General features: G+C 38.6%; 4 protein-coding genes, 2 non-coding genes and 1 pseudogene across 6 annotated transcripts; 6 read left to right on the top strand and 1 right to left on the bottom strand.

Moving 5' to 3' along the window:
* The first annotated feature begins 16,814 nt into the window (after positions 1-16,814).
* LOC110629766 (cysteine-rich repeat secretory protein 38) lies at positions 16,815-17,860 on the top strand. Its single transcript, XM_021776874.2, has one exon. The coding sequence runs from the start codon at positions 16,869-16,871 to the stop codon at positions 17,604-17,606; it is 738 nt and encodes a 245-aa protein (XP_021632566.1). The 5' UTR covers positions 16,815-16,868; the 3' UTR covers positions 17,607-17,860.
* Positions 17,861-35,978: 18,118 nt separating this feature from the next.
* On the top strand, positions 35,979-36,093 carry LOC122721656. Its single transcript, XR_006348360.1, has one exon. It is a non-coding gene; the product is annotated as a small nucleolar RNA snoR126 (small nucleolar RNA).
* Positions 36,094-36,159: 66 nt separating this feature from the next.
* On the top strand, positions 36,160-36,253 carry LOC122721654. Its single transcript, XR_006348358.1, has one exon. It is a non-coding gene; the product is annotated as a small nucleolar RNA snoR8a (small nucleolar RNA).
* Positions 36,254-39,327: 3,074 nt separating this feature from the next.
* LOC110629278 (growth-regulating factor 1-like) lies at positions 39,328-40,593 on the bottom strand. The gene is made up of 2 exons (XM_021776188.2): positions 40,221-40,593; positions 39,328-40,103 (listed from the first exon to the last, which is right to left on the bottom strand). The coding sequence occupies exons 1-2, from the start codon at positions 40,591-40,593 to the stop codon at positions 39,328-39,330; spliced, it is 1,149 nt and encodes a 382-aa protein (XP_021631880.1).
* A 5,493-nt stretch (positions 40,594-46,086) lies between these two features.
* Positions 46,087-49,008, top strand: LOC110629070 (thioredoxin-like protein AAED1, chloroplastic). Its single transcript, XM_021775924.2, has 7 exons — positions 46,087-46,480; positions 46,565-46,611; positions 46,767-46,881; positions 47,829-47,873; positions 47,960-48,019; positions 48,136-48,231; positions 48,674-49,008. Exons 1-7 carry the CDS (start codon positions 46,187-46,189, stop codon positions 48,794-48,796), a joined length of 780 nt encoding a protein of 259 aa, XP_021631616.1. The 5' UTR covers positions 46,087-46,186; the 3' UTR covers positions 48,797-49,008.
* Positions 49,009-49,426: 418 nt separating this feature from the next.
* On the top strand, positions 49,427-52,567 carry LOC110630586 (short-chain dehydrogenase PC-15). The gene is made up of 2 exons (XM_021778133.2): positions 49,427-50,562; positions 52,022-52,567. The coding sequence occupies exons 1-2, from the start codon at positions 49,806-49,808 to the stop codon at positions 52,027-52,029; spliced, it is 765 nt and encodes a 254-aa protein (XP_021633825.2). The 5' UTR covers positions 49,427-49,805; the 3' UTR covers positions 52,030-52,567.
* A 3,420-nt stretch (positions 52,568-55,987) lies between these two features.
* Positions 55,988-59,817, top strand: LOC110629601 (annotated as a pseudogene).
* The last annotated feature ends 12,272 nt before the right edge of the window (positions 59,818-72,089 follow it).

Below are 72,089 nucleotides of genomic sequence, written 5' to 3'. Positions count from 1 at the left end.
GGGGTAACTCATCATACATAAACTTGGTGGAAACATAACCTCATATCTCATATCATAAAGACCATGTACATACAAGTGGGATTAACAATCTGCATTGGTCAAGCACAACTCTATCCTCAATATTCAAATTACATAACATAACTTAAAACACTTTTACATTACATCATAATACAATTGTCATGTCCACAATCTAGCTATTACATACTATAACTTCATACTCTGGCTAACCTCCTGGTCTACCCTGTACCTGCACATCTGGGGTTAGGGGAGAGGGGTGAGCTAAAGAGCCCAGTGAGCAGAAAAGAGAAAACATATATTAAAATATTTCATGCTTCCATGAAATGCAACACATCACAAACATATCACATAAGGATGGTATTGTCACCTATAGTCCTCAACATAGTCCAATCGTGCCAGGGGCGTAGAATGGGCCTCACTGGTCTTTCTCTTACATACATAACATAACATAACATTCCAATATGCCAGGGGCGTAGAATGGGCCTCACTGGTCTTTCTCTTAACATAGTCCAGGGGCGTAGAATGGGCCTCACTGGCAATCCATACCGTATCATCATCATATCATACCATAGGAGGACTAGAGGATCATCCAATAGCCAATCCGCATCCACATCATATTATGCAATGCAACATATTCGTGAATACTAATGCCAACAACCTAAAATATTACATGGCATATATGATGCATGAACATGCTCCAAAAAGTTATATTTCATTTATTTAAAAACTTAAGGTTCATTCCACTCACCTCTTAGCTGAAGCTCAACAGACTCTGAAGCAGCTATCTCACTGCTGGGGTCCCTGATTTCTCGGGTCCGAACCTACACAGGTGGACTCAAATGAGGGACCGAACATACATAAACATGACTCTAAAATACTCCCCAAAAACCCCCTAGAACATCATGAAAACACCACATAGAAATATGCATGAAATGGCTGAACAGGGCACTTTCGGCGGCACCTTCGGCGGCCGAAAGTCCTGGACAGATCGGAAAGTCAGGCACTTTCGGCGGCACCTTCGGCGACCGAAAGTCCCAGACAGAGACGAAAGTCTCTTTTCGGGGGCAACTTCAGCAGCCGAATGCTGCCTCCACAAAAGAGGGTTCGGCGGCCGAAAGTCACTTCGGCGGCCGAACCTGAGCTTCTCCCGAAGGGCAGAAACTCAGCTCCTCTATGCACATCTTGCCTCCCAAGCTCACATCATGTAAAAACTAGTTCTAAAACATGCATACCTCACATACATTACACCTAGGGGTCTCAAGCTATCATATACCCCATCTACAACACTTCCAACAACACATAAACAAGCTACATTGTTCATCAAAGCATCAAAACCCATAAACTCAACATATACCCTAACATGCATTTCTACCCATAGATCTTGCATAAAACTTATTTAAAACACATAAGGAGCTTAAGATCGGCTCTTACCTCTTGAAGATCGAGAGGGAGACGACCTAAACTTGGAGATCCACGAAAATGAGCTCCTGAGTTCCCAAAGCTCCAAAACTTGTTGCAAAAGCTTAAATCTTCAAAACCAAGGGAAAACAAGTGAAAATCTTGAAAGATTTAGAGGAAGAACATCAAAAATGGGTGAGGGGCGGCGGAAAGCTCACCTTGGCCGAAAATGGGGAAAAACTCGCCCGTTTTCGGCTAAGGGACCCTTTTATAGTGGCTGGCCAGACCACGTTCGGGGGCCGAATGTGCCTCCGCATGCATGCCATGTTCGGCGGCCGAACATGAGGTTCGGCGGCCGAACCTGGACTTCCCTCACTCATGCTTTCGGGGGCCTAACGTGCCTCCAAAACGCATGCATGTTCGGCGGCCGAACTTGACTTTCGGCGGCCGAACCTGGGTTTTCCTCCTAAGACTTCTCATGCAAAAACTCATTTAAATTTCATACTTAAAACCATTAAAAACATGAAAACATTTCATAACAACATACTTTCACCCTTCTAGAGGTTTCCGACATCCGAGATTCCACCGGACGGTAGGAATTCCGATACCGGAGTCTAGCCGGGTATTACATTCTCCCCCCTTAAGAACATTCGTCCCTGAATGTTCCTCACTAACACACGTATAGAAAAACAACATAACACATATACAAGGCACATAAACACATAGGGATCTAACCTTAAAAGAGGTGGGGATATTGCCGGAGCATAGACTCCCGTGTCTCCCAAGTGCATTCTTCTATGTTGTGGTGGTTCCAAAGGACTTTCACCATTGGGATTTCCTTGTTTCTCAACTTTCTAATCTGGGTGTCTATGATCCGTACTGGCTGTTCAACATAGGTGAGATCCTCTTGGATCTCTACATCAGGCTCACTAAGAACCTTGCTCGGATCTGACACATACTTTCTTAACATGGAAACATGGAAAACCGGATGGATTCTTTCCATAGATGCAGGCAAGTCCAGCTTGTACGATACACTCCCAATCTTTTGCAAGACTTCAAAGGGTCCGATGTACCGTGGAGCTAGCTTATCCTTTTTACCAAACCGAACCACCCCTTTCATTGGAGACACCTTGAGCAATACTAGATCCCCCTCCTGAAACTCTAACTGTCTCCTGCGGACGTCTGCATAACTCTTCTGTCTGCTTGCAGCAGTCTTGATTCTCTCTCTGATGATGGGTACCACCCTGCTGGTGATCTCTACTAACTCAGGCCCTGCCAAGGCCTTTTCTCCTACTTCCTCCCAGCAAACAGGTGACCTGCACTTCCTTCCATATAAAGCTTCATATGGAGCCATCCCGATGCTAGCATGATGACTGTTATTGTAGGCAAACTCCACCAAAGGTAGATGCTGCCTCCAAGAACCGCCAAAGTCCAACACACACATTCTGAGCATATCCTCTATGGTCTGGATGGTCCTCTCTGACTGTCCGTCTATCTGTGGATGGAAGGCAGTGCTAAAATCCAACCTGGTACCCATGGCATCCTGCAGACTCCGCCAAAACCTGGAGGTGAACTGGGGCCCTCTATCTGACACTATAGAAACAGGAACCCCAAGCAGTCTGACAATCTCGTTTACATACACCTGCGCTAACTTGTCCACAGAATAGCCACTCCTGACAGGGATGAAGTGAGCAGATTTGGTGAGTCTGTCCACAATCACCCATATGGAGTCCAATCTGTTGGACGCTGCCGGTAACCCCACTACGAAGTCCATAGCTATATTCTCCCATTTCCACTCTGGAATAGGTAGCGGGTTAAGCATTCCAGCCAGCTTCTGATGTTCCAGCTTCACCCTCTGACATACTTCGCAGGCGGACACAAACTGTGCCACTTCTTTCTTCATCGCTGGCCACCAATAAACCTTCTTTAAATCTTGATACATCTTGGTGGCTCCGGGGTGAACGCTGTATCTTGCATTATGAGCTTCTCTCATAATGTCTCCCTTAAGCCCTACGTCATCTGGTACACATAATCTGCTCCCATAGCGGAGGATCCCCTTACTGTCAAACCTGAACTCACTATCTTTGCCTGACTGAACAGTCCTGGCAATCTTCACTAACTCTGGGTCCTCATGCTGTTTCTGAGCCACCTGCTCCAGAAACACAGGTGTCACTCTCATCTGTGCAATCAAAGCACCTGTACCAGACAACTCTAACTGTAGACCTTCGTTCATGAGCTTGTAAAACTCCTTCACCACCGGTCTCCTCTCCGCCGTGATGTGGGATAAACTGCCAAGTGATTTCCGGCTTAGGGCGTCTGCCACAACATTCGCCTTACCCGAATGGTACTGAATCTTGCAATCATAGTCACTCAGCAGTTCTACCCATCTCCTCTGTCTCAAATTCAAATCTCTCTGACTCAAGATGTGCTGCAGGCTCTTATGATCTGTGAAGATCTCACATTTTACCCCATAGAGGTAATGCCTCCACATCTTGAGTGCAAAGATGACTGCTGCCATCTCAAGATCGTGTGTGGGGTAATTCAACTCATGCCTCTTCAGCTGTCTAGAAGCATAAGCGATCACCTTGTCATTCTGCATCAACACACAACCCAAGCCTATTCTGGATGCATCACAGAACACTGTGAAGTCATCATTACCAGTCGGCAGAGCTAACACTGGTGCTGAAGTTAACCTCTTCTTAAGCTCCTCAAAACTTTCTTCACACTGATCGGTCCATACGAACCTCTGGTTCTTTCTGGTCAATCTGGTTAGAGGAGCTGCAATCTTTGAGAAGTCCTGAACGAACCTCCTGTAATAACCAGCCAAACCCAAGAAACTTCTGATCTCAGTCACTGTGGTGGGTCTAGGCCAGTTAGTCACAGCCTCCACTTTCTTGGGGTCTACCTCTATTCCATTCTCTGACACTACATGCCCCAAGAATGAGATGCTCCTCAACCAAAACTCACACTTGGAGAACTTGGCATACAAGCCATGTTCCCTCAAGGTTTGCAGAACTATCCTCAGATGATGGGCATGCTCCTCTGCATTCCTGGAATACACTAAGATATCATCTATGAAGACAATAACAAAGTGGTCCAGGTACTGTCTAAACACTCTGTTCATGAGGTCCATGAATGCTGCAGGGGCGTTTGTTAACCCGAACGGCATTACAAGGAACTCAAAATGCCCATATCTGGTCCTGAAAGCTGTCTTCGGCACATCTTCATCCCTTATCCTTAGCTGATGGTACCCCGATCTTAGATCTATTTTGGAGAAACAACCCGCTCCGGCTAGCTGGTCGAATAGATCATCGATCCTTGGCAGAGGGTACCTATTCTTGGTAGTGACTTTGTTCAACTGCCTGTAGTCGATACAAAGTCTAAGGGATCCATCCTTCTTTTTCACAAACAGCACTGGAGCACCCCAGGGTGAGGTACTCGGTCGGATGAAGCCCTTATCTACCAGATCTTGCAACTGTTCTTTCAACTCTTTCAACTGTTCTTTCAACTCTTTCAACTCAGCTGGGGCCATCCTGTAGGGAGGGATAGAGATCGGTCTCGTTCCAGGCATTAACTCTACCTCGAACTCTATCTCCCTAGCAGGTGGTAAACCTGGAAGCTCATCTGGGAACACGTCTAAGAACTCTCTGACCACTGGCACTGAGGCGGGCTCTCTAACCTGACTGTCTAGCTCTCTCACGTGAGCTAGAAAACCCTGACAACCCCTCCTGAGCAGCCTACGAGCCTGTAGGGCCGATATCATACCTCTAGGTGTACCCCTTTCGTCTCCTCTGAAGACGACTTCTGACCCATCCTGACATCTGAACTTAACTACCTTGTCCCTGCAGTCCAAGGTAGCACCATGGGTAGATAACCAGTCCATCCCTAGAATGACGTCAAAATCAGTCAACTCTAGAACCACAAGGTCGGCGGACATGCATCTTCCCTCCACAAAAACTGGACTACATTGGCAGACTGACTCTGCCACTGACGGGTCACACTTGGGTCCACTGACCCATAGGGGACACTCTAACTCAGAGACCATCAACCCTAACCTCTGCACGACTCTCGGAGCGATGAAAGAATGAGATGCACCAGGGTCCATCAATGCATACACATCAGAACAACCAATGATGAGATTACCTGCCACCACGGTGTTGGATGTGTTAGCCTCTTGCTGTGTCATTGTGAAGATCCTTGCTGGAGCTGACGGACCTTCACCTCTGAAACCCGCTGAAGAAGAGGCTGCTCCTCTCCCTCTACCTCTGCCACTGGCTTGAGTTGGTGCTGGAGCTACTGGCTGAGCTACACTGCCTGAACCTGTCTGCTGGGACTGTGCCATAACAGCTGCTCTAGGACAATCCCGAGCCATATGTCCCTCTTGCCCACATCTGAAGCAGGCTCTGGACCCATAGAGGCACACTCCCCTGTGTGGCTTACCACACTTCACACATGCTACATTGTCTGCACCTGAGCTCGAGCCACTTCCTAATCCCAGACCTGACTTGATCTTGCTCCAGAACTTGTTCTTCTTCTGCTTCTTGGTGGTACTGCTCCACCTCTTACTACCTGAACTTAAAGAAGAAGGATCCACTTTTCCCCTACCTGGGGTTTTGGAACCGGAAGGCTGTGCTGCTGTCTGTTTGACATTTCCCTCGATGATAGCACTAGCCTCCATTCTCCTAGCCATATCGACTATGGTGTGAAAACTCTCTCTATCTGCTGACTGTACCAAGGAGGAATACCTGGGATGGAGCTTCATGATATACCTCCTCGACTTCTTCTGGTCTGTGCTAAGGTCCTGCCCAGCAAATGGCAGCAACTCCATAAACCTGTCAGTATATTCGTCTACACTCATGTCATCAGTCTGCCTCAACTGCTCGAATTCTATTATCTTCAATTCCCTTGAACTATCAGGGAAAGCCCATCCTGCAAACTCATTTGCGAAATCCTCCCATGGAAGACTGTCCACCCTCGGTTTGATGTAGTTCTTGAACCACTCACGGGCCTTCTTGCATTTTAGGGTGAACCCAGCCATCTGAATGGCTCTACTGTCATCCGCCTCTATCTCGTCTGTTATCATTTTGACCCTTTCCAGATACATAAATGGGTCATCACCACTATCATATTGGGGAGCACCCAGCTTCATGTAGTCGGTCATCTTGACCTTGCTCCCTCTGGATGAGCTAGGGTTAGGAGGTTGAGTAACTGGGGCTGCTGGTTCTGTAGGTGGTGGAGGTGGTGCAACATTTTCTGAGGTAGGGTTTGCTGGATTTGGATAGTAGGGTGGAGGTGGATACATTGGGTACTGAGAGTATGGTGGGTAGTATGGTGGGTATGGCATCTGTGTGGGATAAGGGGTGAAACTAGGGTAATCCGATGTACCTCCCATCGAATACCCGGGATGTTGTGAGAAATGTGGGTAGTGAGGTGGCTGTACAAATCCCGAGGCCTGAGTGCCTCCTTGGGACTCTCCCATACCTTCCTCTGACATATTGACTCCCAAACTGCCATCCCTCCTCTGTTCTACGTCCATATCATCCCCCATATCCTCTGACGCTCCTCCCTGAACTGTCCCTCTGACTGATCTGCTCCTACCCAGATCCAGAGACCTTCTAGGGTCTCTCATTGCTCGGTCCCTGTTGGACCTGCTAGACATTGCCCTAGGCAATGCTGGAGGACGGGCGCTCATGCCCTCATCCTCAGGTGGCACTCCAGTCAATCTTGCAGATCGACGAGTTCCTCTCATCCTGTTTTCTGAAAACAGCACACATAACAAGCAAACATTAGCACCATATGGTTCATGTGGGCACACATGAACCCGCATCACATACATCGCATACATGGCATATCACATCATCATGTAAGACAGGACTCCACATCCTATCCTAGTGGACATGACCTTTCCTATTGTGCTTGACCTTCTAGAACATCTATGAGCCCGACACTCTAGGTCCGATCATATGAACCTAGGGCTCTGATACCACTCTGTAACGCCCCGAAAATCCGGACCGCTACCGGCGCTAGGATCCAGATCGGCGTAAGGCCGCCGGGACCCGTAGCAAGCCTGACATATATCCTGTAAACCTGTAAATCCCATACATGATCAATAAAACTCATAAACCTGTAAACATTCTTATATAACAACCAAGCTCAACCTGTACATAAACATAAATATATCATAAACCTCCACTGGAGCCCTCATCAAATGCTCCAATGGGGTAACTCATCATACATAAGCTTGGTGGAAACATAACCTCATATCTCATATCATAAAGACCATGTACATACAAGTGGGATTAACAATCTGCATTGGTCAAGCACAACTCTATCCTCAATATTCAAATTACATAACATAACTTAAAACACTTTTACATTACATCATAATACAATTGTCATGTCCACAATCTAGCTATTACATACTATAACTTCATACTCTGGCTAACCTCCTGGTCTACCCTGTACCTGCACATCTGGGGTTAGGGGAGAGGGGTGAGCTAAAGAGCCCAGTGAGCAGAAAAGAGAAAACATATATTAAAATATTTCATGCTTCCATGAAATGCAACACATCACAAACATATCACATAAGGATGGTATTGTCACCTATAGTCCTCAACATAGTCCAATCGTGCCAGGGGCGTAGAATGGGCCTCACTGGTCTTTCTCTTACATACATAACATAACATAACATTCCAATATGCCAGGGGCGTAGAATGGGCCTCACTGGCAATCCATACCGTATCATCATCATATCATACCATAGGAGGACTAGAGGATCATCCAATAGCCAATCCGCATCCACATCATATTATGCAATGCAACATATTCGTGAATACTAATGCCAACAACCTAAAATATTACATGGCATATATGATGCATGAACATGCTCCAAAAAGTTATATTTCATTTATTTAAAAACTTAAGGTTCATTCCACTCACCTCTTAGCTGAAGCTCAACAGACTCTGAAGCAGCTATCTCACTGCTGGGGTCCCTGATTTCTCGGGTCCGAACCTACACAGGTGGACTCAAATGAGGGACCGAACATACATAAACATGACTCTAAAAATACTCCCCAAAAACCCCCTAGAACATCATGAAAACACCACATAGAAATATGCATGAAATGGCTGAACAGGGCACTTTCGGCGGCACCTTCGGCGGCCGAAAGTCCTGGACAGATCGGAAAGTCAGGCACTTTCGGCGGCACCTTCGGCGACCGAAAGTCCCAGACAGAGACGAAAGTCTCTTTTCGGGGGCAACTTCAGCAGCCGAATGCTGCCTCCACAAAAGAGGGTTCGGCGGCCGAAAGTCACTTCGGCGGCCGAACCTGAGCTTCTCCCGAAGGGCAGAAACTCAGCTCCTCTATGCACATCTTGCCTCCCAAGCTCACATCATGTAAAAACTAGTTCTAAAACATGCATACCTCACATACATTACACCTAGGGGTCTCAAGCTATCATATACCCCATCTACAACACTTCCAACAACACATAAACAAGCTACATTGTTCATCAAAGCATCAAAACCCATAAACTCAACATATACCCTAACATGCATTTCTACCCATAGATCTTGCATAAAACTTATTTAAAACACATAAGGAGCTTAAGATCGGCTCTTACCTCTTGAAGATCGAGAGGGAGACGACCTAAACTTGGAGATCCACGAAAATGAGCTCCTGAGTTCCCAAAGCTCCAAAACTTGTTGCAAAAGCTTAAATCTTCAAAACCAAGGGAAAACAAGTGAAAATCTTGAAAGATTTAGAGGAAGAACATCAAAAATGGGTGAGGGGCGGCGGAAAGCTCACCTTGGCCGAAAATGGGGAAAAACTCGCCCGTTTTCGGCTAAGGGACCCTTTTATAGTGGCTGGCCAGACCACGTTCGGGGGCCGAATGTGCCTCCGCATGCATGCCATGTTCGGCGGCCGAACATGAGGTTCGGCGGCCGAACCTGGACTTCCCTCACTCATGCTTTCGGGGGCCTAACGTGCCTCCAAAACGCATGCATGTTCGGCGGCCGAACTTGACTTTCGGCGGCCGAACCTGGGTTTTCCTCCTAAGACTTCTCATGCAAAAACTCATTTAAATTTCATACTTAAAACCATTAAAAACATGAAAACATTTCATAACAACATACTTTCACCCTTCTAGAGGTTTCCGACATCCGAGATTCCACCGGACGGTAGGAATTCCGATACCGGAGTCTAGCCGGGTATTACACTCCAAAAGTCTTGAGGTGCTGTATCCTAAAACTACTTACTTGGACCTCTATGGGGATTACTACCTTGGCCCCATACATAAGGGAGAAAGGAATTTTCTCTTTGCCTATTCTTGGGGTTGTTCTGTATACCTAGAGTATGTGGGGGTAATACCTCAGGCCAGTTGCCCTTAGCTTTATCGAGTCTTTTCTTTAACCGTTATAGGATTATCCCATTTTTTACCTTAGTTATTCCATTAGTTTGAGGATGGTATACCAAGTTGAATCTTAAGTCAATCTCCCACTTCCTATAAAAATTTTTAAACTTAAAACTCGTGAATTGAGTTCCATGATCAGTGATTACTACCTTTGAGATTTCAAATTGGGTAAATATGTTCTTACTAACAAATGAGATTGTCTGTTGGGTGGTAATGGATTGAACTACCTCTGCCTCAATCCACTTGCTGAAATGATACATTGCCATGATCACGAAATTTCTTGACCCGATTGCTTTTGGGAAAGGGCTAAGAATGTCTAACCCTTAGTGAAAGAAAGGCTAGGGGCTTCCAATCGCTGCTTGCATCTCACTGAAGGTTCGTGGAAAGCTTGCATGCACCTAACATCGCTGGCACTTTGAGACAAGATCTTTAGCATCTTACATTACTGTTAGCCAGTAATATCCTTGCCTGAATGCCTTCTAGGAGATTGTTCGAGCCCCTTTATAGCTTCCACAGTCTCCTTTATGGATATCTTTGAGGATACACTGACTGTCATCCTCTGTCAGGCACTGTAACCACGTTTGAGTTGATGACCTCCTATACAACTAACCATTAATTAGTGTATATATATAGGACCTTCTTATTATTTATTTGGCTGAAATTTTACCGGTTGCCAATTCGTCTTCACTCATAAATTTATACACTAGCGTCATCCACGTTTCACCTTCCTTGATGGGAAAATACTCCTTTTCATCACTTGTCGGAGTATTAGCTCCTCGAATTGGAATAGCTTAGTCAAATGTTTTTCACCTACCTCATTGTTGCTTCTGGTCACTTGGCGAAGTTCACAGTCTCCTTGCCTATCTTTGATCCTCGCCATTAAGGAGTGGACTTTAAACTGTCCCTAGCATTGATTAACAATTAATTGTGAGTCACTAAAATTAACAGACTTCTGTATACCTATTTCTGCCATAATTTTCAATGCCATAATTATGGCCTCATACTCGGTTGTGCTGTTAGTGGCACTGAAGGTGAGTTTTGCTGCGTAATGGAGCTTTATCCCAGTCTGACTCTATAGGAGGATTCCAATTCTAGAACTCCCGGCTCCACAGGCACTGTCCGCCCAAACCTCCCATTCCTCAACGGGCAATTATGAGGTCTCTAAAGGTGGAGTCATCTTTGCAATGAAATCAACTACTGTCTAGGTTTCCATTACATTTCTCGGGACATACTTGATGTCGTATATTGACAATATTGCCGCCCAGGTGGACAACCTCCCTGACAATTTTGGCCTGTGAAGCACCTTTCACCGGGGATAGTTTGTCCTTACCTCTATGGTATGCGACTTGAAGTAGGGATGCAGTTTTATGGTAGACATTAGGACTGCAAATGCCAACCTCTCTAGAGGTGGATGATTCAATTCCGGCCTTTTCAAGACTTGACTGGCATAATAGACGGGGCTTTTCTCTCCCTTTTCTTCTCGTATGAGCACATAGCTCATTGTTTCCTACGTGACAGAAAGATATAAAAACAATACTTTGCCTTCGACGGATGAGCTTAATAAAGGAGGAGATGATAAAAAAAAAGTTTTCAAGTTTTCAAATGCTTCCATACACTCTTCCCCCCAACACAAATTTATTTTTGTCTTTTAAAGGCTTTAAAAAACTGGAGGCACCTCTTGGCCAAGCATGATATAAATCAGCCAAGAGCTATGACTTGCCCATTTAATTTTTATGTCATTTATGGATCTAGGTGCCTCCCTGTCTTGGATGACTTTTTTTTTTTTTTCGGGTTTACTTCTATGCCTCTTTAGAGATTATATACCCTAGAAACTTCCCAATCCTTACCCCAAAAGTATATTTTTCAGGGTTAAGTTTCATACCTACCTTATCTAGTACGTCAAAAACCATCTAGATACCACCTGGGTGATCCTCTATGGACTGGTTTTTCATTACCATATTGTCCACGTATACTTCAATAGTTAATCCCACCAGGTCATTGAAAATGTATAACACTAGCCTTTGGTAGGTCACCCCTGCATTTTTTAGTCCAATCGGCATCATCTTGTAATAAAAAACTCCTTCATTAGTGATGAAAGTAGTTTTTTATGCATCTTTGGTGTCCATCAAGATCTGGTGGTAATCTAAAATAGCATCAATAAAGGAGACCATCGCGTGTCCCGAAGTAGAGTCTACTAACCTGTCAATTGACATGAGTAGATAGTGATCCTTTGGGCATGCGTTGTTTAAGTCGATGAAGTCACATCCTCCACTTCCTATTTGCCTTCTTAACCAGTACTACATTGGCGGCCATATAAGATACTGGACCTCTTTTATCAACCATATGCTTAAGAGTTTGTTAACCTCCTCTTTAATCACCTACTATCTCTCCGATGTAAACTTTCTTCTCTTTTGTTGTATCGGCTTTATTATTTCATCGATGGGCAACTTATGGGTAACAAGAGACAGGTCAATACCTATTACATCTTCTTTTTATCGGTTTGAAGCTGGACCTCTTCCATCGGGTCTGTTGGCTCTAGTTTCGTGTGGGAGTCTAGTTTTTCCAACATGTTGATGGACATCGTTGTCTTTTTGAGGTCCTTTGTGGAGTGCTTGTGGTATTCCTATGCTGATTTCTGGTTGCCTCAAACAACAACAAATCCTCCTAGAGCTGGTAGCTTTAGACACATAGAACTCATGTTAATAACTATTCCATTACAATTTAAGACTGAGCGACCAAGTATTATATTGTAGGTGAGTGGAATGTCTACCATCGCAAACTCTACATACAACTCCCGCTTGTGCTTCTCATCACCCAGCATCATGGGGAGATTAATAGTGCCTAGAACTGCCACGGTCTTGTCTCCTAATTTCATTAACGGGTAGGAGACCTTAGCAAGATTATTCCTGTCTAATCCTAGCTTGTTAAAAAATCTAAGGTGATGAGATTGACGGGGCTACCTGTGTCAACCAAGACTTGCCTCACATCATGCCTGTGTAAGCAGACACTAATGATTAATAGGTCATTGAGGAAAAACCTCATTGCCTTATCTGCAGATTCGAACTTTATCCCCTGCTTTATCCATAGCTTCTATTCTATAGACAAGACGTCCTCAACAACACGCTTGTTCTTTCCCTTGTCATTGTTAGGGCCTTTTGCAATCACATATATAACCCCCACGGGTTCACTATCAATGGTATTTTCAGGAGTTCTTACCTTAGGCTTGAGTCTCCTTTCCTCTCTGTCTTTTTTGGTGAACTTTCAAAGCATGTCATCCCTTATTAATCTCTTAATTTTGTCTTTTAGTTGTCAGCATTCCTCCATTGTATGCTCGTGATCTTCGAGAAAACGGTAGTACTTGGTGTTGTCTCATCTGCTAGTTTTCTACGGATTGAGCTTGGAGAGTCATCTGACCTCCTTGTCGTTTTTCCTAATCCATATTAGAATATGTGTCCGTGAGCCGTTCAATGGAGTATAACTTTTATATTTACCTCGGTCTTCCCTTCCTCGGGATACTAGATAATTTCTACGGTCTCCTTCATACCCTCGCCTATCCGACTTTTGAGTTTATTTTTGACTTGTTCTCTTACCTTCCTTTAATGCTTGTATTTCGTCATTAAGCCTTATATACTTCTAAGCTTTATCCATTAATTGTTGATGGGTAGTGGCAAGATTTTTTATTTTTTATCAAGGAAACCATAAATTTGATGTTACAAGTTCCCTTTTTAGCACCTCGCATGCTATTTCATGATTGAGCTCTTCCACTTATATATTTTCAGCATTGAAACATGAAATGAAGCTCATTAAAGACTTACCCTCTCCTTGGCAGATATTCTGCAAGTTAAGGGAGAGTTTTTTAGGAGGTACGCAGGTAGATGATAAATCTATATTTAAACATAATAGCAAATTGTATAAAATTTAGAATAGAACCTAGACTCATATGTTGGTACTATTTCTAAGTCAAACCTGTCAACGTGGACAGAAACACTTAGCACAACACAAAATCATTAACATTTCGAAACTGCATTGTTATTCTGAAGATTGCCAAGTGATTCTTGGGGTCTACTGTTCCGTCATATTTATCCAAACTTGGCAGCTGAATTTGGTGGGAAAGGTTTCTGTAAGGATTTTCTTCAATGGGGGCAAGGCATTGTCGAGACCATAGTCCTCCTCCTACTCCTTCTGGTACCTTTATACAGCTTGGACTAATTTTCAATCAAAATCTTTTAGAGGCTCGTCCGATGACGCCTCATCCTCCAACTTGGCCTTCCTTTTGGAATGCATTTGGATTGCTTTCGTCCGAGTTCTTGGGGTCTCAATGGATGCCTTCTCTCTTATTCTGGAAGCCATGAACGATGCCTCCTTTCGAGCCTTATATTGCTCGAGAGTTGCCTGTAGCTTTTTAATATACTGGAGCATTTGCTCGTTATTCATATTGTTGAGGTTTGCCTCATAGACCATAGAAAGTGTGTTTTTTCCACTACCAGAGTTGGAGAAAATGATGGCCCCTTTGTTAGTAGTAGATTAGTAGTAACTCGTGAATTGTCAGTCATTTGAGAAAAAAGAAGGAAAAAGCATCATTTAAGAGAAAGTAAATAGGAAACTAAATTTAATCCAATTGAACATGAAGAATTCAATAGATATTCCCAACAACAGAATCAAATGATGTTGCTGAAAAAAGAACTGAACTGCGATTAGTTAATCTGCAAAAAAGAAAAGATGTGAGGTGGTTGGTACCTATGGACAGCCACTTCAACACTCAAGTCAGTAAACTGATAGAATGGGCGAATGTAACGAATTGCCTTTTGCTTAGAATGAGTATGTAAGAATGCTTATCTTGATCTCTGTGCACATTTGCTTTTATACTGTAAGAAGGTGGAGTTGGTTATCGAATCTCTTGGGACTCCGATTAGTACCAGCTAGTGGATAGGGTATTATACATTTATAGGTGCACTGGGGTCTGCTAGATTATATCTACTAACGGTAACTTTTCATAAACACTCGACCTACTCAGAGGAGAGCAAGTTTTGGAAAAGCACCGAGTTACGGTATCATGACCTTTCTTTCTATGGATGAGACATCTGCGACCGTGTGTCAACTTATTAGACTCTTATCACGTGCCCCTATTTTATAGTGATATCTCATTATTTATATTTGGTGATTATTATATCTCATTATATATTAATATATTTTTATTTAATTTTAAAAAAATATATATTTCTATGTATTGTATATTAAAATTGATTGATTAATTTTTTAAAAATAATTTAATCATATAAATTATTTAAATTTAATAAAGTAATATGAATAAAAAATATAAGAAAATTTATTATTTTGATTATATTCATAGCCGTAAAATTAAAATTAGTGTAAATAGCATTTAATTTTTTTTTTTAAACTTGGTTCAAAATAGTTTATTTAAATTATTTATCCGTTTTGAACAAAGATAGTATGTATTCTTCTTTAATCTATAATTCCACAAAGTGGAATCCTTTCAATATATTATTATTATTATTATTATGCTGTTTTCGTTTCTAAAATCTTATCCTTTCTCAATATCATATAATTTAAAAAAAATTATTATTTAGTGATTGTGATATAGAAAAATTCATTAATTTGTTTATAAATTTTGAAAATATATAAGAATGATCATAAAATTTTAAAAAATTAATTAATTAGTTCATTCATTAATTTTAAGTTCAGTATAAATATTTAAAATATTTTTCATACAGAAGGACTAAATAATAATAAATATTTTTATATAATTAATGGATTAATTAATAAATTTTTTATATTATAAAAATTAAATAATAAAATAATTAATGACTAAAATTAATAAAAATATTAATTAATTAATTTTTAAAAAATTTTTAAAATATTTTAATATAATTTTAAAATTAAGTCAAAGATTAAATAATAAATTTCTCTAAAATTCAAAAGTGTTAATATAATATTATGATCCAAAACAAAAGTGCAATTTACACCGTACCCATCTAATCCCCTTCCACAAAAGAAAGCACAATCACTGTGATACCTAAAAATATATATTACAACTGTTTTTGCTTCCATTGAAGTTGAAATTCTCAAAATTTATTAGGACTATGATAGAAAATAATGTGCTGAATGTGGTGCCCAATTGCTATATATTAAAAGGTCACGTTTGCCTTGTTAGAAATTTTCACTTAAAATTAATTTTTATTTAAAATTAATTTAATTTTTATAAATATTTAAATTTTAATTTTTTTATTATAAATATTTAAATTTTATTTTTTTAAAATTTTTTTAATTCAATTTAATTTTAAAACGAAGCTTCACCTTTACTCATGCCTCTAGTCTACATCAACATGGCCGTGAATCTGACAAGGTGTTGGGATTACAAAGTCCTCTTATGCAATTAAGGACTTTTTTTTTATTAATCCATTATTTATTTTTGTTTTCCTTTTTACCCACCAAATATCTTTGAAATGTCGAGTCATAACCATCTGCAATAGTTTGATTTTCTTTGTCGATGCAGCAGCAAAAGGAAGAAATCGAAGTTTCCAGAAACATTTGCAAATACAACTCATCGGACAAAGACTTGGACAAAAGCTTCCTCTAGACCTTTCAATTAACGTGTATGCATAATCAAAAGAACAACATGGTAATCATCCAAAAATTTTCAACAAAAAATAATAATTAATTTAAAAGCAGTTGAACTCTTTCTCTACAAAAACTAGTTATATCATTTCAATTTTGCGTAAAATTACTTTATACAACTCCTTATATTTTAAAATTTATACTGCAATAATCTAACAAGGTAAAATTATTAAGTAATTTATGATTTATTATTACTGGCATTGCCATGTCAAAGAGGGCAGCCTATTTTGGAAAAGTTCATATGAGCTTGAGCATTTGGCAAAATCAAAGGGAAAAGGTCAAGCTTAATTTATCCTTAATTAATATAGAGATTAGCACTATAAATACACATGTTACATTGTATCAATCTTCAACTCAGCAATCTCTTTAATCATCTCAGGCATCCATCACTTGGAAACACAATGCCTTCTTCAAGAGTTAGCTTCTTCTTCAATCTGTTAAGCTTAGCTTTAATCTTCCAAACTGTTGTTGGAACCAACCCTCTACTGCATTTTTGTTCAAGCAATGATAACTTCACTTCCCACAGCCCATACGAAACAAGTCTGAAGAAACTCATGAGCAATTTTTACTATCTAGCTCCACCCAGTGGATTTGCTCTTGGTTCTCTGGCTCAGAGTACCCAAGAACAGGCATATGGGCTCGCTCTTTGCAGAGGAGATGTTTCAGCCTCAGATTGCAGAACATGTGTAGCAGAAGCAAGCAGTGAGATACGTAAGCTCTGCCCTTACAATAAAGGAGGAATTATATGGTACGATAATTGTGTATTGAAGTACTCCAACAAGGATTTCTTTGGCCAAATAGACAACCAAAACAAGTTCTCCCTGTTGAACGTGCAAAATGTAAGTGATCCAATGACATTTAACCAGAATACGAAGCAGCTGTTGAGCCAACTAGCACAGAATGCTTCCATCAACCCGAGGATGTATGCAGCTGGAGATATGGAAATTGACGAGGGATCAAAGAAAGTTTATGGGATGGCTCAATGCACAAGAGATCTCTCCAGTGTTGATTGCAAGAAGTGTCTTGATGGTGCCATTGGTGAACTCCCAAGTTGCTGTGATGGGAAACAAGGAGGTAGAGTTGTTGGTGGGAGTTGCACTATTAGATACGAAATTTACCCATTTGTTAAAGCTTATTAAGCTATATTTATTTAATTAAGTATGCTATGTTTTGGGAATAATGGATCATTTACCTTATAAATATGTTATGAGTTCTGAAAAATAAGTACGCAAATTTTCATCGATTGTTTAGTTTCCTTTATGAAATTATTGTCTGTATTTGCATTCTAATTCATGAGTTTCTGAATTTGAGAAAAAATGAATATGTAAGTCTTCCTCCCCAGTCATGTATATTATAAAATTTTGTCCCACTTAAGATAATTGAAACATACAAATACATAATGGATGAGTCTCTGATTTGCTATATATATCAACATAATACGGATCAAACATGCAATGGCTTTGATTTTCTAAGTTATTAGAATCATACAGCAGTTTAAGCTAATACATAATCATCCTCGAACTCTATATCTCGGAATGGGAGGAAGATGAGACAGCCTCACCAAATTATCATCTGTAACATCACATGAATTCTTACAAGAAAATATAAGCCTGCTCTTCTTCACTTTAAACCCAGTAACATTCTTCTTGTTCTCACAAGGCTGCACCTTATTCCCATTTCTCACATTCTTCGTGCACTCCTTGAAAGCTGCTATGAAAGGATCCTCTTGCCAGCACCCGAACCCTTTTGCAGAAGTGCTTCTTTGAGTCGGCAGCTGTAAGTTTTTGCATGGAGGAAGAGGAATCTTTTTGTCTTGATGAGCTGAGGATTCCTTAAGGGATGAGGTATCTGAGTCTTGGGGAATAAACGACGTCGGCTTTGGAGAAGAAGATGATAGGTTAAGGACATGTAGGGTTGTATCTTGGTGACTGGCCTTGGATATCCCAGGTGAATCCTCCCATGAAAAGGGTACGTTTCCTTGTGAATGAACCTTTCTGTGGCTCATCTTTTGGCATAAAATGTATAGTTCATGGGCTCTTGTTTATATAGAATAAAAGTAAGCCATGGGTCTACCATGACTTTAACATATATGACATGTTTTGATTGATTAAGTGTATAATAGATTGATTTTTCGTGTATGTTGGGAGGGTTATAGGGCTCTTTTCATGCACCCTTCACTTCCTAACAGCAAAGAAGCCACAAGGGCAAGCAAAGGAAACGTGAAGATGAAGCTGGGTGTAGCTTTTAAACCAATTCAAAGAATCTTATGATGAAGAAAGGAGACAAGAAAGATAAAGTTGTCTTGTGTTTGGTGGCCATAATGGAGTTATTAAGGAGCATATGATATGGACATGTGATCCTGAATACAACATTATAATAGAAATTAATTTATTTGGAATTAATGTGATTAGCAGTGTAAGATTCGTATTTCAATTTTGGGTAAAGTTTTCAAACAGGATCAAACGAAAGTGTTTTTTTTTTCACTTTTAGACATTTTTAGACAAAAAAAATCATTAAATAATTGTGAAAAAACAATGAAATTGTTTCCTGTAGAAGCATGCAACTGCCATAACCTTGTGAAAGCAGAATTGAAAAATGAAAGAATGACTACGACAACTTAACCATAGAAAATTAATTTGTTAATTTTCAGGGGTTGATGGCTGTAAAGAAAGCAATTTCTTGGAGTAAAGTGGAAGGCAAAACAATGATTGGATAAGAAAACAAACAACACAGAAGTCAAAAGAAATGGATATTTATTTAATATCATGATTTTGGTAACGTAATATTAACCTATCAAATAATTAAATGAAAGAAAAACAAAAGGCTGTTTCTGTTGTTGACAAATATTCATAACTACAAAGTATATGTAAGAGATAATGATAACCAGAAAGGGAAGTGAATCATGTCGGAAGGTGAACAAAACTTTCCCTTGTGGGTGTTTAACATTTGATGAAAGATCATGCAACTAACTCTATACATATAACTTGCATGGAGGAAAACGATTAGGGCAATTGACAGTAGCTAAGGCCTAAAAACAATATAAGCTAGGCCCCAATCCATAATCCACAATCCATTATATCCCATAATCCAAACCCAGAAAAGACTGGAATCTCCTTCAATCTTCCATCGCCGTCCATTTCAATCTGGCCATCAGAAAGCATGTTGAAGGGAGCCTTTCACAGCCAAACATAAGCACGGATATGTTTATAATAAGTTGCAAAACTCACCATTTTTACCTTACTAAATTTATGATTTTGCTATAATTTTTATATAAATAATTAATTTTTACTTTACATTTGATTTTGAACAAATTTTTTAGCTAAAGTTAAGAAAAGGAACAAAAAGAAACTGTATTGGAATATTTTTGGACTGGAAGGTTATATTTTTGGGCAAGCCGGTAGCCAAGCCGATGGACAGCTCTAGATTTCAAAAATAATTATCACCTAAGATTAAGATCATTTTCAAGTTGGATAAAAAACAATCATATTAGGATATGGATAAAATAAGAGTAGTAGAATTTATTTTAAAATTTAAATTTTATCTTTTTTTGTCTATATAAAACTCCTAAATTAAACCTAGGTATCACATATTTTTCTTCTCTCCCTCCTCTCCTCTCTTGTCGCCGCCCCCTCCACTTCCTCTCCATCTTCTTTTTTTTCTTCTTTTTCTTTAGTTTTGCAATTTTATTATAACTCTTAGAGGCTAAACAATTCTTTTTAGTTGAAAGTTAATCTAAATTGAAATTTTATTCAAGTTGTGAGATTATGTGCTTAAATTCTCTTCATCTTATTTCTATTTTCTATTAATTTTTATTTTCGAGAAACACCACCTCCATTGTTATCCTCTTAGGAATTCAAGAGGTCCATTGAATCTTTTGGGAAGACAACATATTGCTAATTAATCCAATTAAATTCGTAATTGTTAAATTGAATTAATAACAAGTAGCAATTAGCATATTCGTTTATATTAAGGAATTAGTATATTTGATTTAAATAATTCATGTGTTTTTATTGATCAAATTTGGATTCTTCTCTCTTAATGTAGTTGTGACGGGTGTCAAATCCGTCAATTTAAAATTTAATTTAGATGACCAATTGAAATAGAAGAGTATTTTAATACAAAAAGTGAAAAAAAAAAAGAAGAGTTTTTGATGAAACTGATTTTGTCAAGAGCAAGCTAAGAAAAATAAATTTAAAAGAAGTATAATAAATAATGTAATTAAAAATTGATAAATAAATAATTAATTAAAAATTTCAGCTGAAGGTAATCAAATTGAGAGGTTTTGCAGTTAATCATTGGTTAGAAAAATAATTCATGTTATTATTTATTGTTTAGTTATAGTGATCACGAATTTCATAAATTAATCTGCTTCACAGTTAAATTAATTCCTAATTAACTAACAAATTTAACACGCGTGTAGATTTAATTAGTCAACTGCATTAAAAGAGAAGAACCCAAACTTGATCAATAAAAATACGAATTATTTAAATTAAATTTACTAATTTCTTAATATAAACTAATATATTAATTGCTACTTGTTAATAACTCAATTAAACAATTACGACTTTAATTGGATTAATTAGCAATATATCTTCCCAAAGATTCAATGGCCCCCTTTGAATTCTCAAGAAAACAACAATAGAGATGGTGTTTCTCAAATTCAGAAATTAATAGAAAATAAAAATAAGATGAACAAAATTGAAGCACGTAACCTCATAATTTCAATAAAACCTCAATTTAAATTAATTTCAACTGAAAATAATTATTTAACCTCTAAGTACCATAATAAAATTGCAAAACTAAAGAAAGGAAGGAGAAAAGAAGAAAAGAAAAGTAGAAGATGGAGAAGAAGAGAGAAGGGTGGCGACACTAAGAGAGGAGGAAGGGGAGAGTAGAAAAATATGATGCCGAGGTTTAATTTTAGAAGCCTTTATATAGGCAAAAAAAGATAAAATTTAATAATTTAAAACAAATTCTACTACTCCTATTTTATCTCTATCCTAATTTGATTGTATTTGATCCAACTTGAAACTGATCTTATCCTTATTTAAGTGGCAAAATCAGGATGAGGTGGCAATTTTTGAAATCTGGAACTGTCCATCGCCTTGAGCTACAGGCTTGCCCAAGACTATAATCTTCCAGTCTGAAAATCTTCCAATTCAACCTCTTTTCATTCATTTTCTTAACTTTCGCTCAAAAACTTGTCCAAAATTAAATTTCAAGTAAAAATTAATTATTTATATCAAAATCATAGTAAAATCATGAAATTTAATAAGAAAAAAGTAGTGAGTTTTGCAACTCATCAAGTTGACTAATTAAATCTACACGCGTGTTGGGGTTGTTAATTAACTAGGAATTAATTTAAGTGTGAAACGGATTAATTTAATCATAAGAAAGAATTGATAGGATTCACGTATTTGACCATTATAACTAAACAATAGATAATAAAATGAATTATTTTTCTGATCGATGATCAATTGCAAAATATCTTAATTTGATTATTTTCGGCTGAATTTATAATTAATTATTTATTTCTCAAATTTAATTGCATTATTTATTTTTCTTTTAAGTATTTTTGGCTTGTCAAGATAAAAAATCAATTTCATCAAAAACTTTCTTTTTCTCACTTTTTATATTAAACTACTCTTCTATTTCAACTAATCATTTAAATTAAACAGAGTTAAGGTCTCTGTAGGATCAATACTCACTTACCCTATATACAAGTTCTTATTAAATTAAGGGAAGTAAATTTTAATTGACGAATTTGACACCCGTCGGCTCCAATAGAGTCTCAAGTTTGAAAGAAAAAACACACAGCTTAAAATACCAATTCAGTCACATTAAAACAAATCCAGTACTATGGTAAGGATGAAAACCTCAACAAAAACCTAAAAAGTTAATTGTAACGCCCCGGAAATCCGGACCGCTACCGGCGCTAGGATCCAGATCGGCCTAAGGCCGCCGGGACCCGTAGCAAGCCTAACATATACCTGTAAACCTGCTTAATCCCATACATGATCAACCATCACACATAAAAATTAAAACTTTTCTTTTATACATGTGATCAATCACCAACTCAACCTGTGCATACTCTGAACATATACATAAATAAAGTCCCTCTGTGGGATCTCATCAAAGCCTCGAAGGGCTATACATCATGTGTTGAGTTAGTTTTGCATAAACATCATATCATAAGATCATGTACATAAAATAAAAGGGATTAGCAATACATTATGGTCAAGCACAACTCTATCCTCAATAACATAATTACACAACTGTTCAAAACTCTACATTACATTCTTATCATTGTCATGTCCACAAACTCTAACTATTACATACATATGACTTTTCTCTTCGTTGCTTCTCTATCAATCCCGTACCTGCAAACCTGGGGGTTAGGGGAGAGGGGTGAGCTAGATGCCCAGTGAGTAGAACTATATAAAAAAAGATATTTAAAACATGCTATAATGGAATGCATCATTGCACAAACATTTCACATCATGGAAGGACCGACCCAAAAATCCCTCAGCTCCATGCCCGGCCCTATTATGGGCACCACAGGACTTCGTATTGCCCGGCCCTATTATGGGCACCACAGGACTTCGTATTGCCCGGCCCTATTATGGGCACCACAGGACTTCGTAAATCGGAGCTATTGCCCGGCCCTATTATGGGCACCACAGGACTTCGTACACAGGACTAGTGAGTCGTGCAATGTCCCTCCTCATCAACCACAATATAATAATGCAATGTAGCATATTCGTGATTCTAATGCAAACATCCTATATTATAGTCATGATGCATGAAACATGATAAAACATTCACTTTATTAATTTAAAAGGTTAAGTATAGTTCCACTCACCTCTGGCTGACTCTGTCAAACTCTCAGCAGCTGGCTCACTGCTGGGGTCCTTGGTTCCTCGGGTCCGAACCTACACAGGTGGACTCCAATGAGGGACCAAACACATATAAACATATCTCTAATATATCCCCCAAAAACCCCCCTAAAACATCCTGAAAACATCACAGAAAATATGCATGAAATGGCTGAACAGGGCACCTTCGGCGGCACCTTCGGCGGCCGAAAGTCCTGGACAGAGACGAAACTCAGCTAGGTTCGGCGGCACCTTCGGCGGCCGAAAGTGCCAGACAGAGACGAAAGTCTCTTTTCGGGGGCACCTTCGGCAGCCGAAAGCTGCCTTCACAAGAGGGGTTCGGCGGCCGAAACTCCCTTCGGCTGCCGAACCTGGTTTCTGCCAAACGGCAGAAACTTGGTTCAAATGAACCTCCTGCCTCCCAAAACCACAGATCATGCATATTTCTCAACCAAAACATACATACAAGTTCCTAGGGGCCTCAAACATGCATATACCCCATCTACAACACTTCATACACACACAATCAAGCTACATTGCTCAAAATCTCAACATAACCCATAAACTCAACATATGTCCTAACATGCATTTCTACCCATAGATCTTACTTAAAACTTGTTTAAAACATAAAAAGGGTTCAAGATCGACCCTTACCTCTTGAAGCAACGAGAGGAAAGTGATCCTAGCTTGGAGATGGAGAGATTAAGCTCTTTGAACCTCCAAGCACTCAAAACTTGCTCAAAACTTGCTCAAAGCTCACAAATCTTCAAAACGAAGTTATAAACTCGTTAAAACCATGAAAGATCTAAAGGAAACACTCAAGATCGAGGGAGGAGCGGTGGAGACTCACCTTGGCCGACAATGGGAGAGAAAAAGCTCGCCCGTGCGGACCTAGGGGACCCTTTTATAGTGGCTGGCCAGGCCACGTTCGGGGGCCGAATGTGCCTCCGCATCCATGCAATGTTCGGCGGCCGAACATAAGGTTCGGCGGCCGAACCTGCACTTCCCTCACTTAGACTTTCGGGGGCCTAACGTGCCTCCCAAAGTCCATGCATGTTCGGCGGCCGAAAGTGAGTTTCGGCGGCCGAACTTGGGTTTTTCCTTAAAGAATTTTCATGCAAAAACTTATTTAAAAACATACTTAAAACATTAAAATACATGAAAACATTTTATAAAAACATGCTTTTACCCTTCTAGAGGTTTCCGACACCCAAATTCCACCGGACGGTAGGAATTCCGGTACCGGAGTCTAGCCGGGTATTACATTCTCCCCCCCTTAAGAACATTCGTCCCCGAATGTTCCTCAACTAGCACATGCATAGCAAAACAACATAACATACATATAAAACACATAGAGACTAACCTTAAAAGAGATGGGGATATTGCTGGAGCATGGACTCCCGTGTCTCCCAGGTACATTCTTCCATATTGTGGTGGTTCCAAAGGACTTTCACCATCGGGATTTCCTTGTTCCTTAGCTTTCTGATCTGAGTGTCTAGAATCCGCACTGGCTGTTCAACATAAGTGAGATCCTCTTGGATCTCCACATCAGGCTCACTAAGAACCTTGCCCGGATCTGACACGAACTTCCTCAACATGGAAACATGGAAAACCGGATGGATTCTCTCCATAGAAGCAGGCAAGTCCAGCTTGTACGATACATTCCCAACTTTTTGCAAGACCTCAAAGGGCCCGATGTACCGTGGAGCTAACTTACCTTTCTTTCCGAACCGAACCACCCCTTTCATTGGAGACACCTTGAGCAATACTAGATCCCCCTCCTGAAACTCTACCTGTCTCCTGCGGATGTCTGTATAACTCTTCTGCCTGCTTGTGGCAGTCTTTATCCTTTCTCTGATCATGGGCACCACTCTGCTGGTGATCTCTACAAGCTCAGGCCCTACTAAGGACCTCTCTCCAACCTCTTCCCAGCAAACAGGTGACCTGCACTTCCTCCCATACAAAGCTTCATATGGAGCCATCCCAATGCTAGCATGATAGCTGTTATTGTAGGCGAACTCTACCAAGGGTAGATGTTGCCTCCAAGAACCGCCAAAATCTAGCACACACATCCTGAGCATATCCTCTATTGTCTGGATGGTCCTCTCTGACTGTCCATCAGTCTGGGGGTGGAAGGCAGTACTGAAATCCAGCCTGGTACCCATAGCATTCTGCAGACTCCGCCAAAACCTGGAGGTGAACTGGGGCCCTCTATCTGATACTATAGACACTGGGACCCCATGCAGCCTGACAACCTCGTCAACATACACCTGCGCTAACTTATCCACAGAGTAATTGCTCCTAACAGGGATGAAGTGAGCAGATTTGGTGAGTCTGTCCACGATCACCCATATGGAGTCTAGTCTGTTGGATGTTGCCGGTAACCCCACTACAAAATCCATAGCGATATTCTCCCATTTCCACTCTGGAATCGGCAGTGGGTTAAGCATTCCAGCCGGCTTCTGATGTTCCAGCTTCACCCTCTGACATATTTCGCAGGCTGACACGAACTGTGCCACTTCCCTCTTCATAGCTGGCCACCAATACACTCTCTTCAGATCTTGATACATCTTGGTGGCTCCAGGGTGAACACTGTATCTTGCATTATGAGCCTCTCTCATAATGTCTCCTTTTAGCCCGATGTCATCTGGTACACATAGTCTGTTCCCATAGCGGAGGATCCCCTTATCATCGAATCTGAACTCACTATCTTTGCCTGACTGAACAGTCCTGGCAATCTTTACTAACTCTGGGTCCTCATGCTGTTTCTGAGCCACCTGCTCCAGAAACACGGGTGTTACTTTCATCTGTGCAATCAAAGCACCTGTACCAGACAACTCCATCAGTAGACCCTCATTGATGAGTTCATAAAATTCCTTCACCACCGGTCTCCTCTCTGCCGTGATGTGGGATAGACTGCCAAGTGATTTCCGGCTTAAGGCATCAGCTACTACATTAGCCTTACCCGGATGGTACTGGATCTTGCAATCATAGTCACTCAACAGTTCTACCCATCTCCTCTGCCTCAAGTTCAGCTCTCTCTGGTTCAAGATGTGCTGCAGGCTCTTATGGTCTGTGAAGATCTCACATTTTATCCCATAGAGGTAATGCCTCCACATCTTGAGGGCAAAGATAACTGCTGCCATTTCCAGGTCATGTGTGGGGTAATTCAACTCATGCCTCTTCAGCTGTCTAGAGGCATAAGCGATCACCCTACCATTCTGCATCAACACACAACCCAGGCCTACTCTGGATGCATCACAGAACACTGTGAAATCCTCATTGCTGTTTGGCAGAGCTAACACTGGTGCTGAAGTCAACCTCTTCTTGAGCTCCTCAAAGCTTTCTTCACACTGATCGGTCCACTCGAATCTCTGATTCTTTCTAGTCAATCTGGTTAAAGGAGCTGCAATCTTAGAGAAGTCCTGAACGAACCTCCTGTAGTAGCCAGCCAAACCCAAGAAGCTTCTGATCTCTGTCACTGAGGTGGGTCTTGGCCAGTTAGTCACAGCTTCAACCTTCTTGGGGTCCACTTCAATCCCATTCTCTGACACTATATGCCCCAAGAATGATATGCTCCTTAACCAGAACTCACACTTGGAGAACTTGGCATACAAGCCATGTTCCCTCAAGGTCTGTAATATTATCCTCAGATGATGGGCATGCTCCTCTGCATTTCTGGAATACACTAGGATATCGTCAATGAAGACAATAACGAAGTGATCCAGGTATGGTCTGAATACTCTATTCATGAGGTCCATGAATGCTGCAGGGGCGTTGGTCAACCCGAACGGCATTACAAGGAACTCATAGTGCCCATATCTGGTCCTGAAAGCTGTCTTCGGTATGTCCTCTTCCCTTATCCTCAGCTGATGGTACCCTGATCTCAGATCTATCTTGGAGAAACAACCCGCTCCTGCTAGCTGGTCGAATAGATCATCGATCCTTGGCAATGGGTACTTGTTCTTGGTAGTGACCTTGTTCAACTGCCTGTAGTCGATACAAAGTCTGAGGGATCCATCCTTCTTTCTCACAAAAAGCACTGGAGCACCCCAAGGTGAGGTACTCGGTCGGATGAAGCCCTTATCTACCAGATCTTGCAACTGTTCTTTCAGTTCCTTCAATTCTGCTGGTGCCATCCTGTAGGGAGGGATAGAGATCGGTCTAGTTCCAGGCATCAGTTCAATCTCGAACTCTATCTCCCTAGCAGGTGGTAGTCCTGGAAGTTCTTCTGGAAAGACATCCAGAAATTCTCTGACAACTGGCACTGAGGCTGGCTCCCTGACCTGACTATCTAGCTCTTTCACGTGAGCTACATACCCCTGACATCCCTTCCTAAGCAGCCTACGAGCCTGTAGGGCCGATATCAGACCTCTAGGCGTACCCCTCTTGTCTCCTCTGAAGACAACCTCTGACCCGTTCTGATCTCTGAACCTGACTACCTTGTCCCTGCAGTCCAAGGTAGCACCATGGGTAGATAGCCAATCCATCCCTAGAATGACGTCAAAATCTGTCAAATCTAGAACCACAAGGTCGGCGGAGAGGCATCTTCCCTCAACAAACACTGGACAGTACCGGCAGACTGACTCTGCCACTGTCGGGTCACACTTGGGTCCACTGACCCATAGGGGACACTCTAATCCAGAGACCATCAACCCTAACCTCTCAACTGCCCTCGGAGCGATGAAAGAATGGGATGCACCCGGATCCATTAATGCATACACATCAAAACACCCAATGATGAGATTACCTGACACCACGGTGTTGGATGTGTTCGCCTCCTGCTGAGTCATTGTGAAGATCCTGGCTGGAGCTGATGGACCTTCACCTCGGGAACCAGAAGAAGAGGCTGCCCCTCTCCCTCTACCTCTGCCACTGCCCTGTGTTGTGGCTGGAGCTGCTGGTTGTGCCACACTACCCGAAGCTGTCTGTTGGGGCTGGCCCATGAAAGGTGCTCTAGGACAATCCCGAGCTATGTGTCCCTCCTGGCCACATCTGAAACATGCATTGGTCCCCCATCGACACGCTCCCTTGTGTGGCCTCCCACACCTTTGGCATTCTGCACCATCTGAGCCTGAACTCGAGCCACCGCCAAATCCTAGACCGGATTTCAGCTTGTTCCAGAACTTGTTCTTCTTGGGCTTCTTAGTGCTACTCCATCTCTTACTACCTGAACTCTGAGTAGAGGGTCCTAGCCCTCCTCTGCCTGGGGTCTTAACCCCTGAAGACTGGGTCACTGACTGCTTCACTGACCCCTCAACTATGGCACTGGCCTCCATTCTTCGAGCCATATCTACCACTGTGTGAAAACTCTCCCTCTCAGCTGATTGAATCAATGAGGAGTACCTGGACTGTAATTTCATGACATATCTCCTGGCCTTCTTCACATCTGTATCTAGAGCTTGCCCTGAGAAGGGTAATAGCTCCAGAAATCTGTCTGTGTACTCCTCTATGCTCATGTCTTCTGTCTGTCTCAGTTGTTCAAACTCAATCATTTTCAACTCTCTGGAACTATCTGGAAATGCCCATCCAGCAAACTCATTGGCGAATTCCTCCCATGTCATACTGTCTAGTCTCGGGTCCACATAGCACTTGAACCATTCCTTTGCCTTTTTGCACTTCAGGGTGAACCCTGCCATCTCAATGGCTCTTCTATCATCCGCCCCTAGCTCATCAGTGATCGTCTTCACTGCTCTCAGGTATTCAAAGGGATCATCCCCTGACTTATATTTAGGAGCATCCAGCTTAAGGTAAGCTGTCATTTTCACCTTACTCCCACTGGCTGAGCTAGGTCTAGGAGGTTGAGTATCTGGGGCTACTGGTTCTGTAGGTGGTGGAGGTGGGGATGCAGCATTCCCCGGGGTGGGGTTTGCTGGGTGAGGATGGAAGGATGAGGGTGGATAGGCTGGGTACTGTGGGTACGGTGGATAGAAAGGTGGATAAGGCATGTGAGTAGGGTAGGGATTAAAGCTGGAGTAATCCGACGTACTTCCCATCGGATACCCGGGACTCTGTGCATAGGGTGGGTAATAGGGTGGAAAACCATACCCCGAGGCCTGAGTGCCTCCTTGTGACTCCCCTGTCCCTTCTTCTGACATGCCAACATCCAGATTCCCATCCCTTCTCTGATCTTCTTCCATAACCTCCCTCACATCTGAAGAACTCCCTCCTCTTTCTGTCCCCCTTCTGCTAGTATCAAAAGACCTTCTAGGGTCCCTTGATACTCTTTCTCTGTTTGTTCTGCATGACATTGCCCTAGGCAATGTGGGAGGACGGGCGCTTGTGCCCTCATCCTCTGGTGGGACTCCTGTCAATCGTGCAGATCGACGAGTTCCTCTCATTCTGTTTTCTGAAAAACAGCACATAACTCGCAAGCATTAGCATCATATGGTTCATGTGGAGACACATGAACCTACATCACATACATGGAAAACATAGCATATCATTTATACGCATGCATATAGTCATGGCATATCACATCATCATAGCAAGACAGGACCCTACATCCTATCCTAGTGGACATGACCTTTCCTATTGTGCTTGACCTTCTATAACCTCTATGAGCCCGACACTGTAGGTCCGACCATATGAACCTAGGGCTCTGATACCACTCTGAAACGCCCCGGAAATCCGGACCGCTACCGGCGCTAGGATCCAGATCGGCCTAAGGCCGCCGGGACCCGTAGCAAGCCTAACATATACCTGTAAACCTGCTTAATCCCATACATGATCAACCATCACACATAAAAATTAAAACTTTTCTTTTATACATGTGATCAATCACCAACTCAACCTGTGCATACTCTGAACATATACATAAATAAAGTCCCTCTGTGGGATCTCATCAAAGCCTCGAAGGGCTATACATCATGTGTTGAGTTAGTTTTGCATAAACATCATATCATAAGATCATGTACATAAAATAAAAGGGATTAGCAATACATTATGGTCAAGCACAACTCTATCCTCAATAACATAATTACACAACTGTTCAAAACTCTACATTACATTCTTATCATTGTCATGTCCACAAACTCTAACTATTACATACATATGACTTTTCTCTTCGTTGCTTCTCTATCAATCCCGTACCTGCAAACCTGGGGGTTAGGGGAGAGGGGTGAGCTAGATGCCCAGTGAGTAGAACTATATAAAAAAAGATATTTAAAACATGCTATAATGGAATGCATCATTGCACAAACATTTCACATCATGGAAGGACCGACCCAAAAATCCCTCAGCTCCATGCCCGGCCCTATTATGGGCACCACAGGACTTCGTATTGCCCGGCCCTATTATGGGCACCACAGGACTTCGTATTGCCCGGCCCTATTATGGGCACCACAGGACTTCGTAAATCGGAGCTATTGCCCGGCCCTATTATGGGCACCACAGGACTTCGTACACAGGACTAGTGAGTCGTGCAATGTCCCTCCTCATCAACCACAATATAATAATGCAATGTAGCATATTCGTGATTCTAATGCAAACATCCTATATTATAGTCATGATGCATGAAACATGATAAAACATTCACTTTATTAATTTAAAAGGTTAAGTATAGTTCCACTCACCTCTGGCTGACTCTGTCAAACTCTCAGCAGCTGGCTCACTGCTGGGGTCCTTGGTTCCTCGGGTCCGAACCTACACAGGTGGACTCCAATGAGGGACCAAACACATATAAACATATCTCTAATATATCCCCCAAAAACCCCCCTAAAACATCCTGAAAACATCACAGAAAATATGCATGAAATGGCTGAACAGGGCACCTTCGGCGGCACCTTCGGCGGCCGAAAGTCCTGGACAGAGACGAAACTCAGCTAGGTTCGGCGGCACCTTCGGCGGCCGAAAGTGCCAGACAGAGACGAAAGTCTCTTTTCGGGGGCACCTTCGGCAGCCGAAAGCTGCCTTCACAAGAGGGGTTCGGCGGCCGAAACTCCCTTCGGCTGCCGAACCTGGTTTCTGCCAAACGGCAGAAACTTGGTTCAAATGAACCTCCTGCCTCCCAAAACCACAGATCATGCATATTTCTCAACCAAAACATACATACAAGTTCCTAGGGGCCTCAAACATGCATATACCCCATCTACAACACTTCATACACACACAATCAAGCTACATTGCTCAAAATCTCAACATAACCCATAAACTCAACATATGTCCTAACATGCATTTCTACCCATAGATCTTACTTAAAACTTGTTTAAAACATAAAAAGGGTTCAAGATCGACCCTTACCTCTTGAAGCAACGAGAGGAAAGTGATCCTAGCTTGGAGATGGAGAGATTAAGCTCTTTGAACCTCCAAGCACTCAAAACTTGCTCAAAACTTGCTCAAAGCTCACAAATCTTCAAAACGAAGTTATAAACTCGTTAAAACCATGAAAGATCTAAAGGAAACACTCAAGATCGAGGGAGGAGCGGTGGAGACTCACCTTGGCCGACAATGGGAGAGAAAAAGCTCGCCCGTGCGGACCTAGGGGACCCTTTTATAGTGGCTGGCCAGGCCACGTTCGGGGGCCGAATGTGCCTCCGCATCCATGCAATGTTCGGCGGCCGAACATAAGGTTCGGCGGCCGAACCTGCACTTCCCTCACTTAGACTTTCGGGGGCCTAACGTGCCTCCCAAAGTCCATGCATGTTCGGCGGCCGAAAGTGAGTTTCGGCGGCCGAACTTGGGTTTTTCCTTAAAGAATTTTCATGCAAAAACTTATTTAAAAACATACTTAAAACATTAAAATACATGAAAACATTTTATAAAAACATGCTTTTACCCTTCTAGAGGTTTCCGACACCCAAATTCCACCGGACGGTAGGAATTCCGGTACCGGAGTCTAGCCGGGTATTACATTAATAAATACAATGAAGAAGAAGAAAGCTCACTATTAAAGTTCTTTTCGTATGTTAAAGATGCAAGAGACTCTAGATTCAAGCAGGAAGTCTATCTTCAAGATATGTGAGCTTCAGCCAAAGAGGATTGAAATCATAATCAAAACAAAGAAAACTAATGAACTGCAAGAGTAGAAGGGTGGTGGCTAAATTTTCCCTCACTCGTTTGGTATTTAGGATCACCATAGACATGCATGCATACTTGATACCTACCCTGGAAGATACATATCACTGAATCATCCCCTCTTGTCGACCACAACATCTCCAACAGCACCATAGATCCTAAAGACAGCTCCTCTCCAAACTCCACCGAGCTTCAACCGTCTCAACAAAATTATCTATTTACACTAGCCCTTAAGGCTGGGCAAAAACCCACACACTAGGGCTAGAGGAGAAATCGACTCCATAGGTTAAATTTAGGTCAGACCTAACTCACCCAAAAACTAGCTCAAAGGGGATGAGTGCCTAAGATCTGCATATTACCCTATCCCAAACCGACGTTCCTCTGCCCAAAACTACACTAGAGCGTGACATATTTACAGGAGGCTCTGATACTATGTTAAACCAAAATTTAATATGGTATCAGAAACTCACACCGATAATGGACCTCCCATAGATATGTTACACTTCAATGTAGTCTTGGGCATGAGGAGGTGTCTTGAATTTCACATCGGTTTGGGATAAGGTAATTGTAATACTCGGCTAGACCCCGGCATCGAAATTCCTACCTTCCGGCGGAATCTCCGTTGGAATCCGGAATTTCTCGGACGTCGGAGCCTTCTAGAAGGGGTAAAATAAGGTTTTCATAAAATGTTTTTAATGCTTTTTATGGTTTTAATGAAGAAAGAAAATTGAGTTTTGAAAGAAAAACACCATGGAGGAAGAGCCTAGGTTCGGCCGCAGAACATGGCTCTCTTGCGGGAGCACCTTTGGCCCCCGAAGGTGGTCTGGCCAGCCACCTATAAAGGGCCCCTTGTCTGAAAATGGGCGAGTTTTCTGTCTCTATTTTCGGGCATAGGTGAGATTTCGCCCTCCTTTGATTGATTTTATAATTTCCTTCAAATCTTACAAGTTTTTGACAAGTTTTTATCTTGTTTTGAAATTTTTAAGCTCAAAACCGAAGTTTTGAAGTTTGGAGACCTCCGGAGACCCTTTCTCCTAATCTCCAAGTTTGGGTCACGCCTATCCTCGATTTTCAAGAGGTAAGTGTAGATCCATATCTTTGTTCATGTTTTGAATAAGTTTTAAGAAGGGGTTGAGGGTTTTGATGCATGTTTAGGCTAGTTGTAAAATGTTAGGTTTGCTACGGGTTCCGGCGACCTTAAGTCGATCTGAATCCTAACACCGGTAGCGGTCCAATTTCCGAGTCGTTACAGTAATATATCCTTTATAAGGTATTAAGTACGGCTTCCCTTAAACTAATTTTTGGAATGAGTTAGTACTAATTTAAATTTAACATTGCACCTTTGAATCTCGATAGACAACAGACTTTGGTCGGCTAGAAGAAAGAAACTAAAATCAAAGTTTGGAGACAACTTATGGAAGATCATGAAAATTTAATTTCACCTTACAAAACCTCTGTACTTTTTTAATTTGTAAGTACATCACAATCTACAAAAGTGCATATAATCTTTGATTACAATCTATAAAGAAGTATGCTCTTATTACATTTTATAATCTTTTGTCCCATGTTCAATGGAATTTTTATCTTTGGAAAAAAAATTCATGATATTTTATTTTCCTCGTTTCATAAACTAGTATGAAAAACTGATTAATTTAATGAAAGAGTAAGTTTTTTTCATAAAAATACGTAATATTTTTAATAATATTATAAAAAAATATTTTTTTTGATAGTTATAGTATCATAAAATATTAATTACAAATGATACATATAAGTTATAGTGATATTTAAAATTTGTAATTTTGTTAATTAAATTTATAAGATTCTATAAAAATATGATAATTTAATACAATTTCACAATTCACTACATTTAAAATCTATAGTTTTACTTTAAATTATAAAACGTTATAGAAAAGTATAAGAAGTTAATATCATTTTAATATTTTTTTATATTAATAAGTAAATATACTACTTATTGGCGTAGGGTATTAAAAATTTATTTTCATTTCTTTTTTGAACATGTAAAGTATAATTACTTTAAAGATCAATTGGATCAGATAGCAATAATAAGCTTAATAATGAAAAGCTCAACCCACAACCCAACAAGTCAAGTCCGGTTTAAAATCAAGAGTTCCTTTCACAGCACAAATATAATTCTATCCATCTTGAGAACCGCCCTAACTAGTATATCACCGCCTATAATTGTCAAATGATTGTCTGTAAACATCTTCGCCATGAACACAACCGAAGGAAAAACAATCAACGAGAAAATAATTCACAAGCCAAAACAATAAGATGCACAACATATCCAAACAAAAAAAGCAATAATAGAAACAGAGAAGTTAAAAGAAAACACGTCGCATCAAAATCAACCACTTTCCAAAACAAAGCCACCTACAGTTAAATAAACCATCGCAAAAAGATGTGTGAAATCACCACCATCACCACTCAAAGGGAAGCGATGTGATAGACCTTTTATGAGAGTGGTAGTCACCAGACGCATCAGCATCGTCTCAAGGTATCAATGTCGACATGCAAGAGTCCTCCTTTAAAGTAGAAATAAAATCATCGGCCGGAGAGAAAATGCGAATCCAAAGTCCCATCAATGTTGGATCTAACTAAAACAGAACCAAACTATAGAACCAAAGAAATAAAATCTAAAATAAAATCAAATGAGTCTCTCTAAAATAAAACAAACTATATGTCGCCTAACGGAGAAAAGATGCAGAGTCGAAAACCTCCTCCCGAGGAAAGCAAACCGATATCTTTCTTACTTCTCTTCTCCCTCTCTTCTCTTTCTCTCTCTTCTCTCTAAAAAGCTTTAATCGGTTCTCTCATTTTTTGAAATTTGTTTTCATTTCATTAATAAATATGTCCCATATAATTTATCTATTAAATTTTTTAAAACAATCTTATGTTTTTTGAAATAGAAAAATTTTTTTCCGCTTAATTAATAAATTTTTCATAATTAACTCGTTTCTAAGAAAAAAAATACCATAATCGTATTACAAAATCTTCAGAAATTAATTTTGAATTATATTAAATCATTTTAATTTTTACATCAAAGAATTTTACTATATACAAACTAAGTAACAGTAGAAATCAATAAACTTACTTGATTCAATAGGTAAAAGGATATATAACTCAAATTCGAATTTCTACTTTCTGTCTACTGTTGAAAAAGAATATATATCTGCAATCTAATCATCGAAAAAAACAAAGGTAGACCAGAAGGCCATTTAGCCCATTGAATAAAACACATAAATACATAACAATCTCTAGAAGGCCCAATATCAGCCCATTCCTAAACTAATAAAAAAGCCCAAAGTGGCGCAATGTAATTCCAACCAATCCACATGACCTTAAAAGTAAAAAACTTGAGAGGATTTGCAAAAACCCTAGTTCCGCTCCTCTATATAATCCTCTCCACAGCGTTAGGGTTCGGCAGAGCAGATGCGCGTCTTACTTTTAGCTGTCTTTGCTGTAAGCCTATTCTCTTTGTTCTTTCTTGCAACGTTTTCTGATTAGTCAAATTTTGTTTCTTATTTTCGATTATTCGAATCTGGAAATCCATGGTTGAATCAAATGTTTTGATTTTTTGTGAAAATTAAGTCGATAATTAGAGGGCTATGATGATAATTTTCATTTCTCGATACTGATATAACGTTGTGTTTTTATGCGGACCCGCAAAAGCTAACCATATAATTTTGATGACTGCGTTTGTGCGTGTCTGAGCCTTTTGATTTTGATCTTCTTTGGTTTTTGGAAGTTTCTTTTTTTAAATTTTTTGAGGGATTGTTTTCGGGGGGCTGCGATGATAAAAGTAAAATTCCTCGTACTGAAAATGCCCAATTTGGGTATGACAGACTCTTATTTACACCCATAGAATCTGAGCTGCCCCCAAGTTTTGTTTGTTTTGATTAAATTCATAACATCTGCTGAGCGAGAAACTGCAAATGGGATGTGAGGAGATGGAGAGGGAGTTAGGATTTTCAGAAGGTTGCGGGATGGGTGGGTGGGTGAGATGACCAATTAATGGATCTCAATTGATTGTGTTCATCTTACCTACACCGCCCATGCCTTGGGTTTCCGATTATTCCTCCCTCTCCTTATCTCCTCTGTGTTGTTCTTCATCGCATGAGCTTACAATTGTTATGGAAGATGAAAGGTGAAGTGATTTTTTCATATTATAATTTATTGTGTTATTTTACTAATTAATGTTTGTTGCTAGAGTATTGTATCAGGTGGAGGATAGGTTTTCATGAAATTTATCAGCAGAATGCCGATTCTGTTTAATGTTATGTTATGCTGTTATCATTAACCTGCAATTGTTTGCCCATTTAATGGACTGAATTTTTTGTAAAATGATGCATATAATATAAGTTCCATAATTATTCTCATAAATAATTGATTTTTCTAATTAATGTCCAATGAAGTCTATCATCATCTTTGTCACCTATCTTTATCTCTGTGTACCCGAATTTGAATTATAAATCTAAATCGATTTTGTCCGTTGGTTCATGGATCATGCATAATCCAGACACTCAGAGCCCAATTCCATCGGCCGCTCTAGTGCGTTCTCTATGACCAAGAAGAAATCTCGTAGGTAATTAACCTAGACGCCTGAATAATCAAAAGAGACGCGGACGAACAAATTTATCAGGCAGCCCAATTTGGACGAAAAAATAATTTGTGCCGCCTTACCGCTGATCATTCACCGCTTTCAAGCTTCATCTAAAGCAAATTACAACCAAAAGTTAACTGAATCCAAAAACAACGACCCATTAAGGAGTTATTCAGAATGAGAATCCCTACAGGCAACAAGTTGGTCACCAAGTAAACAAGACGGAAAGGTCACTAAACAAGCTGCGGACGAACGGCGTCACATTGGACGAATTATGCATAAAAGGATATGTGGATAACTGAGGGAGGTGTTGTCCACCTTGAAATTCCCAAGTTAGGCATGTATGTTGAAAAAGAGTCGCGCTCCTTCGAACCTGTAAAACGCAAGCAAAAAATAGAGTCAAAGAGAACAAAGCCCACCCTTGGCTTAGCGGAAAGTCCAATCCCAATTCCCTATCTATCAAAGCATTGGTTGAAGAAAATGATGAAAATAAAAGCTTTTCACAATCACCACCAAGCGGTAAAGTGGCCGGTATAGTAAGGGAAGAAACCCTAGAAGGTCGTGAGTAATTGGGGTTTGGATTTTTCTCTCTATCTAAATTCTAGGAGAGAATGGTTTGGTCTAGGTGTGGAAAATAGGCCAAGTCTAGCAGATTAAGAGCTGGACCTAGACATAAACAAGCCGCTTTTTCATTCCAATTTGTTGTTTCGTTTGTCAATTTTTTTTAAGAGAATAAGCCGAATTGACCAAGAAATTTTTTTAGTATAAATCATACTTATTAAATTAGATAATCAAATTGGTTAAATCAATTTAATTTTCAATTTAGCACAAGTTTTTTTTAGATACAAATAAGTATTGCAATTAAAAATCCCCATAGCCAATTTCGAAAATGCATAAAAGAAGAATTTGAGGGATAACTCGATTGAACTTGACTCGATTTCTAAATGAATCAAGTTCGAACTTAATTTTTAGTCCCGTTTGGTAAGCCTCAAAATTTGAGCTCCATAATATTCAATTTGTTAAAACTCGTGAAAAATTATTGTAATAAAAGAAAAAAAACTCAAACCTATATATACTTTTATGAGCCAAATCTAAATTTTTTAAAATTTAGTTTTATATAATTTAGTTACACACTTAAACTTGTATATATTTGGATTATTAAGATTTAAAAACTCATTTTTATAAGTTTACGAGTTAATGTGTAGATATATTTATTTAGATGTACTTATTTAATTAAAATTATTTTAGTTTATATAAATTAAAATATGCGTAAACTATTCGAGACTAAATTCGATAAAAACTTGATTCGTCTAAATTCGTTTGTTAAATGAGCTAAAATTCGATAAAAACTTGATTCGTCTAAATTCGTTTGTTAAATGAGCTAAATTTAAACTTATGAATACTCGGCTCGAGTTCGAAATGAATAAATTCGAATTTGACTCGAATTTGAAAAAATTTTAACGAATTAATTTTTGAAACGCGGCTCAACTCGATTCGTTTACATCCCTATTAGTTACAAGAAAAATGGTCTCTAAGCTTAAGCTCGGCAACGGTGTCTGCAGCCTGATTGGAGTATTTAAGGTTAATATTGATTAGAATTTAGAAATAAATCAGTTTTTTCATTTAGTTTCATTTGATCTTATTTATTTTTTCAATGATAATCATTATAAAACTAAAATATGAAATTTTACAATTTTTTTACTCTTATTCTATATTTTTGTGGCAAATTAAAAATTTATAGCGTCTTGAATTCTTTATATTTAAAACATGGCTCTGTGTTTGTAAAGGCCAGAATTGTTTTTAAAAAAATAGATAAACATTAATCTCTTTTTCAATTATATTTAATTTCAAGAATTAATTTTATAATATATTTTATTATCAAATTTCAATTTGAATTAATAGATAAAATTGATATTTTACTGATAATTAAAATTAATGGTGTACTGTATTTATAAGATGAATAGGAACCTGTAACTTCCCTCAAACATAGATTAGTTTCTTTTTCTTACAGAGTTTAATGCTTCTGCGTATTCTATAGAAAGACTTTTTTTTTTTTTTTTTGAGGTTTTCTCAATTTATAAAATTGTCCTACAAGAATTCAGATTCAAAATCCTCTCAGAGATGGGCTTATACATTGAACCTCAACCTAAAGCCCAAGAAAATACGGAAATTTCTCTGCATCACAAACTACAGAGCCCAAAACTCCATGAGCAAAAGTTGCTGATGCCAAGTTAGAATCAGCCGAATCTTGACATCATCAACATTAAAATCTATCAAGAAGAAGTTCACCATGCAAAGAGCTCCAAGCTTCTTCACTTTCTTCCATCGTAACCTCATGCTTCCCCTATCTTAAGCTGTTGATGAACTCTGGCAACTACCACCAGCATTACCAGTATTTTTGGTGATTAATATCTCTCCCAAAGGATCACTTATTGAAGTTCCTGCAGGAGAAATGGATACCCATTTGCTTTTCTTCTGATTTGGCTCACTGAAGTCGCCAATCACCCCCATGTTCATTGAGAGTGCAATTTTCTCCTGCACTGGGGCTGACAATGAGAGCTGGTTCCAATCAGACTTCAGCTCTTCAGCCCAGCTAATGGCAGAGCGATTGCACTGGTCCTCGGGTGAATCCTCAATGAATTGGCGAAGAGGATACTGTTCTTCGGTATCCTGCTTATTGAAGCTTGGGAAAGGCTCATCACAGTCTTCAGAGTTCACATACTTCCTCTTCTTTGAAGAACTGATAAAAGAATCAATTGGTTTCGGTACGGTGAAAGCAGCCTCCTCATCAGATTTCACATTGACCGCAGCAGCAACTTCTGAATCCTTCGTCTGTTGCTGTGTGGTCACGTTCACAGGCTCGCTGGAGGTGATTACCGGTGCTGATGAGGTGGAACCAACCACCGGCAACCCATTTGAATTGGCGGTCTGCTGGGCGGTGGCAGGCACAGACGTTTGGCCATCCACGGGCTTTCTATTGCGATATCTGCCCCTATTCATGTGCCTTTCACAGTACTTCTGGTCACCAACAACATCCCTTGAGCACCGCCATTTCTTCCCGTCGGTTCTACGACACCTTCCAGGCTCAGAATCGACGGGGCTGCCCCTGTAACCTATACGACCAACTGCAAACATGTTGGGAAGATTAAAACAATAATGATAATTAATAAACAAGAGCCAAAATCTCGACGACAATTAATGTTGTATGGTGGCTAGTTAACAGAAGAATTCAAGAAGCTTACGTAAATCAGGACGGTAGAATCCACCAGAGGAGCCACAGGAATACAGACACAACGGCTTCTTAATAAGCGGTGTGAGCAGCTCGGGGGGCACAGGAACACTAGCAGAGAGGTACTTGAAGATCAAGACCTGGTATTCTAATTCCATCCATTGAGATGCAGTGAATGGTCCTCCTGCACCACTGGAAGCTTGATCATAAGCAGACGGCGAAGGTTGAAAGCCATAAACTTTGCTTGGAAATGAAGCTTGTGGGGCAGGCGACGAAGGGAAATTGAATAACTTGTGGTTATTGGCCGCCATGGATGAGGCTCGTGACGCAGCTATGTTGCTTCCAGAGCCCAAAAAACCATCCAAGCTAGACAAGCCAAAATCCATTGGAAGGAGAACCTAATGGCAAGGTTGAAGTACGGAGATGGTGAGGCGATGAGAGGGAGGAGGGTGAAGGAGTTGAGGAGTTGAAATTGAAGGAGCAGACAAAGCTCAGTACCAAACACAGTCTCCAAATCTCAGATATGAATTTTGTCTCTTGTTTTTATAGGTGAAGAAAAGTTTATTTTTGGTCATTGTTAGGGAAAACTCAAATTACCAAAATCTCCTTCTAGGGTTGTTGGATTTTCTTCTTTATTTTTGGGCTTGTTTAGATTTCAATTTGGAAAAATCCTTCTTTCCCTACAATAATGAGAAAGAAAATAAGGGCAGTAATGTAAGTTGAACATAAACAAATGAGACTAAGAAAATCTGAAATTAGGAAATTTGTCCTGATATGTAACAGCCTGAATTAGGACATAAGGCTTTGGTGAGAACCTTACAAATTAGTGAGTCCTAGGCCCTAGCAGTTTCATCTCTGATTCCCATTTGCAACTACAAGACAATATGTTGTTTGGCAAGTGAGCTTCCCCAAATCCAAAATCTGAACCCATTGGTCATTTCCTTTTGTGTAACTTTTTGCCAAATTCTCTTCATGGGTGCCTTGGCAACTAATCTCATTTATGCTCTTTGATTTCAGAGCTCCAAGAACCATTTTACACCCTACACTACATTCAATTTAATGTAAGATATTAAATAGTTAGGACAATCTTGTCTGATTCAAGACATAAAGAAATAGAGATATGTTTTAATCGAATTATTTTTAATTATTATAATTTTTTATGAATTTAAGCATTTAATATATTACCATTTTAGTTTAAGGGTAAGTATTTAATTAGAATTATTAATGTCAAACCAAGAACAAGATTAAATACATTGAAATGAATTAATTAATTGAGATTAAGACTTTTGTGAGGTCCCAAGCCAATGGGGGAGTTTGACATGTTACCTTCCTTGTATATAAGGGTTGTGAAGCTGAAATCATAACATCCTGCCTATTTTTGAAGACAGGTGGTGTGCATGCAATCACAAAACTACAATTTTGGTTAAGGGAATGCCAAAATTTCTTTAACTCACCCTTGCATAACAGCTATTCCATTTGGCTATATATATATATTATAAATACAATGTTTAACTGCTATTTGAATAAAAATAAATTAAAATAATTATATTATCTAAATATTTTTTAACTGAGATAAGTAAATTATTATTTGGGCCGATCGTGATCATCACTGTTGGGTCATCGGCAGAAGTGGAGGGAGGAGCTTTTCTTTGATAGGGCACCGTTACACACTGCTGCGGCACTATCGGCTGCGCCGTTGCGGCACCTTCATCCTCTTCAAAGTATTTTTCGGTTGCCGGTACGGCCCGTGCCCTCTTGCCGTACTCTTCCTCCGCCCCTGGTCATCGGAGAATGTTTTAACCGACGAGGGAGGATGCAACGTTACTGTTAGATTCTGCAATTCCATCCGAGTCCACTTCTTTAAATAGTATATGAATACTCAGTCTTATGGTTTCTTTCAATTGGGCTTAGGCCTTCTACTTTTTTATTGAATTGGATTTGGGTCAAATCCTTATATTCTCATGCTTTGTTTAATGAATTTATTTTTTTCTCTAACAAAAAAAAAATTTTAATGAAAATTGGATTGTTAAATTTGATTCTATCCTTCAAAAGAAAATCAAATTGAGAATCTTAAACTGCATTGATATGATATCCTACATGAAGTTGGAGGATGATATTGCAATTGAGTAAAACTGTTATCTAAATCCAGTCCACTGTAAATTTAAAATAAATTACTTCATTAAAAAATCAATTGAAATTCACATGCATATGTCAATTCTTTTATTTTTAAAGGTCATGTTATATTATTTTTATTTTTTTAAATAATTTTTATTTTGAAATTATAAAAATTAAATAGTTATATTTTAAAATTTTATATACTAATTAGAAATAAAAAGAATTTAATAATTCTATACGTATTGAAAATTTTAATTCATGGAATAAATTGTAACGACCCGGAAATCCGGACCGCTACCGGCGCTAGGATCCAGATCGGCATAAGGCCGCCGGGAACCGTAGCAAGCCTGACATAACCTGTAATCCTATTTAATCCCATACATAATCAACAATACTCATAAACCTGTAAATATTCTCATATATCAACCAAGCTCAACCTGTACATAAACATAAACATAACATAAACCTCCACTGGAACCCTCATCAAATGCTCCAATGGGGTATCTCATCATACATAAGCTTGGTTGAAACATAGCCTCATATTTCATATCATAAAGACCATGTACATACAAGTGGGATTTACAATCTGTATTGGTCAAGCACAACTCTATCCTCAATATTCAAATTACATAACATAACTTAAAACACTTTTACACTACATCATAATACAATTGTCATGTCCACAGTCTAACTATTACATGAACGTACTTCAAATCTCTGGTTAGCCTCCTGGTCTACCCTGTACCTGCACATCTGGGGTTAGGGGAGAGGGGTGAGCTACAAAGCCCAGTGAGCAGAATAGAGAAAACATATATTAAAATATTTCATGCTTCCATGAAATGCAACACATCACAAACATATCACATAAGGATGGTATTGTCACCTATAGTCCTCAATATAGTCCAATCGTGCCAGGGGCGTAGAATGGGCCTCACTGGTCTTTCTCTTAACATAGTCCAGGGGCGTAGAATGGGCCTCACTGGTAATCCGTACCGTATCATCATCATATCATATCATACCATAGGAGGACTAGAGGATCATCCAATAGCCAATCCGCATCCACATCATATTATGCAATGCAACATATTCGTGTACACTAATTCAAACAACCTAATATCGCATGGCATCCATGATGCATGAACATGCTCAAAAACTTATACTTCTTTAATTTAAAAGTTAAGAGTTTATTCTACTCACCTCTGGCTGAAGCTCTACAGACTCTGAAGCAACTATCTCACTGCTGGGGCCCTCGGTTCCTCGGGTCCGAACCTACACAGGTGGACTCAAATGAGGGACCTAACATTATGAACATAACTCTAATCTACTCCCCAAAAACCCCCTAAAACATCATGAAATAATCATAGAAACACATGCATGAAATGGCTGGACAGGGCACTTTCGGTGGCAGGTTCGGCGGCCGAAAGTCCCTCCAGAGCCGAAAGTCAGGCACTTTCGGCAGCACCTTCGGCGGCCGAAAGTCCCAGACAGAGACGAAAGTCTCTTTTCGGGGGCAACTTCGGCAGCCGAATGCTGCCTCCACAAAGGGGGTTCGGCGGCCGAAAGTCACTTCGGCGGCCGAACCTGAGCTTCTCCCGAAGGGCAGAAACTCAGCTCCTCTATGCACATTTCGCCTCCCAAGCTCAAATCATGCAAAAAAACTAGTTCTAAAACATGCATACATATCATACATTACACCTAGGGGTCTCAAACTAGCATATACCCCAACTACAACACTTCAAACACACAAAAATCAACATACATTGTTCAAAATCATAACCTAAACCCAAATATTCAAATAACCCTAACATGCATTTCTACCCCATAAATCTACTTAAAACTTGTTAAAAATATACATTGAGCTCAAGATCGGCTCTTACCTCTTGAAGATCGAGAGAGAGACGACCTAAACTCGGAGATCCAAGCAAATGGGCTCCTGAGTCTCCCAAGCTCCAAAACTTGTTTTAAAAGCTCAAAACCTTCAATGCAAGCTCAAAACTTAAGAAAAATGGTGGGGATTTGGAGGAAGAACACAAGAGTTGCAAAGGGAAGGTCGGAAGCTTGCTGTGGCCGAAAATGGGAGAAAGCTCGCCCATTTCGGCTAAGTCCCCTTTTTATAGGTGGCTGGCCAGGCCACGTTCGGGGGCCGAATGTGCCTCCGGATCCATGCAATATTCGGCGGCCGAACTTGACTTTCGGCGGCCGAACCTGGATTTTCCTCCAAAGATTATTCATGCAAAAGCTCATTTAATTTCATGCTTAAAACATTAAAACACATTAAAACATTTTTATAAAACATGATTCTACCCTTCTAGAGGTCTCCGGCATCCGAGATTCCACCGGACGGTAGGAATTCCGATACCGGAGTCTAGCCGGGTATTACATAAATAAATGGGTAAATTTTACCCATCATCACTTAACTTTACAAGGTGTCAATCCACCATTTTTAATTTATTATCATCAAGTCCTCTATCTTTAAAAATATTACACAAAAATTACTCAAGCTATTTTTTATTCAATTATTTGACAAACTTAATATATGTTAGATGAATCGAGATTCGATGTGGTCACCAAATGTGTACATTTAGACTATAATTTAATTCAATAAACCGATTAATGAATTGTGATAAAAATGCTTTTGAGATTTTATACGGTCTGATCATGAGAAAATGACTTGCAAAATATAGAAAAATGATCAAAGGTCTACTAAAGATGCCCCGGTGGAGACTTTCTAATGCTTAAGTTAAATTTGAGACTTTTCAGTGGTGCATTAAAAAAAAAGAAAAAAAAAAGAAGAAAAAGTTTCAGAGAGATATATATACACTTCTGATCATTCTGACATCTCATATGTTATGTCTCCATCGGACTGAGCGAAAATATTTTTTTATAAATGTGTCAGGCAACACATTAATGATGGGCAATTGAATAATAAATGCAGAGTCAGTTAACCCATATTTTGTCTATCGTGTATGTCACGTCAATCTATTTTACTGCATACGTATTTATGATTTCGGTTATATATTCGAGGAGACGATCAGTGTGTTGGAGATTGGTGCCCTTTTCCGATTTTATCATGTCATGCTAAACTCATCCGATATGTATAAAGATAGAGTTTTATCGGTCACTAAAGTTGGTAGTATCTCTATTTAATTCTCGTTTGTGGCGTGGAGTTTAAAGAGATCGATCGTCCATTTGAAACTTCAATAAAATTAGGAGTGTTAGTGGTTGGATCTTTGAATTTCATTAGTCAGACTTTCTACTGTCTGGTCGGACTAAATTAAAATATTTACACGCCCTTCTAAATTCTATACATATGTGTTATGATTTTAACGAATCTTATTTTATTATTATTTTTTATAATAATAAAATGTCAAGGGTAACATCATAAAATAAAAAATAAAACAAATGTTACATAAAATATTAATAATGTTATTTTTCCTGACATATTTGTAATTTTATTTTTTTTTATATTTTAAACTATGATATTTTTACATATTAATTTTGCTTTAAAAACAAATGAAAAATAGTTTAAGAAATTTTTATAGGCATTTGTAATGATAAAAGTTTTTCATATAGTAATATTTCTGAAAAGGAGGAATTTTTATTTAATAGTTTTAAAAATAGAGTTTTATGGTAATAGCTAAAGATGAGAAAGTGAAGTATAACAAATTTTAGAGTTGAAGGACTATAAATATAATTAGCCATAACTAACAACTAAATAATTAATTTCGCTCAACCACTGAAGTAACTGAATAATAAATTTCCTTAAAAAATCTGAATTTCTGTGGTTTCCACGTCCCCCGCGTATGCAGAGAGAAGAGATTGTCAGAGGAAGCGCAGTGTCAGAGTAATTTGAAGAAGAAGACGATGGTCATGTCCATGGTTCCCACAAAATCCCTACAATCTCATCCACCTCTCTCTTTTTTCTCTATAAAATCTCCCAATTTTCCTTCCCCATTCCCCACTTGTTACTCCCTTACTACATCACCTAGTTTTTTCACTCTCACTACCAGTTCTACTATCACTCCCTCGCGTCTCATTATGAGAGCCTCCTCCTCCTCCGACGTCGGTGCGAATGTTGGTGAAATCCTCGGCGATGTTTCAATTTTCACAGCCGCTGGTGAGCCCGTCGTGTTTAAGGATCTCTGGGACCAAAAAGAGGTATAACTTTTTGAAATCTTGACAGTTGCTTTGTTCTAGTTGTGTTTGGAATGGGTTTATACATATGCGCTTTGAAATTTGCAGGGAATGGCTGTGGTTGCACTTCTGAGGCATTTTGGATGCCTTTGCTGGTAACTGAATTCCACCGCTGGTTATTAGATGTAGCTATGATCTGAAATGCCTTTGTTTTTTTTTTTTTTTTTTTTTTTTTTTTTTTTTTCTTTTTTTTGGCCTTTTTGTGACTCAATCTTGAAGTGTTGTTATGGCTTGGTTTGGTTTTGTGAAGTTGGGAACTTGCTTCAGCATTAAAAGAATCCAAATCAAAATTTGACTCAGCTGGCGTCAAACTAATTGCAATTGGCGTTGGTGAGCCTAAGAAAGCTCGCATCCTCGCAGACCGGGTATAGCTTCTTTTACTTTCTTTTCCTTTTTCTCTTCTTTTTTTAAAAAAAGGGGGGCCGAGGTTGGTAAGGGGTGTTGATAATTGGTTTTCTACGGAGCATGTGCTTATACTATGAAGTTACTGTGTTTGAGAATTGCCTGAATGTTGAACTTATTATGCTCGTAAAGATATAATGGGTTTTTGGTAAAGATTTTATATGGTTGAAATCAGCAGCCGTCTACAGTCTCCACATTAACTCATCTTGTATATGCTAATGTTCTAGTGTCCTTTCTCAACTAGTCCAAGCAGTATTCCATTACAAAGTCCCAAATTTGCCCTAGCTAAATACCAAAATTTCATTTTTCAGTCCAAATTTACACCTGAACTAGTGTTAAAATGCAAAATAAGACCATCACTTGTGAGTATTTTAAAATGTAAGTTGCACCCTTATCCGCCTATTTGGTCTTATTTGGTCTTTCAAGGATAATTCAGGAACAAATTTGATCTGAAAGATGAAATTTGATAATTTTTAGCCCTGCTGTATAGTTAAGTGGTAAATTTGGCCCCTTTTTTTTCGGATTTGCTTTGTATATTTCAACTATTTAAGTGGTATCATAGGGATCTCGTTAGTTCTTATTGAAAAGAAATGTTTTGTGGTTCATATTTTACCTTTCTGCTTCTTGCTTTGAGTTGCTTTTGGATTTGTTTGTTAATTTAGTTTGCTTTGCCAGTTTTTCTGCTAAAGCTGAAATTGTGGCCATCTTTCTCAAGACTTGAGATTCTTAGCTTTCTTTCAATAACATATATCATCAGAGTCCATAATTTTTTCTTGGCAGCGTGGGGATTCAAAGCTCCTGTTCTAGTTTGGGACCATGTCTTGTTTTGCATATTTTTCTTCTTTTACTATTGTATTGCTTATGATTTGGCTGACTAGATTTTAATTGGTTATGTATGAATTATGATCAGCTGCCATTCCCGATGGATTGTCTTTATGCTGATCCCGACCGCAAGGTAGTAGTTGTCTGTGTTGCTAGTACATTTGTTAAATATCTTAATTCATTGATTTTAGACACTGAAGGGTGCTTATTTTGGTTCAGGCCTATGATGTCTTGGGATTGTACTATGGCTTTGGACGCACATTCTTCAATCCTGCTAGTGTAATTTTTTCATTTCTGGAATTCTGCAAAGCTTGTCCCTATGTTTTTTTTTTTTTTTTTTCTCCTGAGTGGGTGTTTATTTGAACTGTGTATTTATTTATATGAGTTTGAAACAGGCAAAGGTGTTCTCGAGGTTTGATGCTCTGCGAAAAGCTGTCAAAAACTACACTATTGCTGCCACACCAGATAATAGAAGTAGTGTTCTGCAACAGGTCTAGTAATTCATGTCTACTGACCTAGAATTTATGTTACTTCGTCTGTAGGTCCTGTAGTTGATTTTATTATTGTGGGGATGCAAACAAACAAAGCCAATCTGTTCAATCTCTGCGCTTTAAAAAATTACACGAGGTAATAACTATAATGTGAGAGTTCCATTAACAATCTGATGGCCTACCACATGCTAGAATGGTTGGCGACGCATGTTTGGGAATCCTTTACCAGGGTTCAATTCCCTCCCCTCTCCAAATACCTATGACAAAAAGAAAATGATAGTTTTGAAATTCAGCCCACTTGATGAATAAGTCTAGATGTAATATTGAGTTTCATTCATTTCAAACAAGCCGAGAAGAGGCTTTGATTAATAACATAGTACGTTAATTCGCCTTTCTGTCTTGCTATTCTTATATCTACCTCATATTTTTTGTTGCTTTTTAGGGAGGGATGTTTGTATTCAAAGGGAAGGAGTTATTGTATGCCAGAAAAGATGAAGGGACTGGCGACCATGCTCCCTTGGATGATGTCTTTGACGTCTGCTGTAGGCAGGTTACAGTTGCATGAAGCTTTGGTGAGCGGCAACCTTCCAAATACAGGGATGGGCTCCATCAAAGAATGTTGTATTATATCTATTGCCAAGTTTTGCAACTTGCAAGAAAGTGCTGCCTGTAAATTATCTTTTTCTGCTGTCCCATAGATTGAATATTTGCATAAATTAATAAGGTTGTCATTTTAACCTCAAAACATAATTATTTAGTTATCTGGCATTTGGAGTATATATAAATTGCATCTGTTAAAAAACTATCTACGACATATCAAAATTGTTTATTCTATTATTTAAATTGTATTATATGTATTGTTAAAAAATTGTAATATATGAATGAAAAATAATTGATTGTTAATTTGGATTAATCGAATCAGTAGGTTTTCGACTTGGTTGAACCAGTGGTTTGGCTAGTCCGGATTATCATGACTAAAGACGAGGTTGTATATTTATATTCAAATCCGACAGGTTGACAGCTCGCTTATTACTAAGTTGGTCATAGGTTTGTATCAAGTCTTTTAAAAATCAAGAGTTTTTAATTCAACCAAACTGAATAAAATTTTAATTTTCGATTAAATCAATCGGACCGGTTAACAACCATGTTTCTTTTAGTTCTTCAATTTTTTTTTTTATAAAAAGAAATTAAAAGTAAGAGAAAACATCAAATCTCATAAAAAAAAAACTCTAGGCCTCATTCTAGAGCTGTCATGAAGAGAGAGCGAAAGTGAAAAGCAGTTTCAGACCCTCCACGTTTCCATTCCAGAGTCTTGCAGGAGACATGAAATGAAAGACACTTACCTGTAACCAATGAGTTGAAGGATTTGGATTTTTGTCTGAAATTGACCCCAGCAGGCACCAGGCCACCTTCGACAAACAAGGATATGCCCTAAGCATATTCTACATCCTTGTCCAAATTAACAATGAACAAGAATTAGTGATGATCTATGGCGGATTTACACATGCTAATCTAATATATATAAAGAAAATGAATCATCTAATCCAATCAACACCAAAATTATCAAAACAAACATGGATGGCATTAAAATTGTGCTAGTCACTGGCTGTGCTAAAGGTGGCATTGGCTATGAATACTGCAAGGCATTTTCCGAGCAAAACTGCCATGTAATTGCTTCCGACATCCCCCAACGCATAGACGACATGTTAGACCTCAAAATATCCAAGAACATTGAGACACTGAGCCTCGATGTTTCGTCCGACGAAAGCGTCTCATCGGCGGTGAACGCTATTATATCCAAGTACGGTCGGATAGACATATTAGTCAACAATGCCGGCGTAGGAAGTACAGGCCCTTTGGCAGAGCTTTCGCTAGACACAATCAGGAAAGCTTGGGAAATTAACACATTAGGGCAATTAAGGATGGTTCAAAAGGTCGTGCCCTACATGGCAAGTCAGGGCAGTGGATGCATAGTAAATATAGGGAGCGTCGTCGGGATGGTCCCTACCCCGTGGGCAGGGTCTTACTGCGCCAGTAAAGCGGCAGTGCATGCCATGGCTAATACTCTGAGAGTGGAGCTTAGACCTTTCGGAATCAATGTGGTGCTAGTGGTTCCTGGTGCCATAAGATCAAATTTCGGCAGGGCTAACTCAGAGACACTGGCAAATCACGATTGGAAACTCTACAAGGATTACAAGGAAGCTATTGCTGAGAGAGCTAGGGCTTCTCAAGCTGCCAAAGCAATGGATGCTAGTGTTTTTGCAAGACATGTGGCCACCAAAGTTTTGAGTCCTAAGCCTCCAAAGCAAATTATATTTGGTCATATGACTGGTTTGTTTACCTTACTTTCTTGGTCTCCTCTTTGGGTTAGAGACATTTTCTTTTCCAATCGTTTTAGTGTAAAGAAAGTGTCCAGACTCTAGAGCTAGCTTTGAGAATTTTATTTTTTTCAAGTTTTGTGGACTTAGAAAAGTTACCCATAAGTCAATTATTGAAAGGAGAAAACAATATAGCTTGCCAATCAATTAATGCTAGCTAAAAAATATCAGCAGATTGTCTTGATTGTGTGAGCAATTTTCTTCATGACATAATAAATTTGAAATGCATTGCAATTTAGACATGGATTGTTAGGGTCGTCTCTGCTCTATTGCTCTCTTTTTCCTCCATTGTTATTTAATTAATTAGTGCAATGGCTAACAAAGAAGACTTTTTTATTTTTTAGCAGCTTTAGTGAACCGAGCGAGTAGTATTCGGTTCAAATTAAAAAAATTGATCAAACCGAATTAAATCAAAATAATTTGTAAATTCAGTTTAATTTTTTATTCTATCTCAGTTCGGTTTGATTTTTAATTTTAAAAATTTCAATTATTTTAATTTAGTTCGATTTTAAATAGGAAAAAATAAAAAAAATTGAACAGAACTAATTAGTGATAATAGTATATTATTTTTAATAATATAGAGAGATTATATCATATTAAGGTTAAAATATTCTAACTAAATTTTAAAATACTAAAAATAAAATGTAAAAAATAAAAAATTTATTAAAAATTCAAATCGATCAAATTGAACTGAATCAAATCGAATCAAACCGGTTCGATTCAATTTGGTTTTTAACCAAAATCGATTTGATTTTTATAAATATCAAAATTTCAATTTTTGATTTATTCGGTTCAGTTTAATTTTAAATCGAATCTACCCAATGATCACTGGTAGAAAACTTTGTTTAAGGTTTGTGTTATAGTAGATAAAGATACAAGGAAAAAAAATTCATACGATTTAACAGTGAGATTTAAGTTTGAAGGACAAAACACGAAATAAAATATTTTTTTCGAATTATAACACAAAACTTTTCATGGGCAATAAAAAATTTGAACAACTTAAAATTAGTAGCGAATGTGAAATCAATTTGAATACAAAGACGTACTGAAACTAATTTTTTTATAGTAAGAAATGTTGATGATAAGTTAACATAATTTGTCTGAAAACTAATAACTTAGCATTGTAAAATATTGATCTGAGTTAAAACCATAAATGACTCTGTGATCATATGTGTAAGTTTTATTTTTCCATAAAAAAAGATATTTTCTTTTTGGTACATCTCTCTAAAATTTTTTTTCCTGGTTTCCTCCCTATCTCTAGATGTTGTTTTGAGTTTTGTTATTTTATTTTCATCTTTCTTTGTTTTATGATTTTTTATGGCAGATCTGATAACAAAGGAGAGGGATGGTTTTGATTTGTTTAGTTATGTCTTTGTTGTGTTTTTTTTTTTATCTCTTTTCTTTGCATGTAGGTTGGTAGCTTCAAATTCTGCTCTTCATCTCGTCTTTCAAGCTCAGTGCAGGATCGCATGGTAGTCGATCATGGATCATAGCTCGGAAAGCGCAATGGGTCGCCGAAGATTATGCCTGTCTCACATTAGTCAGCATTGTTCGTCTCTGGTTAACTATCCTTGATCCAAATGGTGGTGCTATGTTATCTTGCCTTGGATGGTTCATCAACGTCTTCTGCTTAACTTTCTCCAATCGTTGTGGGTCTGCTCCTTGGTTGCATGTGGCTGACAGTCTGCCTTTTCTTCTCATTGCTTTCCTAGGGCTTCGATATGGTAACTATGGCCAATAGTTACTGTTGTTGGAGAGTTTTTTACTTTTAAACTTCGATTCGGCGGCGGAGCAACACAAAGGAGGAGCAATACAGATAGGTTTTTATTTCATTGCATTTTTCTTTTTGAATCAAGATGTATTCGGGTTGAGTCTTTCTTTTAATTGTTTATTTTTCTTTTGATTCTAGAAGCCTCACTTTTGTATCTAGACCATGGTCTTTGCTATGGTAATAGAAATCCCCTGCCTTCTTTTTTTTTTCTAAAAAAAATAAAAATCTAAAACCACAATTCTGTTTTGTTATAATTTTTTTTTGAAACCTAAACCAGGGTAAGTGATGGGACATAATATCAAAAGCAGAGAATGAGGAGATGACGCATACCACCAACCAATCCTTCTCCATATTGCATTCCACATGAAAACGAAATAAAAGTAAAGTTTGCCTTCTGCTAGCTAGGGCCATGCATCATTTTTGGCAAAATCTTATGGCCCCTACTCTCATTGTGGGTGGATTTACTCATCATTACTTCAATCAAAAGGAGGTTCTCCTCCCTCTTTTTCTCTCTTTTAAAAACCAAATCATTTCCTCTGGAAATTCTGTCTCCGATCTCTATGAATTTGTGGGTCATGCAAATACTAAATATATATTGTGAAATACGTGTATCGAGATCCTCCCATCAACTCGATCAATACCAAACATGTATTTTACTTTCATTTTCATTTTCCCTTTCAAGAAACTAGTAGAAGACGACAAGAAAACGTTAATTTCTCCTTGACTTTTCTGGCAAAGGGTTGAAAGAATTTTGCGCCAGCAGGCAACTAAGACATGGGGGCAATCCCAAAGATGTTTACTTTGGAGTGTTGTTTTCTGTTTCATATTTGTCTTCAAAGAACTAATAAACTAAAGTGGCTTTAGCAAAGTTCTTTGTGTCGGATTATTAATTTTTAGTTTTCTTTGACATTATTATATATTCTTAAAAAATATTTTCTTAAATATATTAATTAAAATATCTAAAACATTAGAAAAACACAATAAATATGCTTTTAACTAGGAAAACAATATTCGGAAAAAAAAAACTATATATGGAAATAATAAATGGAAAAATTGCTGTTTAATTTCAGTAGCTTTCCTCCATATTCAAAAACTCGTCAAATAAATTATCTTTCTAAATTATTAACTATTTAAGCCATCTTATAAATTGTATAATCAAATAATAATTATAAATTTAAAATTTTAAGAACTAACTAATTATATTTTAAAATTACATACATTAATTAAAAATAAGAAAATTTTAGTCATTTCATGCATATTAATAGTTCAAATAAGTAGAAGGATTATATAATTAATGGTTTAAAAAATATAAATTATTTAGTGTGTTTTTAAAAATAAATCATTAGTTTTATTAAAGCTTAAATAGTGAATTTCTTCTTTTTCTTCTAATAAATTTTAATAAATAAATTTTAATAATATTTTTTTAAAAAAGACAAGTTTTAATATTAAGGGTGAGTATTCGGTGAGTTCAATTTAAAATTAAATTGAGCTGAATAAATTAAAAATTAAAATTTTAATATTTATGAAAATCGAATCAATTTTAATCAGAAATCAAACAGAATTGATTAATTCAATTTGGTTCGGTTCAGTTTGATTAATTTAAATTTTTAATAAATTTTTTATTTTTTATATTTTATTTTTTATATTTTATTTTTAATATTTTAAAATTTAATTAAAATATTTTAATTTTAATATGATCTAATCTCTATATTATTAAAAATAATATACCATTATCACTAATTGATTTAAATCGATTCAATTATTTTGATTTTTTATAATTAAAATTAAATTAAATTAAAACTGAAATTTTTAAAATAAAAAATTAAACTAAATTAAAATAATAAAAAATTATACTAAAATTTTAAATTAATCCAATCATAATTTTTTAATACCAAAATTCAATTCAATCACACAAAAAGCAATGTTCTTTCAGGGCCCTTCACCTATCAAATTCCAAGGATATTAGCTTTTGGATACATGCAAGGCCCCTTTGAATGAAAGCAATATTATTTTAATTTTTAGCATTCCCATCTGTACTTTTTCTTTTTATTTTCTAAGAGAAAAAAACTACAAATTAACACAAATATTTACTTGGGACCAGTCACTTAAAAGCAATAGGCTACAAAGCCATTGGTCACTTCAAGCTTCCAAAGACTCGGAAAGTGGAAGTTTCAAACCTTTTTTGATCTTGAGTTGGGAAGACATATATAAAAATTTTCTCAAATCATTAGGGTGTGATTTTTTTTAATATTTATTTATGCAAATAAATTAAATATTTAAAAATATTTAATATATTTATTCAAATCTTTATCATATAAGAGTTTAATAAAATATTAAAAAATATTCGAATCGTTTCGATCTCTAATATCCAAACTAGTTAGAAATATGATAAGCTCTTGTCATGGGACCTCCATTGTGGATGAAGGAGTGGGAAACGAAGGCCTTAGCACATGTGAGATGTTTCAACGATGCATATGAAAAGTTGCACGTCAAGAGGGGAAATTGATATTTTTTATTCTACTCTCCTTATGACTAAGGTCTCTGCTTGTTTTTCCTTCATTGAGTAAGAGGGACAGTGGATGTGGACAAAAAAAAATAGTGAAAGAGAGGAGTGGGGATCGAAAGGCGATATAGAATTGTGACTCTAATTTAGTATATTAAGACTTGTTCGGCTTTAAATTTAAAATTATAGGCTTGTTTAACCGAAAATTTTATTTGATTCTATATTCATGAAATTTTTTTAAAAAAAAATATTTATTTCATCTAAATTAGACGGTGAAGAGTAAAAAGTTCATTTAATGTAATAAATTCTAGCAGTCGAAATCCATGGAGCAATTGGAGGTCAAAGATTTGAGCCGGAAGCAAGTAACCTAAATAAAATAAAATAAGTGGACTTAACGAGTGCAAAATTGTTTACAATAGCAACCCGATGGAAACCAGACCAACCATAAGCAGCTCTATGCATGGTTGGTTCATCTGCCAAAGCTAACCATGCACAGTAAGAGTATAGGACGAGGAAACAGCACAGCGGGGAGAAAAAAATGTGCAGAGAAGAGTCAAAGCCCAGTAGAAAACGGTGTCATCTATCTTTCTTGTCCTAGCTAGAGTCCAGAGGACGCGGTGGCGGTGGTGCTGCGGCTGCTGACACCTGCATAACCCCTAGAGAGCTTTCAAATTATAGTAGGCTCCCCAGTTTTGAAGCTGTGTACTTTGAAGTGACTAGATGGACACTCTCTCTCTCTCTGGACTCAGGCTGTGGACTGTGGAGATCTATTGAGGCCTCGACTTAGAAAAAAACAAAAAAAAAGTACCTGCAGACTTTATTATGAAACATTAATACAGTGTATGCACACACTAAATAAAGCAGTAGCTCAATATACTAAAGGAAAGATAGATAGAGACTTGGCTATAGCTGCTGGGTTTTGCGGGCTTATATCCACTTGAGAAAATGAGATTTCTCTTACTAATTTGTTAATAATACTAGTGCTGCTACTTTGCTTTTGGGGTTTTTTCTTTTTTTTTTTTCTTTTCTTTTTGTGATCTTTTTAATTCATCTTGGATCTTTAATGGGTGTTTAAATTTCAAAGGAGTGTGTCTTAAGTAAAGAAAAGGTAAAACAAAAGAAGAGTCTTTCTCATACACAGATCCCAATGAAATGCAGGAAGGATGCCTAGCATTGCTTGCTGGAGCTCATTCTTTTTGTTTATTAGTTTAAAGGAACTTGCTTTATGCCCTTTAAAAATATTTTCAGAGAGAGAAGCAAAGCATATAGATTCAGTAGTAGGAGTTGGATTTTGTTTAGCTGAGTGATTGGATTCCATTGCTGCAGATCATAGAGAACAACAGACAGAAAAGAAATGAAGTCCATGAACAATGGTGATCATAACAACAACAACAATAGTAACTGGCTAGGTTTCTCCCTCTCTCCTCATCACATGAAAATAGAAGCACCTTCTGCTTCTGCTCCTACTGCAATCCCCACAAGCTTTTTCGATTCTCAATCACATTCACAACTCAATTATGGCAGTTACTGTGGTGTTGAAGGCGAAAATCGTGGGCTGTACTCTTCCTTGCCAGCGATGCCACTAAAGTCTGATGTGTCTCTTTGTGTAATGGAAGCTCTCACCATGTCACAACCTCAAGGTTAGCTGCTTACTTAGCTCAGGCTTGTTTTATTTAATTTGGGATTCATTCTGTGTTTTGGGTAAATTTTATTCTCAAACTTCTGGACTCTTCTGTCTCTGACTTATTATGCGAAGCAACAATGATGACAACTTCAACTCCGAAACTGGAGGACTTCTTTGGTGGTGCAACCATGGGGACCCATCACTATGGAACCAATGATAGAGAAGCTACGGACCCTAGCTTGGATAGTATGTATTATCACCAGGACCCAGACCATCATCCCACCAACCAAACTTGCCTAAACCATCTTCAGCAAAACCACAGGCACCAACAGCTACCTCGTCAGATTTTTCAAGTCCAGCACTACCCATATTTCATTAATAACTTTAGGAGCCACGAAATGTTAGTAGGAGAGAAGTCCAAAGAGACTCAGCAGGTTTCAGATTGCTCTCTTCAACTTCCAACAATTGGAGATGATGAGATAAATGGCATGAGAAATTGGGATTCAAGGTGCCCAGATTACCATGCAATGGACCAGCAGAAGATGATAAGCTGCATGGGTGAATATGGAGGTGAAACTGCAGATATTAGTGCAATGGCATATGGGGATTTGCAATCTTTGGGCTTGTCCATGAGTCCTGGCTCCCAATCAAGCTGTGTTACTGGTTCTCAACAAGTCTCACCTGCTGTCACTGACTGTACAGCCATGGAAACCAAGAAAAGAGGGCCTGATAAGGTGGATCAGAAACAAACTGTTCACAGGAAATCCATTGATACATTTGGCCAAAGAACTTCACAGTATAGAGGTGTTACAAGGTAAGTACTTTAATCTCTAATGGATTTTTTCAAATCTTTGGTGTTTTCTGTTCCTTAATCTAATCTTGTTTTTTTTTTTTTTTTTTTTTTTTTTTTTATTTTTTTTTTAAAAGGAAAAAAAAAAGAAGAGAAATGTCATAAAGCCTTTCTTTGCACACTAGTATTTTGCTCTGCTCTTTATTGCTGTCATTGCATCTTTAACTTGTCATTTATCTTCTGCCTTTTGTCAATTGCTGGTTTTGTTTTTTGTCCTCTTGCTTCCATTCTCTTCTTTTGAAAACTTGTATTTCTTCATAATTAATGAATTTCCGGTAAATAGGCACAGATGGACCGGAAGATATGAAGCCCACTTGTGGGACAATAGTTGCAAGAAAGAAGGACAAAGCAGAAAAGGAAGACAAGGTTAGTTAAAAAAATAAAAATAAAAAGAAAAAAGATATCCTTCTCAAATATTTCGTTTTTTTTTTTTCTGCTATTTTATTTCAAACCCCAATTCCTACCATACTTATCACTGTTTCCTTTTCTTTTTCGTTTTTGCTTGGCTTGGTTCTGGATGTGCCATTAAACAAATAATGATCCTCAGTTTATCTGGGTAAGCAATTTCCTACACAATAATTAAGTATATAAAATGTTTTATCTAGTAAATCCAAAATATAATATTCAGGGGGCTATGATTTGGAAGAAAAAGCTGCAAGAGCTTATGATCTAGCTGCACTCAAGTATTGGGGTCCCTCTGCGCATATCAATTTCCCTGTAATGATTTTTTACCTTCCTTTTGTATTCCATTATTATGGGTATATTTTCTTTTTCTTATTTTTTAGTTCAATATTTGTTATTAAAATGAAATTTCGGTGATGGTGACGTGCCAGTTGGAAAATTATCAAAATGAACTTGCAGAAATGAAGAACATGACTAGACAAGAGTATGTTGCACATTTAAGAAGGTAATGATCTTTTTTTCACTCTTTTATTGTCTCAAGCTGCGTGCTTCACTCCAATCTTTTTCCTAGAGAATCTTATCTATCTTTGACTCTGAGCTTTCTTCAATGCAGAAAAAGCAGTGGATTCTCTAGGGGGGCTTCTATATACAGAGGAGTAACAAGGTCTAATAAATCTTACTTTATTTACTGAACATGTTTAAAGTTGTTTCACATGTTCGTTTTGTCTAAGAAAAGAAACTTTGTTTAGTTGTTTCCCCTTTGTCTTTTCCAGGCATCATCAACATGGAAGATGGCAAGCTCGGATCGGAAGGGTTGCCGGAAATAAAGACCTTTATCTAGGAACATTCAGTGAGTTTCTTAAGCAGAACTTTGTTTTATGTACTAAAAAGTTGTGTGTTCACATTCTTCGAATCATGTTTAGAGAGAGGTTAGACCGAAGGGGAAATTCTTGCATGCACCGGGTGTCTACACCGAAGTAGTCAAAGCTAATGCCTTTTGACTTTAGAAAAGCCGATCTTTGAGGCATTCTCACTCTTGATTCAACTCCATTTGGCTAATTTGATAATCTATAGAATCCCATTATCAAGTGATTTATATATGCTTCTCATTAGCATTAGCTAGTTCTGATTCTTAGTTCTTCTGAAACTTCAGGCACCCAGGAGGAAGCAGCTGAAGCTTATGACATAGCAGCTATAAAGTTCCGTGGGGTTAATGCTGTAACCAACTTTGGCATAACTAGGTACGACGTAGAACGAATCATGGCAAGCAATACACTTCTTTCCGGAGAGTTAGCAAGGCGAATCAAAGACTTGGGATCTGGTAATGAGGCTACAAATTATAATCCTTCAACTCAAAACAGCATTGAGGAAGTCATTCCCTCACAGAAGAACTATGAAAGTGACTGGAAAATGGCATTCTACCAATCCTCCCAGCAGCAACTTGATCAAAAGGCAGCCAATGTTATCGATAATTACAAAACTCAGGCCTTCGCTTTAGCTCCAGAAAATGTTATTGGAACTGATGTCATGAGCTCAGTTCATCAACAAGATGTAGAGGACTCAACCAAGGTTGAAGCTCACGTATCAAATGCTTCTTCACTTGTGACAAGTTTAAGCAGCTCGAGAGAAGGGAGCCAGATAGAGCTGGTCTTCCAATGCTTTTTGCAATGCCTCCCTCAGCAACGTCCAAGTTGCTCATAAATCCAACAAATAATGTGAATTCTTGGATCCCAACAGCCCAACTGAGGCCGGCAGTCTCCTTGCCTCACATGCCAGTTTTTGCTGCTTGGATAGATGGCATTGGCTAGTGTATTTTAGCAAGTTGAAAAGGTTTTGCATGGGGAAGAAGATTAAAACATCAGAAATCTTGGTTTTTTCATCTGGGTTTTGCTTTAGTTGGTGGAGAAAATTGGTAAGAAATGTAGGTAGAATCTGTTCATGAACAAGAAAACATCTTATATGAAAGATGAAAGCCTTTATCTTTTCCTTTTTCTTTTTGCCAAAGTGAGGGAAGCATCAAAGCCAATATGAATGAAGAATATGATATGATTTTTGCACTATGGGAATGTCGACCCCTCTATTCATAATTAGATTCAGCTTTATTTGGTTTTCCCAAGTACAAAAAATTACAGCAGAAATGGTCTCTTTTACTTTGAGCCTTTGACCATAATAATATATATATATATATATATATCTGATCTCATCAACAATTATTGTTCTCCATTAACGTAACATCATCATTTCTAAGCTCTCTTATCCGAATTTTCAGAAAAGCCAAAATACATTCCATCCAACTCTTCTCCCAATAAAGAAGACCAAAAGGAGAGAGAGAGAGAGGAGGAAATGGATTCTCATTACAGGATTTTTTTTTCAAAAACTTTTGTGGGTGATGGGTTTATCAATGACCCATAATTATATATGTAGAATTTTGTCTTCTGCGCTACTGTGACTTGAGAGGTGTTTATTTATTCAGCCAGTAACTCCACAGAACTAATGATGCTGGGCATAAAAAGCTATTCCATGTCTGTATATGGATCATTTCCATGACTTATCAAATGGTAGTTTCACTGTACGTGCTCGCACATTTGTTATATCATTGGTCCCCTTCTGCACTTGTAATGGATTCAAACATGTTCCTGAACCGTCATTTGGTCCACAACTTTAATGAGGAAATATATATTCTGCACTACTTCAGACTAAATATGCACCACGTATTTAGAATCAAATTTGAAATCTCAGTCCTAGCGACGAAAAATTATTCATGCAAAGTAACTATTAATCATACTAGGACGTACATGATCAATAGATATAATACAATGGTTGTATTATAAAATTTCTTTTTAGTGAGGGATTGGAGGCGAGCTGTGAAGATGGAAAATGGTCTGGAATAGCTATTGAAGACGTTAGCTGCATTTCTTGATTTCTTGCTTGCGTAATTCGCTTTATATTAGCTGCTGTCTGCTGGAGAAATGTTTTAAAAATCTTTTTTGGAATAAATATAAATATTCCCTCTTAAGTTCAGTCTTGTTTTATCATTTGAAGTTCAACTACATATCACGTATCATGAGAAGCTTATGCGGAGTGTCATCATAGTGCCCTCATGGCATTTATATGATCGTAGAAATTCTCGATGCAAAAAGGCTTTGATAAAAATAAAATTAAGTAAAAAAGGTAGAGAAACAGAGATTGGGCACAGATACAGCGATGGGGTGATGCATATGGCTAAGAGAGAGTTGGGCTTAGTTAGACAAAGGCGTACGGATTATTCTTGAAAATAATAAAGATGATTATCAAAAAGAATATGTAATGATGATGTCTCTCATTATTGTTTGATGCTGTTGCTTTTCACACAACGTGATTTGCATGCAATTTAACATCTCTTTTGTCTTTCAAAATACAATAAATGATAGTTTTACATCAAAATTAATTAAAATTCACTTACTAATATCTTAATTTACTAGATAAAAATTCCTCATTACAGAATATAATTATATATATATCGTAAAAATTTTCAAATTATTTAAATTATTGCCAAGGGAATTGCAATAAAGTTCACAACAATATATTTTATTTATTACTGTTTAGTGAAAAAAAATACTTTACCAACAATTTTTTTATTATTAAACAACAAATAGTCCAAAAGATTCTTGTGCATGTTATCAATTTAAACTAGTAGAAAGTTAGTTTTGCATATGATTATTGTAATTTAATTAGTTAGAATTAATTGAGTAAGCTGTGATAGTTTATCAATAGATGAATAATAGATTGTATATAAGGACCCTATCTCATTTATCTCAATATATAACTTTTATCTCTTATTTCTACCCACATGCTTCTTGTGATATGGTATTAGAGTTTAAGTACCAATATCAAATAAATTGTTTTTCTTTGCACATTTTTTTTTCTAATCTTGAATCCATAACTGAATCTAGTACTGATAGAGTATATTTTAGTCCTTTTTATCTTGATATTATTGATGATTATTTACATGATTTCTGCTTAATTTAACACTCTTGACATTGTTTTGCAAAAAAATGGTGTAAAATGGCATTTTGGAGAAAATCCCCCTAAAACTGCCTTATTTGGAGCAAAAGGGAGCAAGCTTGCCAAGTTGAAATTAAGTCAAGCTAAATATAGAAAGTTCTAAATAAGGAAAGTGGTAAATATGGAAAGAACATTCAGCCAAGGCAATTTGAAATTCAAATTTCAAATCTCCAAGTAGCCTTTTCCTTATTCAAGAAGCCATATCTCAAGCTGCCATATATGGAGAGCCAAATGAGGAAAGTATTTTGAAATTCAAATCCCCAAGATTCATATTCAGATTTTTGGATTTCAAGATCCAGCTTATTAAGGAAGCCAAATCTAAAGACCACATGTTTCCCACTTCATGCCTTGCAGATTCAAAATTCAAATTGCAAAAGGAGGCTCCACCTTCTTTAATTGTGAATGGGCGGCAAGGGAATGTGAAGAGGCACCTTGGGCAGCAACTTGAACACACTTGGGCAGCAACTTGAACACACTTGGACAGCTTCTTGAAGACCTTGGGCAGCAATTAAAAGACCAAAGAGCCCATCCCTTGCAATTTGATACATGCTCTACGTTTTTCCCTTCACACATGCACATAGAAGGCACATATTGGACCAAGGGCATTTTGGACAGCCTCTAAAAGATGCATGGACAGTCAAGAAACCCTAGGCAGCCTCTCAAGACATATTTAAAGGCTTTAAGAAGACAAGGGCAGATTGGCAACTCTCCCAATTCAGCCAAGCAAGGGCAGCTGGCCCTCCAAGGGCTTCTCCTCTCAATTTCGGTTCTTCTTTCCTCTTCTTTTCTTTAATTTTCTGTTTTGGTTCAGCCATGAGTGGCTGAAACCCTTAATTCTAGTTGAAGATTGGTTGAAACTAAGGTTGTTTTATGGATTGTGAGATCTGAACATAAACTATTTGTCTTTGATTAGTTCAATATTCATACAATTGTGTGCTTGAATCTAAGATTGCTTTGTTGTTTTGATCAAATTGGCCACTTGATTCTTGATTGCAAAGTTAATTGATTATTAGTTGGCATATTTTTTAGTCCGTAATTGTTGAAAATATTCTGACCTAAGAACACTTGGTGTAAAAACTAAGGAACTGTATGATCTAGCAACATCTCATGCCTTTGAGTAGCTAGGATTGGATCTCTCTCTTTCTTCATGCAATTGACAATTGTTTTGATGCCCAAGGCCCAAGGACGTTCCTTGGCAATTTGTTAATTAGTAATTAATTAGAGGACGTTCCCTAATTGATTTAATCATAAGGAGAGACATGGTGGTGAGAAGCATTTTCCATCTCCATAACTAATCTATTGAACCAATCAAGAGAACATAAGTTTCAATGATCAATCCAAGCAACCAAGGTGGATCCATATCTTCAACTAGACCTTTCTCATATTAATTTCCTATTTTATTTTAATTACTTGCTGATTTAATTGCTTTCAATAGTTGTTAGTCAAATCAATCTCAAAACCCCCCTTTTTACTTTATTGCACTTTACTTTTATTCTGCTTTCGATTACTTGCTTTCAGTTGTGCTTCCAGTTGATTCTCTTGATCTTATTGGGAAAAATAGATAAGTATTCAATTCTCTGTGGATTCGATCCTTTACCACTATCTACAGTTGTAAAATTGTTGATAACCGGAAATGTTATTTTTGACCGGCTTCGACAACCGCGAGTCAAGTACCATCGATCGGAGTACTAGTACTAGCCATAGTGCCAATGCGCCGGAAGATGCTTCTTCACCATTCTTTATCCATCACTCAGAAAACTACAACTTTGTGATTGTGACTCTGGAATTGACCTCCACAAACTTTTCTTCCTGGAAGAGGTCTTTCCTGCTTGCCTTATCCATTAGAAATAAGCAGGGTTTCTTGGATGGCAAAGTGCCGAAACCTTCACCAAAAGATTCATTGTACTACCCTTGGATCAGATGTAACAATCTGATTGTCGCATGGGTTCTAAGGCTAATTTCTCCTCCTATTGCTTCTACAGTCTTTTAATTGGAAGATGTCAAGCAAATTTAGATAAGTTACACCAAAGGTTCTCTAAACCCGATGATTCTCAAGTATGTTACCTTCAAAATCTTTTATGTACTCTTACATAAGGCACAAAGTCTGTTAATATTTACTTCACTAAATTGACTGGCATCTTGGAAGAATTAAGAGTTTTTAGACCACTGCCTTCTTATCCCTATGGGAAATGTAATTCAAATTGTTTTAATTAGTATATTGAGATTCTGCAAAAAGATAGTGTATTCAAATTTCTTAATGGATTGAATGAATCATATCAAGGTCTTCGTACTCAAATAATTCTAATGAAGCCATTTCCAAGTTTAGATCAAGCTTTTAATATGGTTTTAAGGGAAGAAACACAGAGATCATTAATATTGCAGACTCAGCCCCTTTAAGAAGCCACAACTATGGCAGTTAAGAGAGCCAAAAGTGAGATAGTTTATTTTCATTGTGGCAAGATTGGTCATGTTAAAGCACAGTGCTATAGGATCATTGGTATTCCCATAGATTTCAAATTCACTAAAGCCAAAGGTAGCTATAAGCAAGCCTCTATCCAGCAAGTCAATTCAATACCAACTATTTCTTTGTCAAATGTTATAGGTAATACTCAGTTAAGTTTGTCAAAGGAACAGTTGCAAAAGCTCATGACTCTCTTGAATGGTTCTGGTGGTGAATCAAACTTAGTCAATTCCTAGTCTACACAAATCAACATGGCAGGTATAAACTTCAAAGTTCTTTCTTCTCATGATATTCATGTTTCTAGCTGCCTGATGGCAGTTGTCGAAGTCATAAAAAATAAACCTATTATCAACCAACAAAATTTGCATATAGTGGCAATAGGGTCGAACCACAGGGATTTGACACTACGAATTTTCCTATTAATGACGTGGACAAATAACAAAAGTAAAAAGAGGGGGGTTTGTTTTGAAGAGTTAAAGTTGAATAAAAGAAAACAGTAATTAAATGAGTAAATCAATGGGAGAAGGATTCTAGTTGAAGCATGGATCTAATTCAGTTTGTTTAGAATTGATCATTGATCTTTTTGATACTCTTATTTATTTCAATAAGTTAGTTTAGGACGTGGAAGACGCTTCTCACAATCCAAATTCCTCCTTAGTTTTAGTTTGATTAGGAAACGTTCGCTAATCAAACTCTAGTTAACAAGTTGCCAAGGGACGTCCTTGGGGCTTTTAGCATCGAACAACTATTAACTGCATTAGGACTTAGAGAAACCCAACTCTAACCTTGCCAACCGTGTGGTCAAGTTCAGATTATGCAACTGATTATATTGTGTTTAAACAATCTAAGCAATTACGGACCTAAATTATTCAAATAATTTATTACTCATGCAATTTAAAAGCAACATGCCTTAATTGATTCTAAAAGCAAAGCAATAATTTATAGAAAGATCAAGTTGCATAAATATTGAAAATAAACAAGAGTTTAATAATGGAGTATTAAATCTCCCAATTCATCACAAATCTGAATTTTCCAACTTCAACTAGAAAAGAGAATTGTTTAGCCACTCATGGTGGACAAAATCACAAAAGAAAAGAAGGAAGAAAAGCCGCTGTGCTTCTGCAGAATTTTCGAAGGTGGCTGAGATGATTTTTTGCTAGTTTGAGGCTGTCTCCTTTTATAGGTGAAGAGTCCTAATCCAATTAGGACTTGGAATCCTAATTTGAATTGATCTTTTTGTGGTCTTTTACTCCTTCTTTGCTTTTGTATTTAATTATGGATAAATTCTTCTTCTTGAGAAAGTCTTTCTTGGAGTGACTCTTGGAGATGTCCTAGGATTGATCTTGAAGTGTTTGAAGTAGGATAGGACTTCAATGCTTTTGGATTTTGAATTTTGCCTCTTTCCCGGCTGCTGTCCGCCTCTGCTTTAGTTTGATTTGGGCAGTTGATTTGCCCAAATCACTTGCCCCAATCGCTTGCACAAGTCAGTCCCAGTTTTCTGCTTCAACTTGATTTGGGCAGTGATTTGGCCAAATCACTTTGACCCAATCACTTTTCCAGCTTTTTCTGCACTTTTTCTCCAACTTTCCATTTTCTTTCTTTTCTGTAAAAACATGAAAAAAACCATAAATTAAGTTGAAAAATATGTAATTAAGCAGTAATAAAGATAATAAAAATGTGGCTAAATTATGTTTGATCAAATACCCCCACACCTAGCTTTTTGCTTGTCCTCAAGCAACAAATAACTTAGTCAATCAAGCTTCTTTTTCTTTTGAGCCTAAGTACCACTTAATCAGCCCCCCTAGATTCCTAAGTTGAAACACCACAGTGTAAGATATATGTACTAAGGTTGTCCCCTCTTTCCTTGTTTCCCATCACCTACCATGGCCAAGGGAAAGTTTTTGATTTGATTATGCTTATTCTTTTATATTAGGTTTAATGCAACTCCTAAGAGTGACTTGCCCCCTTTTAAGCTTTTTTATTCAGCAGCACTTTTTATTCTTACCTGAAAAAGTCACCAACTTTTTTACACGAAGGTACATATTGGTGATACCCACCCCCGGTTACTCAGTTGGTCACTTGTCCAAGTGGCTACTAGCTCTGTTCATATTTTTAGACCATCGAAACAGGTTGTGTTTTGTGCTTTTTGATTTGCTGAGTTTTTCTTTTTCTTTTTCCTTTTCATAACAATTTGGGCAAATCAACTCATAGAGAGTTACACTAACTTTTTATTGCATGTATTTTTATTTTCCTTTTCTATTGACCACAACAGATTTAAAAATTCAATTCAAGAGAAAGAACTCCCTAAGTAAAGGTAACACACTGTAAATGGCTCAATTTAGGTTTAAAGGGTTGGAAAATTTAATGGGGTCATGAGATAGGAAGCTTTTTTAACTTTGTCATCTATGCTGAGTAGAGCAATAGGCTAAAACAAAATATGTGTGCATGAAATCTATGTGTGTGTGCAGAAGTGAATATGAGTGCAAAAATGTGTGTGAAAAAATTTTGGTGTGTGTAAAAGGGTAAAAAAAATGCAAAAAGAAGCAAAAAGAAAGCAAAAGATGAAAAAAAAAAAACAAAAGATGGTGCAAACAGTGCAAAAATATTCCCCCAATACCCCCACACCTAGCCTAGGCATTGTCCTCAATGCAAAACATATAAAGGAAAAGAAGAGAGAAAGGGACTTCCTGGCCAGTGGGTGATTTGGTTAAGTGATTTGGGCAAATCACTCGGTCAAATCACTGGTGATGATGGTCTGCGTGCAGAAAATTGTCCACCAGTAGTTATAGCAGGTGCTCCATGTGCTGCATCCTATCTTCGATTCTGGTGAGATGAGCCTCCACCGAATGGTCTTGAGATGCCTTTTATGTCCTCCAAGGTCCACCCAATTGCTTTCTTGTGTTTCCTCAACACCTTTAGGAGTTTTTCCTCTTCTTGCTGGCTGAGTTGATTGGATACTATGACTGGAAGTGTATTTCCAGCCCCCAAATAGGCATATTTGAGGTGTCCGGGCAGAGTTTTCAGGTCTGGGGTAGTTGCTGTCTGTGATACTGCTTGCTGTCTGCTTACTGATTTGGGCAGATTTTCTGGTGCTGGGTCTGGTGATTTGGGCAGATCACTCTCTGTCATGTCTGTCTGCTCCAGTGATTTGGGCAAGTCGGGATCTGCCTGCACTGGTGATTTGGGCAAATCACCCGCAACCAGCAGTGAACAGTATGCTGTTTGGTCTGTGTCTTTTTCGGTGCTGCTGCTGGTGCTGTCCATTTCTTTAGATCTGCATAAATCAGCATTGAGTGAGTTATCTAGATCAAAATCAAAGATTTCTTGATTTAAATCATCAATAACATCAAGACCATAAACAGGAGAAACATCATTGGGAAATTTCATGGCATCATAAACATTAAACTTGATAACTTCCCCTTCAAACTCCATGGTCAATGTGCCATCATGCACATCAATTTTGGTTCTTGCTGTACTTAAGAATAGTCTCCCAAGTAGGATGTCAGAGGTGGTGTTGCTCTTATCTTCCTCCGTGTATATGACATAAAAATCTGCTGGGAAGACTAGTTGGTCCACTTGTACCAATACATCTTCAAGCACTCCTTCGGGATAAACAACAGATCGGTCAGTCAATTGAATCACAATGCTCGTGCCCTTAAGTGTTCCTGCATTCAACAAGTTAAAAATGGAAAGGGGCATGACATTAATTGAGGCTCCAAGATCACACATGGCCTTCTTTATCCCCACATTGCCTATTTTGCTTGAAACAACGAACATTCCTCTATCCTTGCATTTGATTGGAAGTTTTCTCTGAATGACAGCTGAGACACACTCTCCCACACTTACTTTTTCACGTTTAGCAAGTTTCCTTCGGTTGGTGCATAGCTCTTTGAGAAACTTGGCATACCTTGGAATTTGCTTTACAGCATCCAATAGAGAATGTTGATCTCTACCTTGTGGAGTGCCTCAAGCATTTCTTTCTGCTCTTTCTCCTTTTGGGATCTTGCAAATCTTCTTGGGAAGGGGGGAGGTACCTTAAATTTCTCCACTGGTTGCTGTTCTGCCTTGGTCTGCTTGGAGTTGGATTCTGCCTGGGTTGTTGATTTGGGCAAATCAACTTCTGCCTTCTCTGGTGATTTGGGCAAATCACCACTGCTGGGCAGTACTGTCTGTCCATCGATTGGGTCCGTGATTTGGGCAGATAGATGACCCCGATCACTTTTTGGCAGATTTTCCTCCGTGACCTGTTTTTGCTTTTGCTCAGCCCTGCTGTCTTGCAGCTCTTTTCCACTCCTTAATGTGATGGCACTAGCATTCTGCCTCGGGTTTATCTCAGTTTGGGAGGGCAAACAGCAACTTACCTGTGCTAGCAATCTGGTTGTGCTGGATTCTCCTCTCTCATGCTGTTTGGGCAAACAACAATTTGCTTATTGCTTCTCTGTTGGCTGTTATGTTTTAATGATGAGTTATGTTGAACCAGGCTTGACTTATGATATGTTGCCCCACTAGAGCATTTGATGAGGGCTCTAGTGTGGGGTTTTATGTTTACAGTTATGGTGCATGCACAGGTCAAGCTTGGTATATAAAAAGGTTAAAGTTTTTATGCAAATGTATGATCATGTATGGGATTTATCAGGTATGATAGGATATATGTTAGGCTTGCTACGGGTCCCGGCGACCTTAAGTCGATATGGATCCTAGCGCCGGTAGCGGTCCGGTTTTCGGGTCGTTACAGAGTGGTATCAGAGCCCTAGATTCATATGGTTGGACCTAGAGTGTGTCGGGCTCATAGATGTTATAGAAGGGCAAGCTCAATAGGAAAAATCATGTCCACTAGGATAGGATGCAGAGTCCTGTCTTGATGATGATGTGTAATGCCATGATTATATGCATGTGCATTAATGATATGCTATGTATGATGCGGGTTCATGTGTTTCCACATGAACCATATAATGCTAATGTTTATGTGAATATGTTGTTTTTCAGAGAACAAAATGTGAGGCACTCGTCGATCTGCACGATTGACTGGAGTCCCACCTGAAAACGAGGGCATGGATGCCCGTCCCCCTGCTTTGCCAAGGGCAGTGTCTTGTAGATCAAGTAGAGAGGGAACGCCAAGGGACCCTAGAAGGTCTTTTGATGTAAGCAGGAGGGGAACAGTTTAGGGTGGAATGTCAGCTGATGTGAGGGGATCAGAGGAGGATGAACAGAGAAGAGATGGTAGTCTGAGCATGAGCATGTTAGAAGAGGGTGTGGGAGAGTCTCAAGGAGGCGCTCAGGCCTCGGGGTTTGGTTATCCACCCCAATATCCACCCTTTCCACAGGGCCCAAGGTATCCGATGGGTGGTACATCAGATTACTCCAGCTTTAACCCACATCCCTCCTTCATGCCTTATCCTCCTTTTTACCCACCATACCCACAGTACCCTATGTATCCACCCTCACCCTTCTACCCAAATACAGCAAACCCTAATCCAGGGAATGCTGTACCTCCTCCTCCACCAACAGAACCTGTAGCCCCCGAAATCCAAACACCTAAACCTAGCTCATATGTGGGGAGCAAGGTAAAGATGACAGATTACCTAAAGCTGGATGCTCCCAAGTTCAAGACAGGTGATTATCCGTTTGTGTAATACCCGGCTAGACTCCGGTATCGGAATTCCTACCGTCCGGTGGAATCTCGGATGTCGGAAATCTCTAGAAGGGTAAAATCATGTTTTTATAAAATGTTTTAATGTATTTTATGATTTTAAGTAAGAAGGAAATTGAGTTTTGAATGAAAAAGACTAAGGAGGCATTTCCAGGTTCGGCCGCCGAACGTGGGATAGTTTAGGGGGGCAAGTTAGGCTTCCAAAAGCGGCTCAGGTTCGGCTACCGAACTTGCATGAGTTTTGGAGGCACTTTAGGCTGTCGAAGGGTGGTCTGGCCAGCCCTATATAAGGGCTCCATGGCCGAAACGGGCGAGTTTTCTTCCCCTTTTCGGCCAACCGTGATTCCATGCTCTCCCATGGTTGATTTTTGATGTTTTCCTCCAATCTTTAGAGTTTTAACAAGTTTTATCTTTGTTTGAAGATATTTGAGCAAAAAGAGCAAGTTTTGGAACTTGGAGACCAAAGGAGTGAGATTTCTCCCATCTCTGAGTTAGATCGCCTTTCCTCTCGATCTCTAAGAGGTAAGAGTAGATCTTTAGCTCATTTTATATTTTAAACAAGTTTTGTAAAGGTTTATGGGGTAGAAATGCATGTTTAGATTTTTATTGAGTTTATGGGTTTATGTTGAGTTTTTGAGCAATGTGGGTTGTTTATGTATGTTTGATGTATTGTAGTTGGGGTTTAGGATGGTTTGAAGCCCTTAGGAGCTTATGTATGTGTGTATGCATGTTGTGAAAGTGTTGTGTTTGAGTTGAATGGTTTGGGAGGCAAATGTGCATGTTGGAGGCTGAGTTCTGCCCTTTGGAAGAACTCAGGTTCGGCAGCCGAAGGGACTTTCGGCCGCCGAACCTGCCTATGGAGGCAAGCCTTTGGCTGCCGAACCCTGCCCCCGAAAGTGGACTTTCGGCTCTGGAAGGGAGTTTCGGCCGCCGAAAGTGCCGCCGAACATGCATGAGTTTCGTCTCTGGAGGGAACCTTCGGCCGCCGAAAGTGCCGCCGAAGGTGCATGACTTTCGGCTCTGGAGGAACTTTCGGCCGCCGAAAGTGCCGCCGAAGGTGCATGACTTTCGGCTCTGGAGGAACTTTCGGCCGCCGAAAGTGCCCTGTTCAGCTTTCCTTTGCATGATTTCTATGATTGTTTTAAGGTGTTTTAGGGGGTTTTTGGGGAGTATTTTAGAGTCATGTTCATGTATGTTTGGTCCCTCATTTGAGTCCACCTGTGTAGGTTCGGACCCGAGGAACCGAGGACCCCAGCAGTGAGCTAGCTGTTTCAGAGTCAGCCAGAGGTGAGTAGGATAAATCTTTATGTTTTAAATTAATGAAAGATTTAGCATGACTCATGCATCACGAATGCCATGTGATATTCTAGGTTGTTTGCATTAGAATCCACGAATATGTTGCATTGCATTATTTGATGTTGATGCAGATGGATGTTGGATGATCCCTTAGTCCTCGTATGTTATGATATGATGATGATACGGTATGGAAGACCAGTGAGGCCCATTCTACTCCCCTGGCACAGTTGGAATGTTATGTTATGTTATGTTATGTAAGAGAAAGACCAGTGAGGCCCATTCTACGCCCCTGGCACAGTTGGACTATGTAGAGGACTACTGGTGACAAGTCCATCCTTGATGTGATTTGTCTATGATGTGATGCATTCCATTATAGCATATGTTTTAAATATTTTATTATTCTGCTCACTGGGCTCTAGTAGCTCACCCCATTTCCCTAATCCCCCAGGTATGCAGGTACGGGATAGGCCAGGAGGTCAAGAAGAGTAAAGTTAGGATTATGTAATAGTTAGATGTGGACATGATGAATTGTAAAGTATTGAATAGTCATGTAATGATGATATTGAGGATTAGAATTGTGCTTGACCCTATGTGTATGGTTATCCCCTTTGATACATGATCTATAAAATATTTTTATGATGTTTATGTTTAACCAAGCTTAATGTATGTTATGATACCCCATTGGAGCATTTGATGAGGGCTTCAGTGTATGGTTTATGTTTATGGTTATGTGCATGCACAGGTCAAGCTTGGTAATGGAAAGAGAAAGTTCATAAATTTTTATGTATATGTTGATCATGTATGGGATTAAACAGGTGTACAGGTTGTATGTTAGGCTTGCTACGGGTCCCGGCGGCCTTAAGCCGATCTGGATCCTAG

This window comes from Manihot esculenta, chromosome 13 (genome assembly GCF_001659605.2).
Source record: "Manihot esculenta cultivar AM560-2 chromosome 13, M.esculenta_v8, whole genome shotgun sequence".
Classification (NCBI taxonomy): domain Eukaryota; kingdom Viridiplantae; phylum Streptophyta; class Magnoliopsida; order Malpighiales; family Euphorbiaceae; genus Manihot; species Manihot esculenta.
This window is presented reverse-complemented; position numbering and strand designations above follow the sequence as displayed.

Excerpts from the sequence above, each read along its gene's own strand:
- LOC110629766 (XM_021776874.2), top strand. The coding sequence starts at position 16,869 with ATGCCTTCTTCAAGAGTTAGCTTCTTCTTCAATCTGTTAAGCTTAGCT.
- LOC110629278 (XM_021776188.2), bottom strand. The coding sequence starts at position 40,593 with ATGGATTTTGGCTTGTCTAGCTTGGATGGTTTTTTGGGCTCTGGAAGC. Across the intron at positions 40,104-40,220 it reads ATTCTACCGTCCTGATTTAC|TTGGTCGTATAGGTTACAGG; the intron begins GTAAGCTTCTTG and ends ACATGTTTGCAG.
- LOC110629070 (XM_021775924.2), top strand. The coding sequence starts at position 46,187 with ATGGTCATGTCCATGGTTCCCACAAAATCCCTACAATCTCATCCACCT. Across the intron at positions 46,882-47,828 it reads CTCGCATCCTCGCAGACCGG|CTGCCATTCCCGATGGATTG; the intron begins GTATAGCTTCTT and ends AATTATGATCAG. Across the intron at positions 47,874-47,959 it reads ATGCTGATCCCGACCGCAAG|GCCTATGATGTCTTGGGATT; the intron begins GTAGTAGTTGTC and ends ATTTTGGTTCAG.
- LOC110630586 (XM_021778133.2), top strand. The coding sequence starts at position 49,806 with ATGGATGGCATTAAAATTGTGCTAGTCACTGGCTGTGCTAAAGGTGGC.